The 72,089-nt window shown below is 44.8% G+C and overlaps 1 protein-coding gene and 1 pseudogene across 2 annotated transcripts; one reads left to right on the top strand and one right to left on the bottom strand.

Moving 5' to 3' along the window:
- The first annotated feature begins 31,087 nt into the window (after nt 1-31,087).
- Nucleotides 31,088-35,917, top strand: LOC125521568 (TOM1-like protein 6). Its single transcript, XM_048686635.2, has 9 exons — nt 31,088-31,432; nt 32,564-32,642; nt 32,880-32,978; nt 33,455-33,568; nt 33,774-33,922; nt 34,037-34,118; nt 34,202-34,287; nt 34,514-34,744; nt 34,827-35,917. Exons 1-9 carry the CDS (start codon nt 31,290-31,292, stop codon nt 35,752-35,754), a joined length of 1,911 nt encoding a protein of 636 aa, XP_048542592.2. The 5' UTR covers nt 31,088-31,289; the 3' UTR covers nt 35,755-35,917.
- A 151-nt stretch (nt 35,918-36,068) lies between these two features.
- LOC125521557 (putative pentatricopeptide repeat-containing protein At5g13230, mitochondrial pseudogene) lies at nt 36,069-39,383 on the bottom strand (annotated as a pseudogene). Its single transcript, XR_015606594.1, has 2 exons — nt 36,469-39,383; nt 36,069-36,391 (listed from the first exon to the last, which is right to left on the bottom strand). The product of XR_015606594.1 is annotated as a putative pentatricopeptide repeat-containing protein At5g13230, mitochondrial pseudogene (transcript).
- Nucleotides 39,384-72,089: the final 32,706 nt, after the last annotated feature.

Consider the following 72,089-nt stretch of genomic DNA (forward strand, 5'->3'; position numbering starts at 1 on the left):
GGGTCATGCCCGGCCTCGGAAGATCAACACGTCGCAGCCCCACCTGGGCACAACAGAGAGGTCAGCACGCCGGTCTAAACCTAAGCGCACAGGGGTCTGGGCCCATCGCCCTTAGCACACCTACACGTTGCGAACGCGGCCGGAAGCAGAACTAGCCCCCTTAATACAAGAGCAGGCTTACGTTCCAATCCGGCGCGCGCCACTCAGTCGCTGACGTCACGAAGGCTTCGGCTGATACCACGACGCCGGGATACCCATAACTACTCCCGCGTAGATGGTTAGTGCGTATAGACCAAATGGCCAGACTCAGATCAAATACCCAGATCTCGTTAAGCGTGTTAAGTATCCGCGAACGCCGACCAGGGCCAGGCCCACCTCTCTCCTAGGTGGTCTGAACCTGCCCTGTCGCTCCGCCTCAAAGATCCACTCGCGGGTGCTCCTACGAGCCGACCCGTCTTTAATCACCACATGTATCATGTATAAAGTATATAGTATATACCCGTGATCACCTCCCGAGTGATCATGGCCCGAAAGTATAGCATGGCAGACGGACAAGAATGTAGGGCCACTGATGATAAACTAGCATCCTATACTAAGCATTAGGATTGCAGGTAAAGGTAACAACAGTAGTAGCAAGGATAGGCTATGCATCAGGATAGGATTAACGGGAAGCAGTAACATGCTACACTACTCTAATGCAAGCAGTATAGAGAATAGTAGGCGATATCTGGTGATCAAAGGGGGGGCTTGCCTGGTTGCTCAGACAAGGAGGGGTCGTCAACACCGTAGTCGATCGGGGTACCAGCAGCAGCGTCAGTCTCGTAGTCTACCGGAAAGAAGTAACGGAGGGGGAACAAAATAAATAACAGAGCAATCAAATGTAACACAAAGCAAGACGCGGCAATACGTTGCTAGGGGTGACCTAACGCAGGGATAGGTGATATCGGCGAAGTGGGGAAACATCCGGGAAAGTATCCCCGGGGTTCCGCGTTTTCGGACAGATGAACCGGAGGTGAAATGTTGCAGGTTCACTATGCTAGGGACGCGTGGCGGACGAACGGGCTGCGTATCCGAATTCGTCTCGTCGTTCTGAGCAACTTTCATGTACAAAGTTTTTTCATCCGAGTTACGGATTAAAAGATATGAGTTTCTATAGATTTTACTAATTTCTGAAATTAATTTTAATTCAAAAATAATTGATAATTGCTAGGCGCACCCAGCACAGTGTACACAAAAGTGTACCCAGTGACTGACAGGTGGGCCAAAGGGACCCAGTTGACCAGTCAACGTTTGACTGGTCAACAGGGGTGGGACCCCCGTGTCATTGACTCTTTTAGTTAATTAGGGATTAGGCTAATCAAACTACTGTTTAATTAAACTAACAGATTAATTAGATTAATTAACTAGGATTAATTAACTTAATTAATTAATTAATTAATTAAGTTTATTTATTTTTAATTATTTTTTTAAAATCCTCTCTTTTTTATCCTTTTTTTTGGGCGGGGGCCCCGTTCGTCATAGCGCCAGGGGGGCCGTTGCGGGTTAGCGGGCGCCTGTGCGAGCGTGAGCCCGACTGGGCACTGGGCAAGGCCAGCCGCGGGGTGGGGCTCGGCGTTTGGCGCCGGCGAGGCACGGCCGGCCGGAGTGGCGTAGGGCGGCGGAGCCATGCAGCAGCGGGAGTAGCGGCGGGAGTAGGCACGGGCGGGCGCGGTGGTTGCGCACGGCGACGAGCGCGCGCGGGGCCTGCGGCCGAGGCCTTGGCCGATGCGGCGATGGCGAAAACGGCAAGGGCGGGCGCGCGCGGAGGACGGGGGGGAGGAGGCGTGCGGGGACGAGCTGCCGCCGGCGGGTGCGGCGTGCTTGCGGACGGCGGCAGGCAGCAGTGCAGCGGCGGGCAGAGGCGAGCAGCAGGGCCGAGGCGCGCGGCGAGCACGTGCGCGCGCGGCGACGCCGGAGCGACACGGTGAGCGAGTGAGGTCGCGAGAGAGAGGAGGAGGAGGAAGGGCGCGCGCTCACAGCGGGGGAGTAGGGACCGGGCAATGGGGCGCGGGGAGCGACTCGGGGAGGAGGACGAGGAGGCTCGGCGTGGGGAGGAGACGGGGAGGCGACGGTGAGTCGGCGTCGGGGCGGCGAGCACGACGCGGGTCGGGCGTCGCTGGCGAGGCGACGGGTGGACGACGACCTGAGGCAGGGGCACGGCGTCGAGGCGGCGGGGATCCGCGACGGGGTCCGGGGGCGGGGGCGTGGTCGCCGTCGAGGGAGAGGTGAGGGGCCACGAGGACGAGGGAGCGGGGCCGGCGAGGCGGCACCGGGCGACGACCGCGGGGTCGGCCCCGATCCGATCTGGATCGGCGGGTGGGAGAGACGAGGGACTGAGGGGGGAGTGGGTTGGTTCGGTTAGGGTTTCGGGGTGGAGTGAGGGTTATGGGGAGTGGGGGTGGGCCGGCTAGGTTAGTGCGCCGGCCGGTTAGCTGGGTCGTGGCCCAGGGGGTGGCCCTTGTTTTATTTTTGTCAGTTTGTTTTTCTGCCCTTTTTTTATATTTATTGTTTCATGTTTTACTTTAGTTACATTTATTTTTGTTTTAGAAAAATTCCAAAATGTCGCCTAATTTGATGTTACCAAATATGCCACTGCCACACTGACTTGCTACCCAATCTAAAAGAGTTTCATAATTATTTAATATTTAAAAGTATTTAAATAATAGTTTGGCTACTATTTTATTCATCTTACAGTGTTCAAATATTTTATAAAGGTGTGCTTTCTCCACCATAATTACTTATGTAATATTTGGTTCACTCCGAACGTTTTATTTTTAATATTTGAAAACTTTTATTGTTTGACTTTAATTCGAATTTGAATTTGTTTCGGTTTTGAATTATCTAGAGTTCATCAACAGTAACCGAGGTGACGTGGCATCCTTAGTGGGGGATCACTGTAGCTTAATTATCCGGGCGTCACATCAAGTTAGAGGAGACGTCTTCCCAACCGTACGTGTGTTGAACGCGGAGGTGCCGTCCGTTCGGCACTAGGTCATCGGTGATTTGGATCACGACGAGTACGACTCCATCAGCCCCGTTCTCTTGAACGCTTCCGCGCGCGATTTACAAGGGTATGTAGATGCACTCCCCTCTCCCTCGTTGCTAGATGACTCCATAGATTGATCTTGGTGATGCGTAGAAAATTTTAAAATTCTGCTACGTTCCCCTACAGAAACGCAATCCAGGAGACTTGGAATGGAGGTCAAGGAAGCAATGAGGCGGCCACGAGGTAGGGCGGCGTGCCCAGGGGGTAGGCGCCCCCCCCCCCACCCTCGTGGGCCCCTCGTACCTCCCCCGACCTACTTCTTTCGCCTATATATAATCTTATACCCTGAAAACATCCAAGAGAGCCACGAAACACCTTTTCCACCACCGCAACCTTTTGTACTTGTGAGATCCCATCTGGGGCCTTTTCCAGCGATCTGCCGGAGGGGGATTCGATCACGGAGGGCTTCTACATCAACACCATAGCCTCTCTGATGATGTGTGAGTAGTTTACCACAGACCTTCGGGTCCATAGTTATTAGCTAGATGGCTTCTTCTCTCTCTTTGGATCTCAAGAAAAAATTCTCCTCGATGTTCTTGGAGATCTATTCGATGTAATTCTTTTGCGGTGTTTATCGAGATCTGATGAATTGTGGGTTTATGATCAAGATTATCTATGAACAATATTTGATTCTTCTCTAAATTCTTTTATGCATGATTTGATATCTTTGCAAGTCTCTTCAAATTATCAGTTTGGTTTGGCCTACTAGATTGATCTTTCTTGCAATGGAGAAGTGCTTAGCTTTGGGTTCAATCTTGCAGTGTCCTTTCCCAGTGACAGCAGAGGGCAAAAAGGCACGTATTGTATTGTTTCCATCGAGGATAAAAAGATGGGGTTTATATCATATTGATTGAATTTATCCCTCTACATCATGTCATCTAGCCTAATGTGTTACTCTGTTCTTATGAACTTAATACTCTAGATGCATTCTGGATAGCGGTCGATGTGTGGAGTAATAGTAGTAGATGCAGAATCGTTTTGGTCTACTTGACACGGATGTGATGCCTATATTCATGATCATGCCTAGATATTCTCATAACTATGCACTTTTCTATCAATTGCTCGACAGTAATTTGTTCACCCACCGTAATATATGCTATCTTGAGAGAAGCCGCTAGTGAAACCTATGGCCCCCGGGTCTACTTCATATCATTTAAGTTTCCAATCTACAATTCTAGTTTACTATTTATTTTACAATCTTTATTTTCCAATCTATACAACAAAAATACCAAAAATATTTATCTTATTATCTCTATCTGATCTCACTTTTGCAAGTGGTTGTGAAGCGATTGACAACCCCTATATCGCTTTGGTTGCAAGGTTCTTATTTGTTTGTGCAGGTACTAGGCGATTTGCGTGTAGTCTCCTACTGGATTGATACCTTGGTTCTCAAAAACTGAGGGAAATACTTACGCTACTTTGCTGCATCACCCTTTCCTCTTCAAGGGAAAACCAACGCATGCTCAAGAGGTAGCAAGAAGGATTTCTGGCGCCGTTGCCGGGGAGATCTACGCTCAAGTCAAGACACACCAAGTACCCATCACAAACTCTTACCCCTCGCATTACATTATTTGCCATTTGCCTCTCGATTTCCTCTCCCCCACTTCACCCTTGCCATTTTATTCGCCCTCTTTTGTTCGCCTTCTTTCACTTGCCTCTTGTGTGATTGTGTGTTGGATTGATTGTTTGTCGCGATGGCTCAAGATAATACTAAATTATGTGACTTCTCCAATACCAACAACAATGATTTTATTAGCACTCTGATTGCTCCTCTTACTGATGCTGAAGCTTGTGAAATTAGTGCCGCTTTGTTGAATCTTGTCATGAAAGATCAATTCTCTGGCCTTCCTAGTGAAGATGCCGCTACCCATCTAAACAACTTTGTTGGTCTGTGTGATATGCAAAAGAATAAAGATGTGGATAATGACATTGTTAAATTGAAGCTATTTCCATTTTCGCTTAGAGATCGTACTAAAACTTGGTTCTCTTCTTTGCCTAAAAATAGTATTGATTCATGGAATAAGTGCAAAGATGCTTTTATCTCTAAGTATTTTCCTTCCGCTAAGATCATCTCTCTTAGAAATGATATTATGAATTTTAAGCAACTTGATCATGAGCATGTTGCACAAGCTTGGGAGAGGATGAAATTAATGATACGTAATTGCCCTACACATGGTTTGAATTTATGGATGATTATACAAAAAATATGTTGGATTGAATTTTGCTTCTAGAAATCTTTTACATTCGTCCACGAGAGGCACTTTTATGGAAATCGCCTTAGGAGAAGCTACTAAACTCCTAGATAATATTATGGTTAATTATTCTCAATGGCATACTGAAATATCTACTAGTAAAAAGGTTCATGTGATTGAAGAGATTAATGTTTTGAGTGGAAAGATGGATGAACTTATGAAATTGTTTGCTAATAAGAGTACTTCTACTGATCCTAATGATGTGCCTTTGTCCACTTTGATTGAGAATAATAATGAATCTATGGATGTGAACTTTATTGGAAGGAACAATTTTGGTATCAACGCGTATAGAGGAAACTTTAATTCTAGGCCGTTCCCTAGTAATTCCTCTAATAATTATGGTAATTCCTACAACAACTCTTATGGAAATTTTAATAAGATGCCCTCTGATTTTGAGACTAGTCTTAAATAATTTATGAATCCGCAAAAGAATTTCAATACTTTGCTTGAAGAAAAACTGCTTAAGATTAATGAGTTGGCTAGGAACATGGATAGAATTTCTCTTCATGTTGATTCTTTGAAACTTAGATCTATTCCTCCTAAGCATGATATCAATGAGTCTCTCAAAGCCATGAGAATTTCCATTGATGAGTGCAAAGAAAGAACCGCTAGGATGCGTGCTAAGGAAGATTGCTTTGTGAAAGCGTGTTTGTAACGCCCACGATGCGGCTATATCTCCCACATGTTGAAGCACGACTTAGAGGCATAATCGCATTCTAAGAAATGTCGCAAGTGAGGTAATCTTCACACAACCCATGTAATGAATAAGGAAAAGAGGTATATAGTTGGCTTACAATCACCACGTCACACAATACATGAATAAAGCATTACATCATCCAGATACAAACAAGGTCCGACTACAGAACCAAAATAAAAGAAGACTACCCCAAATGCTACACATATCCCCGATCGTCCCAACTGGGCTCCACTACTGATCAACTGGAACGAAACAACACAAAGAACGAGAACTTCATCGAGCTCCTCCTTAAGCTCGGTTGCGTCACCTGCACGGTTTCATCGGCACCTGCAAACTAGTTTTGGAAGTATCTGTGAGTCACGGGGACTCAGCAATCTCACACCCTCGCGATCAAGACTATTTAAGCTTATAGGAAGGGTAAAAGTATGAGGTGGAGCTGCAGCAAGCGGCTAGCATATTTGGTGACTAACATACGCAAATGAGAGCGAGAAGAGAAGGCAAAGGCATGGTCGAGCAACTATGATCAAGAAGTGATCCTAGAACAACCTACATTCAAGCATAACTCCAACACCATGTTCACTTCCCGGACTCCGCCGAGAAGAGACCATCACGGCTACACACGCGGTTGATGCATTTTAATTAAGTCAAGTTACAAGTTTTCTACAACCGGACATTAACAAATTCCCATCTGCCCATAACCGTGGGCACGGCTTTCAAAAGTTCAAAACCCTGCAGGGGTGTCCCAACTTAGCCCATCACAAGCTCTCACGGTCAACGAAGGATATTCCTTCTCCTAAGAAGACCCGATCAGTCTCGGAATCCCGGTTACAAGATATTTCGACAATGGTAAAACAAGACCAGCAAAGCCGCCCGATGCGTCGACATCCCGATAGGAGCTGCACATATCTCGTTCTCAGGGCAACACCAGATAGGTCAAGCTACGAGTAAAACCATCCCTCGAGTTTCCCCGAGGTGGCCCCGCAGGCTGCCCGGTTCGGACCAACACTTAGACAAGCACTGGCCCAGGGGGGCTAAAATAAAGATGACCCTCGAGAGAGCGACTCCCAAGGAAAAGTAGGTGGTGGTGAGGCAAATGGTAAAACCAAGGTTGGGCCTTGTTGGAGGAGTTTTATTCAAAGCGAACTGTCAAGGGGTCCCCATAACACCCAACCATGTAAGGAACGCAACATCAAGGAACATAACACCGGTATGACGGAAACTAGGGCGGTAAGAGTGGAAAAAACACCAGGCATAAGGTTGAGCCTTCCACCCTTTACCAAGTATATAGATGCATTAATATAATAAGAGATATTGTGATATCCCAACAACAATCCATGTTCCAACATGGAACAACTCCAATCTTCACCTGCAACTAACAACGCTATAAGAGGGGCTGAGCAAAGCGGTAACATAGCCAAACAACGGTTTGCTAGGACAAGGTGGGTTAGAGGCTTGGCATGGCAATATGGGAGGCATGATAAGGCATGTGGTAGGTATCGTAGCATAGGCATAGCAAAAGAGTGAGCATCTAGCAAGCAAAGATAGAAGTGATTTCGAGGGTATGGTCATCTTGCCTGAGATCCCGCAAGGAAGAAGAACGAGTCCATGGAGAAGACAAACGAACATAGCCAACGTATCCTCACAAACGCAACGTTACTGGATTACCGAGAAGAAGTACACCAAAAAGAAAGCAAACAACATAGTGAACAACCACCACATAAGCATGACATGATGCACAACCAAATATGATGCATGTCCGGATTAATGAGGCATGGCATGTCAAAATGCACAAACAATCCTACAAATTAAATGGAGCTCAATATGCAACTCCGTTGCATATTGATGAAACACCACGTGACTTATTTAGTTCGATCTTGTTTATGTACCCAACAATATTAAAAGTTGTTAGCATGGCAAGAGGTGAAGCATAATGAAACTAACTATCTAGGCAAGTTTAAATGAGGCCGGAACAACAAGCAACAAGTCTGGAAAAACCTCATGTGCAATATTTTAGGCTTGGCACTGTTCTGCCCTAAACACAATTTTAGAGTTATTAAACATGCAAAGTAAAGCCACCATGATAAACTAGGCATTTTTCTACCCCATTTACATATAAAGATTATTAAGTTCGGAGCTACGGTTAATTAGTTATGAATTAAATCATTTTACATGGCAATATGGCAAAATATAGGCAAACATCATTTTAACCATTTTAAACATAGATGAAAGTTGCAAATTATTAATCTACACAAAATTCTAAGCAAGTTTCATATATTAAGTTTTTACAAAAGATGCCTGGTTGGTGATTTATTAAATGCATGGACTCTAGGGGCTTTTCTGCAAAACTGACGTTCCCTGGAAAAATAGTAAAGCGTTTTATGGAAAAAGAACACAATACGGGCCGGATCTGGTTGGGCGGATTGGGCGCAGGATGTGAGTGCCTCAACATGGGCTCTTGGCCCGGTCGGTGTTGGGTTGGTCTACTAGCGCAGGACGCGGGCTGCTGGGCTGGAGGCGATCGAGGCCTGGTCCGCGCGGGTGCGGTCAACGCACGCGGGCCAGCGCTCGTTCGTATCTGAAGAGAGGAAGCAGGCGGCAGTGGGACTTGCAGAGTCGGTGGACCTCCGGGAAGAAGATGGCGGCGGCTGGGCGGAGCTGTGGGCGAGGAGCGGCAGCGCTGCGGCGGGATCCGGCCAGGAAGGGCCTGGAGGCGGCGGATTCGGCGGAACTGGAGGCGGCGCGACGAACTGAGGAGGCAACGGCCTCGGCTCCAGCGGGCGGTGAGGATGACGCAGAGGCGACCCGAGGTCGCAGGTGAACAGGACGGCGCGGCTCATCTCCATGGACGGATGGCCATGGGGAAATCAAGAGAGAGACGGGGTCCGGGTGGTGTTGCTCTGGCGAGGGACAACGGGTGGCGATGGAGCTCGGGCGTGAGCTCCTGCTCGAGGAATACTATGGGGAGGCAGCAGCCTTGGGCAGTGAAGAGGTCCGGCGGGAGTTGCGGCTCCACATCCGACGCTGGGATGAGACAAAGGAGGTCGGTGGCGGCTGGATTGATTGGATGGATCGGACAGGAGCGGGCTGCACTGCTGATTGGGTGGCGCTGAAAACAAGGGGAAGATGGCGGCGGTGCTAGGGGATTGGGTCGATGGGGAAAACGAGGAGGAGACCAGGGGAGGCGCTGGTTGGTTCGCTAGTGATCCCGAGGGGAACCAGAGAGAGTGGCGGCGGCGCTAGGTAGGATCCCTAGAAATTAGGGATTTGGTCTCGGTTTAGACTAGTATATATAGCGGGTAGGTTAGGCTAGGGGCTATCTCGTCCCTCCGATCGTAATCGGATGGACGGGAAAAAATATGTTAGGAAGTCCAATTAACAAAACGGAGACGTTTTGTAGATGTTTGGGGATGATCCGGACACAACGGTAACGACTATCCGAGTCGGGTCCGGGACAGCTTTCGGACGCGCGCGCGAGGAGGTCCGCGGGCTAACGAGAGAGCTTTGGCTAGGCCTAGTGGTAGGTATTGGACTGTGTAGACGGTCTCGAGCTGAGAGAAGAGAAGGGAGGGAGGCCCGGGCGACTGTTTTCGGAGACCGAAAATGTCCCACGTTAGACCGGCTATAGTGCCGATATAGTTTAACGGTTGGGCTATCAAACAAACTCCGAATGCGATGAAACTTGACAGGCAATCTATCTACACTATAATAAGAGCACACGCCAACTTTCAACCCAATCCGAGAACATTTTCTGGCCACTTATAAAATACTATTTTGGACATGCCGCGGGCGTGTGCAAGTGTGTCTGGGCTCAGAACGGACAACGGAAGGAACTGGGAGGCCCGGACTAATGCAAGTTTTGAAAACATGATGATGCAATGCACATGATGACATGACAAGATGCAACACGCAAGTAAATGACATGACAACGTCGGTGAATAACTGGAAGACACCTGGCGCATCGGTCTCAGGGCGTCACAGTGTTCTTCTAGTTTACATGATAATTATGGTGAAGATCTAAAAGTGATTGATGTGTCCCCTATTAAATATTTGTTTTCCAATTTGAATCTTGATAAATATGGGACTGAAGGTGAGTCAACTTTAGTTAAAAGGCGTCCCAATGACTCGGAGTTTTTAGATCTTGATGCTAAAATTACTAAAAATGGGATTGAAGAGGTCAAAACTTTACATAGCAATGAACCCACTATTTTGGATTTCAAGGAATTTAATTATGATAATTGCTCTTTGATAGATTTTATTTCCTTGTTGCAATCTGTGTTAAATTCTCCTCATGCTTATGAACAAAATAAAGCTTTTACTAAACATATCGTTGCTGCCTTAATGCAATCTTATGAAGAAAAGCTTAATCTAGAAGTTTCTATCCCTAGAAAACTTTATGATGAGTGGGAACCTCCTATTAAAATTAATATTAAAGATCATGAATGCTATGCCTTATGTGATTTGGGTGCTAGTGTTTCCACGATTCCAAAAACTTTGTGTGATGTGTTAGGTTTCCATGAATTTGATGAGTGTTCTTTAAATTTGCATCTTACGGATTCCACCATTAAGAAACCTATGGGAAGAATTAATGATGTTCTTATTGTTGCAAATAGGAATTATGTGCCCATAGATTTCATTGTTCTTGATATAGATTGCAATCCTCCATGTCATATTATTCTTGGTAGACCTTTCCTTAGAACGATTGGTGCAATTATTGATATGAAAGAAGGAAATATTAGATTCCAATTTTCATTAAGGAAAGGCATGGAACACTTTCCTAGGAAGAAAATTAAATTATCTTATGAATCTATTATGAGGTCTACTTATGGATTGCATACCAAAGATGACAATACCTAGATCTATTTTTGTTTCTATGCCTAGCTAGGGGCGTTAAACGATAGCGCTTGTTGGGAGGCAACCCAATTTTATTTTTGTTCCTTGCTTTTTGTTCCTATTTAGTAATAAATAAATCATCTATCCTATGTTATTATTGTGTTTATTATGTTTTGATTAGTGTTTGTGCCAAGTAAAGCCTTTAGGACTTTCTTGGGTGATTGTTGTTTGATCTTGCTGATAAAAACAGAAAGTATGCGCCCACGAAAATAATTCTCATCTTTTACCAAAGAGCGATAAAATACTGAGTCCAACTGCAGTAGATCATTATACGAATTTTCCTGGTTATCCTAATTTTTCAGAATTTTTGGAGTAGCCGAAGTATTCGAACTATCCAGATTGCTACAGACTGTTCTGTTTTCGACAGTTTCTGTTTTTCGTGTGTTGTTTGCTTATTTTGATGAATCTATGACTAGTATCGGGGGGTATGAACCATAGAGAAATTGGAATACAGTAGGTTTAACACCAACAGAAATAAAGAATGAGTTCATTATAGTACCTTAAAGTGGTGGTTTGTTTTCTTATACTAACGGAGCTCATGAGATTTTCTGTTGAGTTTTCTGTTGTGAAGTTTTCAAGTTTTTGGGTAAAGATTTGATGGATTTTGGAACAAGGAGTGGCAAGAGCCTAAGCTTGGGGATGCCCAAGGCACCCCAAGGTAAAATTCAAGGACAACTGAAAGCCTAAGCATGGGGATGCCCCGGAAGGCATCCCCTCTTTCGTCTTCGTCTATCGGTAACTTTACTTGAGGCTATATTTTTATTCACCGCATGATATGTGTTTTTCTTGGAGCGTCTTGTATGATTTAAGTATTTGATTTTAGTTTACCACAATCATCCCTTCTATACACACCTTTTGGGAGAGACACACATGATTCGGAATTTATTAGAATACTCTATGTACTTCACTTCTATCTTTTGAGCTAGATAATTTTGCTCTAGTGCTTTACTTATATCTTCTTAGAGCATGTTGGTGGTTTTATTTTATAGAAATCATTGATCTCTCATGCTTCACTTATATTATTTTGAGATTCCTTTAGAATGGCATGAAAATTTGCTTTGGTTATATAATTAGTCCTAATATGATGGGCATCCAAGATGGGTATAATAAAAACTTTCGTATAAAGTGCATTGAATACTATGAGAAGTTTGATTCATTATGATTGTTTTGAGATATGAAGATGGTGATATTAGAGTCATGCTAGTTGATTAGTTGTGGATTTGAGAGATACTTGTGTTAAAGTTTGTGATTCACGTAGCATGCACGTATGGTGAACCGTTATGTGATGAAGTCGGAGCATGATTTATTTATTGATTGTCTTCCTTATGAGTGGTAGTCGGGGACGAGCGATGGTCTTTTCCTACCAATCTATCCCCCTAGGAGAATGCGTGTAGTACTTTGTTTCGATAACTAATAGATTTTTGCAATAAGTATGTGAGTTCTTTATGACTAATGTTGAGTCCATGGATTATACGCACTCTCATCCTTCCACCATTGCTAGCCTCTCTAATACCGCGCACCTTTCGCCGGTATCATACACCCACCATATACCTTCCTCAAAATAGCCCCATACCTACCTATTATGGTATTTTCATAGCCATTCTGAGATATATTGCCATGCAACTTTCCACCGTTCCGTTTATTATTACACGCTCCATCATTGTCATATTACCTTGCATGATCATGTAGTTGACATTGTATTTGTGGCAAAGCCACCGTTCATAATTTTTTTCATACATGTCACTCTTGATTCATTACACATCCCGGTACACCGCCGGAGGCATTCACATAGAGTCGTATCTTGTTCTAAGTATCGAGTTGTAAGTAAATAAAAGTGTGATGATCATCATTATTAGAGCATTGTCTCATGTGAGGAAAGGATGATGGAGACTATGATTCCCCAACAAGTTGGGATGAGACTCCGGACAAAAAAGAAAAAGAAAAAAAGAGGCCAAATAAATAGAGAAAGTCCCAAATAAAAATAAAAAAAGAGAGAAGGGACAATGTTACTATCCTTTTACCACACTTGTGCTTCAAAGTAGCACCATGATCTTCATGATAGAGGGTCTCTTAATTTGTCACTTTCATATACTAGTGGGAATTCTTCATTATAGAACTTGGCTTGTATATTCCAATGATGGGCTTCCTCAAAATTGCCCTCGGTCTTCGTGAGCAAGCAAGTTGGATGCACACCCACTTAGTTTCTTTTGTTGAGCTTTCATACACATATATCTCTAGTGCATCCGTTGCATGGCAATCCCTACTCACTCACATTGATATCTATTGATGGGCATCTCCATAGCCCGTTGATACGCCTAGTTGATGTGAGACTATCTGCTCCTTTTTGTCTTCTCCACAACCACCATTCTATTCCACCATAGTGCTATGTCCATGGCTCACGCTCATGTATTGCGTGAAAGTTGAAAAAGTTTGAGAACATCAAAAGTATGAAACAATTGCTTGGCTTGTCATCGTGGTTGTGCAAGATTTAATATTTTGTGTGATGAAGTAGAGCATAGCCAGACTATATGATTTTGTAGGGATAACTTTCTTTGGCCATGTTATTTTGAGAAGACATGATTGCTTAGTTAGTATGCTTGAAGTATTATTGTTTTTATGTCAATATTAAACTTTTGTTTTGAATCTTTCAGATCTGAATATTCATGCCACAATAAAGGAAATTACATTGAAAATTATGTTAGGTAGCATTCCACATCAAAAATTCTATTTTTATCATTTACCTACTCGAGGACGAGCAGGAATTAAGCTTGGGGATGCTGACACGTCTCCAACATATCTATAACTTTCTATTGTTCCATGCTATTATATTATCTGTTTTGGATGTTTAATGGGCTTTAATATGAACTTTTATATTATTTTTGGGACTAACCTACTAACCGGAGGCCCAGTGCCAGTTGATGTTTTTGCCTATTTCAGTGTTTCATACAAAAGGAATATCAAACGGAATCCAAACGGAATGAAACCTTCACGAGGATCTTTTTTTTTCGAACAAACGCAATCCAGGAGACTTGGAATGGAGGTCAAGGAAGCAATGAGGCGGCCACGAGGTAGGGCGGCGCGCCCAGGGGGGTAGGCGCCCCCCACCCTCATGGGCCCCTCGTACCTCCACCGACCTACTTCTTTCGCCTATATATAATCTTATACCCTGAAAACATCCACGAGAGCCACGAAACACCTTTTCCACCACCGCAACCTTCTGTACTCGTGAGATCCCGTCTGGGGCCTTTTCCGGCGATCTGCCGGAGGGGGATTCGATCACGGAGGGCTTCTACATCAACACCATAGCCTCTCCGATGATGTGTGAGTAGTTTACCACAGACCTTCGGGTCCATAGTTATTAGCTAGATGGCTTCTTCTCTCTCTTTGGATCTCAATACAAAGTTCTCCTCGATGTTCTTGGAGATCTATTCGATGTAATTCTTTTGCGGTGTGTTTGTCGAGATCCGATGAATTGTGGGTTTATGATCAAGATTATCTATGAACAATATTTGATTCTTCTCTAAATTCTTTTATGCATGATTTGATATCTTTGCAAGTCTCTTCGAATTATCAGTTTGGTTTGGCCTACTAGATTGATCTTTCTTGCAATGGAGAAGTGCTTAGCTTTGGGTTCAATCTTGCGGTGTCCTTTCCCAGTGACAGCAGAGGGCAGCAAGGCACGTATTGTATTGTTTCCATCGAGGATAAAAAGATGGGGTTTATATCATATTGATTGAATTTATCCCTCTACATCATGTCATCTAGCCTAATGTGTTACTCTGTTCTTATGAACTTAATACTCTAGATGCATGCTGGATAGCAGTCGATGTGTGGAGTAATAGTAGTAGATGCAGAATCATTTTGGTCTACTTGACACGGACGTGATGCCTATATTCATGATCATGCCTAGATATTCTCATAACTATGCACTTTTCTATCAATTGCTCAGTAGTAATTTGTTCACCCACGGTAATATATGCTATCTTGAGAGAAGCCACTAGTGAAACCTATGGCCCCCGGGTCTACTTCATATCATATAAGTTTCCAATCTGCAATTCTAGTTTACTATTTATGTTGCAATCTTTATTTTCCAATCTATACAACAAAAATACCAAAAATATTTATCTTATTATCTCTATCAGATCTCACTTTTGCAAGTAGCCGTGAAGGGATTGACAACCCCTTTATCGCGTTGGTTGAAAGGTTCTTATTTGTTTGTGCAGGTACTAGGCTATTTGTGTGTAGTCTCCTACTAGATTGATACCTAGGTTCTCAAAAATTGAGGAAAATACTTACGCTACTTTGCTGCATCAATCTTTCCTCTTCAAGGGAAACGAACGCATGCTCAAGAGGTATCAGATACCTCTCCGATACACGGAGTGACAAATCATAATCTCGATCTATGCCAACCCAACAAACACCTTCGGAGACATCTGTAGGGCATCTTTATAATCACCCAGTTACGTTGTGGCATTTGATAGCACACAAGGTGTTCCTCCGGCATTCGGGAGTTGCATAATCTCATAGTCAGAGGAACATGTATAAGTCATGATGAAAGCAATAGCAATAAAACTAAACAATCATTATGCTAAGCTAATGGATGGGTCTTGTCCATCACATCATTCTCTAATGATGTGATCCCGTTCATCAAATGATAACACATGTCTATGGTCAGGAAACATAACCATCTTTGATTAACGAGCTAGTCAAGTAGAGGCATACTAGGGACACTCTGTTTTATCTATTTATTCACACATGTACTAAGTTTCCGGTTAATACAATTCTAGCATGAATAATAAACATTTATCATGATATAAGGAAATATAAAAAAACTTTATTATTGCCTCTAGGGCATATTTCCTTCAGTATTTGGCACACCATGCAAGCGAATAATTTCACGAAAGAACAAATCAGCAACATTAACAACATCATCGCTTTTATGACATGGTATAAAGTGTGCCATTTTCGAGAATCTATCCATGACAACAAATATGATATCCCTCTCCTTCTTTGTTCGAGGTAAACCTAAAACAAATTCAATAGGTATATCCTCCCAAGGAACACTAGGTACGGGCAAAGGCATATATAAATCATGAGGATTGAGTTGTGACTTAGTTTTTTTGACATGTAGTGCAGCGAGCGACAAAACGCTCAACATCCCGTCTCATCTTTGACCAAAAGAAATGTGTAGCAAGTATGTCCTACGTCTTCTTCACGCCAAAGTGTCCCAATAATCCTCCTCCATGCGCCTCCTGCAGCAACAAAAGATGAACGAAAGTAGCTAGAATGCATAGCTTGTTAACACGGAACACAAATTCATCATTAACGACGAACTTGTTCCACGTTCTTCCTTCTTTACAATTCTGCATTACATCTTTAAAATCAGCATCATGCACATATTGATCTTTGATGGTCTCCAAACCAAATATTTTGAAGTCAAGTTGTGAAAGCATAGTATTGCGATGAGACAATGCATCAGCAATAACATTTTGTTTACCCTTCTTGTGTTTAATGACATAAGGGAAAGTCTCAATGAATTCAACCCATTTAGCATGTCTACAATTCAGTTTAGCATGACTTTTAATATGTTTCAAAGATTCATGATCAGAATGTATAACAAATTCTTTGGGCCATAAATAATGTTGTCATGTTTCTAAAGTCCGAACAAGAGCATATAATTATTTATCATAAGTAGAATAATTCAAATAGGCCCACTCAATTTTTCAGAAAAGTATGCAACAGGTTTGCCATCTTGTAATAACACACCTCCTAATCCAATTCCACTAGCATCACATTCAAGCTCAAAAGTCTTATTAAAATCAAGAAGTTGGATTAAAGAAGCATCTGTCAACTTATTTTTCAATACTGTGAAGGCTTCTTCCTGTGCGGTACCCCAAACAAAAGGCGCGTCCTTATTTGTAAGCTCATTGAGAGGTGCATCAATGGTGCTGAAATCTCTCATAAAACACCTATAGAATCCAGCGAGGCCAAGAAAACTCCTCACTTGTGTGACCATTTTGGGCTTCGGCCAACTCTCAATAGCTTCAATCTTGACTTTATCAACTTCAATTTCCTGTGGAGTAACAACATAGTCAATAAAATATACTCGATCGGTGCAAAAGGTGCACTTCCCAAGGTTGCCACACAAACGTGCATCACGTAGAGCAATAAAAACAGCCCACGTAAATGTTCCAAATGTTCCTCCAAAGATCTGCTATAAATCAGTATATCATCAAAATAGACTACTGTTGGGGAACGTAGCAGAAATTCAAAATTTTCTACGCATCACCAAGATCAATCTATGGAGTAATCTAGCAACGAGGGAAGGAGAGTGCATCTACATACCCTTGTAGATCGCTAAGCGGAAGCGTTCAAGTGAACGGGGTTGATGGAGTCATACTCGTCGTGATCCAAATCACTGATGATCCTAGTGCCGAACGGACGGCACCTCCGTGTTCAACACACGTACAGCCGGTGACGGGAAAGGTTGGGGAAGACTCCATCCAGCAGCAGCACGACGGCGTGGTGGTGGTGGAGGAGCGTGGGACTCCAGCAGGGCTTCGCCAAGCACTACGAGAGACGAGGAGGGAGAGGGGTAGGGCTGCGCCAAGAGGGAGATTGAATCGCGTGTTGGGATGCCCCTTTGCCTCCACTATATATAGGGGGAGAGGGAGGGCTGCGCCCCCACCTAGGGTTCCCACCCCAAGGGGTGCGGCAGCCCTAGATCCCATCTAGGGTGGCAGCCACAAGGGGAGGGGGAGAGGGAGGCGCACCAGGCATGGGCCTTAAGGCCCATCTGCCCTTAGGGTTTGCCCCCTCTTCCCCTTAGGCGCATGGGCCTTGGTGGGGAGGCGCCCCAGTCCACTTAGGGGCTGGTCCCTTCCCACTATTGTCCCATGTAGGCCTCCGGGGCTGGTGGCCCCACCTGGTGGACCCCCGAACCCCTCCGGTGGTCCCGGTACACTACCGGTGATGCCCGGAACACTTCCGGTGGCCAAAACCATACTTCCTATATATTAATCTTTACCTCCGGACCATTCCGGAACTCCTCGTGACATCCGGGATCTCATTCGGGACTCCGAACAACATTCGGTAGCCACGTATATCTATTCCCTATAACCCTAGCATCATCGAACCTTAAGTGTGTAGACCCTACGGGTTCGGGAGTCATGCAGACATGGCCGAGATAACTCTCCGGCCAATAACCAACAGCGGGATCTGGATACCCATGTTGGCTCCCACATGTTCCATGATGATCTCATCGGATGAACCACGATGTCGAGGATTCAATCAATCCCGTATACAATTCCCTTTGTCTAGTGGTACGATACTTGCCCGAGATTCGATCGTCGGTATCCCGATACCTTGTTCAATCTCGTTACCGGCAAGTCTCTTTACTCGTTCTGTAACACATCATCCCGTGATCAACTCCTTGGTCACATTGTGCACATTATGATGATGTCCTACCGAGTGGGCCCAGAGATACCTCTCCGTTTACACGGAGTGACAAATCCCAGTCTCGATTCGTGCCAACCCAACAGACACTTTCGGAGATACCTGTAGTGTACCTTTATAGCCACCCAGTTACGTTGTGACGTTTGGCACACCCAAAGTATTCCTACGGTATTCGGGAGTTGCACAATCTCATGGTCTAAGGAAATGATACTTGACATTAGAAAAACTTTAGCATACGAACTACACGTTCTTTGTGCTAGGCTTAGGATTGGGTCTTGTCCATCACATCATTCTCCTAATGATGTGATCCCGTTATCAACGACATCCAATGTCCATGGTCTGGAAACCGTAACCATCTATTGATCAACGAGCTAGTCAACTAGAGGCTTACTAGGGACATGGTGTTGTCTATGTATCCACACATGTATCTGAGTTTCCTATCAATACAATTCTAGCATGGATAATAAACGATTATCATGAACAAGGAAATATAATAATAACCAATTTATTATTGCCTCTAGGGCATATTTCCAACAGTCTCCGACTTGCACTAGAGTCAATAATCCAATTCACATCGATATGTGATTAACACTCAAGGTCACATCCCCATGTGACTAACACCCAAAGAGTTCTGGGTTTGATCATGTTATGCTTGTGAGAGAGGTTTCAGTCAACGGGTCTGCAACATTCAGATCCGTATGTACTTCGCAAATTTTTATGTCATCTTGTAGATGCAACTACTACGCTACATTTGGAGCCATTTCAAATAACTGTTCTACTTGGAGCTATTCTAAATTGTTGCTCCATTATATGTATCCGGTATCTCTACTCAGAGCTATCCGGATAGGTGTTAAGCTTGCATCGACGTAACTCTTTACGTCGAACTCTTTATCACCTCCATAACTGAGAAACATATCCTTATTCCTCTAAGGATAATTTTGACCGCTATCTGGTGATCTACTCCTAGATCACCTTTGTACCCTCTTGCCAGACATGTGGCAAGGCACACATCAGGTGCGGTACTCAGCATGGCATACCGTATAGAGCCTATGACAAAAGCATAGGGGGCGACCTTCGTCCTTCCTCTTTCTTCTGCCGTGGTCGAGCTTTAAGTCTTAACTTCATACCTTACAACTCAGGCAAGAACTCCTTCTTTGGCTGATCCATCTTGAACACCTTCAAGATCATGTCAAGGTATGTGCTCATTTGAAAGTACCATTAAGCGTTTTGATCTATCCTTATAGATCTTGATGCTCAATGTTCAAGTAGCTTAATCCAGGCTTTCCATTGAAAAACACTTTCCAAATAACCCTATATGCTTTCCAGAAATTCTACATCATTTTTGATCAACAATATGTCAACAACATATACTCATCAGAAATTCTATAGTGCTCCCACTCACTTCTTTGGAAATACAAGTTTCTCATAAACTTTGTATACACCCAAAATCTTTGATCATCTCATCAAAGCATACATTCCAACTCCGAGATGCTTACTCCAGTCCTTAGAAGGATTGCTGGAGCTTTGCATATTTGTTAGCATCTTTCAGGATTGACAAAACCTTCTGGTTGTATCACATACAACCTTTCCTCAAGAAAATCGTCGAGGAAACAATGTTTTGACATCCTATCTGCAAGATTTCATAAATAATGCAATAATCGCTAATATAATTCCAACAGACTCTTAGCATCGCTACGAGTGAGAAAGTCTCATCGTAGTCAACTCCTTGAACTTGTCGGAAAACATCTTAACGACAAGTCGAGCTTCCTTAATGGTGATACTTACCATCATTGTCCGTCTTCCTTCTAAAATCCATATGTACCTAACAGCCTTACGACCATCAAGTAGTTCTTCCAAAGTCTACACTTTGTTTTCATATATGGATCCTTTCTCGGATTATATGGCCTCGAGCCATTTTGGAATCCAGGCCCACCATCGCTTCTCCATAGCTCGTAGGTTCATTGTTGTCTAGCAACATGACTTCCAAGACAGGGTTACCACCTAGAAGTTGTACACACCCTTGTCAACCCATGAGGTTCGATAGTAACTTGATCTGAAGCTCCATGATCATCATCATTAGCTTTCTCTTCAACTGAGGCAGGTGCCACAGAAACATTTTTCCTGTGCTGCGCTACTCTCTGGTTGAAGTAAAGGTTCAACAACCTTATCAAGTTCTATCTTCCTCCCACTCAATTCTTTCGAGAGAAACTTTTCCTCGAGAAAGGACCCGATTCGAGAAACAATCCCTATTGCTTTTGGATCTGAGACAGGAGGTATACCCAACTGTTTTGGGTGTCCTATGAAGATGCATTTATCCGCTTTGGGTTCGAGCTTATCAGCCTGGAACTTTTTCACATAAGCGTCACAGCCCCAAACTTTTAAGAAATGACAACTTAGGTTTCTCTAAACCATAGTTCATACGGTGTCATCTCATCGGAATTACGTGGTGCCCTATTTAAAGTGAATGTGGTTGTCTCTAATGCCTAACCCATAAACTATCATGGTAATTCGATAAGAGACATCATGGTATGCATCATATCCAATAGGGTGCAGTTATGATGTTCGGACACACCATCACACTATGGTGTTCCAGGCTGTATTAGTTGTGAAACTATTTCCACGATGTCTTAATTCTGTGCCAAACTCGTAATTCAGATATTCATCTCTATGATCATATCATAGATATTTCATCCTCTTGTCACAACGATCTTTCAACTTCACCCTGAAATTACTTGAACCTTTCAATATTTCAGACTCTTGATTCATCAAGTAAATGTACTCAGCATCTACTCAAATCATCTGTGAAGTAAGAACATAACGATATCCACTACATGCCTCAGCACTCATTGGACTGTACACATCAAGATGTATTACTTCCAACAAGTTGCTTTCTTGTTCCATCTTATTGAAAATGAGGCCTTTCAGTCATCTTGCCCATGTGGTATGATTTGCATGTCTCAAGTGATTCAAAATCAAGTGAGTCCAAAGATCCATCAACATGGAGCTTTTTCATGCGTTTTATACCAATATGACTCAAATTGCAGTGCCACAAGTATGTGGTAATATCATTACTATCTTATATGTTTTGGCATGAACATGTGTATCACTACGACCGGGATTCAATAAACCATTCATTTTAGGTGTAAGACCATTGAAGGTATTATTCAAATAAACAGAGTAACCATTATTCTCCTTAAATGAATAACCGCATTGCGATGAACATAATCTAATCATGTCCATGCTCAACGCAAACACCAAATAACAATTATTTAGGTTTAACACCAACCCCGATGGTAGACGGAGCGTGCGATGTTTGATCACATCAACCTTGGAAACTCTTCCAACACCTATCGTTGTCTCACCTTTGGCTAGTCTCCGTTTATTCTGTAGCCTTTTATTTTGAGTTACTAACACTTAGCAACCGAACCGGTATCTAATACCCTGCTGCTACTAGGAGTACTAGTAAGTACACATTTAATATATGTCCAATACATACTTCTGTCAACCTTGTCAGCCTTCTCATCTACCAAGTATCTAGGGTGGTTCTGCTTCACTGACCATTCCCCTTATTACAGAAGCACTTAGTCTTGGGCTTGGGTTCAACTTTGGGTTTCTTCACTAGAGCAGCAACTGATTTGTTGTTTCATGAAGTATCCCTTTCTTGCCCTTGCCCTTCTTGAAACTAGTGGTTTTACTAACCATCAACAATTGATGCTCCCTTTTGATTTCTACTTTCGCGGTGTCGCGAGTAGCTCAAGGATCATATCTATCCCTGATATGTTATAGTTCATCACGAAGCTCTAGTAGCTTGGTGATAGTGACTTTGGAGAACCATCACTATCTCATCTGGAAGATTAACTCCAACTCGATTCAAGCAATTGTTGTACTCATACAATCTGAGCACATGCTCAATGGTTTGAGCTTTTCTCCTTAGTTTGCAGGCTTAAGAAACTTGTCAAAGGTCTCATACCTCTTGACGTGGGCACTAGCCTGAAATCCCAATTTCAGTCCTTGGAACATCTCATATGTTCTGCGATGTTTCAAAAACATCTTTGGTGCCTCAATTCTAAACCATTTAGCATTACGCACTGAACTATCATGTAGTCATCAAAACGTGTATGTCAGATGTTCTCAACATCCACAGACAACGTTCGAGGTTCGGCACACTGAGCGGTGCATTAAGGACATAAGCCTTCTACTATCTGCATAAATGCTACTATCAACTTTCAACTAATTTTTCTCTAGGAACATATCTAAATAGTAGAACTGAAGCGCGAGCTACGACATAATTTGCGAAGACCTTTTGACTATGTTCAGGATAATTAAGTTCATCTTATGAACTCCCACCCAGATAGACATCCCTCCAGTCATCTAAGTGATTACATGATCCGAGTCAACTAGGCCGTGTCCGACCATCACGTGAGACGGACTAGTCAACATCGGTGAACATCTTCATGTTGATCGTATCTACCATACGACTCATGCTCGACCTTTCGGTCTCTTGTGTTCCGAGGCCATGTCTGTACATGCTAGGCTCGTCAAGTTAACCTAAGTGTTTCGCATGTGTTCCGAGGCCATGTCTGTACATGCTAGGCTCGTCAACACCCGTTGTATTCGAACGTAAGAATCTATCACACCCGATCATCACGTGGTGCTTCGAAACGACGAACTTTCGCAACGGTGCACAGTTAGGGAGAAATTGAAATTTTAGTGAGGGATCATCTTATTTACTACCGTCGTTCTAAGCAAATAAGATGTAAAAACATGATAAACATCACATGCAATCAAATAGTGACATGATATGGCCAATATCATATTGCTCCTTTTGATCTCCATCTTCGGGGCTCCATGATCATCATCGTCACCGGCATGACACCATGATCTCCATCATCATGATCTCCATCATCGTGTCTTCATGAAGTTGTCTCGCCAACTATTACTTCTACTACTACAACTAACGGTTAGCAATAAAGTAAAGTAATTACATGATGTTTATGTTGACACGCAGGTCATAAATAAATTAAGACAACTCCTATGGCTCCTGCCGGTTGTCATACTCATCTACATGCAAGTCATGATTCCTATTACAAGAACATGATCAATCTCATACATCACATATCATTCATCACATTCTTTTGGCCATATCACATCACAAAACACTTGCTGCAAAAACAAGTTAGACGTCCTCTAATTCTTGTTGCAAGTTTTTACGTGGTTGCTATAGGTTGCTAGCAAGAACGTTTCTTACCTACGCCAAAACCACAACGTGAATTGCCAATTTCTATTTACCCTTCATAAGGACCCTGTTCATCGAATCCGATCCGACTAAAGTGGGAGAGACAGACACCCGCCAGCCACCTTATGCAACTAGTGCATGTCAGTCGGTGGAACCGGTCTCACGTAAGCGTACGTGTAAGGTTGGTCCGGGCCGCTTCATCCCACAATGCCGTCGAATCAAGATAAGACTAGTAACGGCAAGTAAATTGACAAAATTGACGCCCACAACTACTTTGTGTTCTACTCGTGCATAGAAACTACGCATAGACCTAGCTCATGATGCCACTTTTGGGGAATGTAGCAGAAATTCAAAATTTTCTACGCATCACCAAGATCAATCTATGGAGTAATCTAGCAACGAGGGAAGGAGAGTGCATCTACATACCCTTGTAGATCGCTAAGCGGAAGCGTTCAAGTGAACGGGGTTGATGAAGTCGTACTCGTCGTGATCCAAATCACTGATGATCCTAGTGCCGAACGGACGGCACCTCCGCGTTCAACACACGTACAGCCCGGTGACGTCTCCTACGCCTTGATCCAGCAAGGGGAGAAGGAGAGGTTGGGGAAGACTCCATCCAGCAGCAGCACGGCGGCGTGGTGGTGGTGGAGGAGCGCGGGACTCCAGCAGGGCTTCGCCAAGCACTACGAGAGACGAGGAGGGAGAGGGGTAGGGCTGCGCCAACAGGGAGATTGAATCGCATGTTGGGCTGCCCCTTTGCCTCCACTATATATAGGGGGAGAGGGAGGGCTGCGCCCCCACCTAGGGTTCCCACCCCAAGGGGTGCGGCAGCCCTAGATCCCATCTAGGGTGGCGGCCACAAGGGGAGGGGGAGAAGGAGGCGCACCAGGTATGGGCCTTAAGGCCCATCTGCCCTTAGGGTTTGCCCCCTCTTCCCCTTAGGCGCATGGGCCTTGGTGGGGAGGCGCCCCAGTCCACTTAGGGGCTGGTCCCTTCCCACTATTGGCCCATCTAGGCCTCCGGGGCTGGTGGCCCCACCTGGTGGACCCCCGGACCCCTCCGGTGGTCCCGGTACACTACCGGTGATGCCCGGAACACTTCCGGTGGCCAAAACCATACTTACTATATATTAATCTTTACCTCCGGACCATTCCGGAACTCCTCGTGATGTCCGGGATCTCATCCGGGACTCCGAACAACATTCGGTAACCACGTATATCTATTCCTTATAACCCTAGCGTCATCGAACCTTAAGTGTGTAGACCCTACGGGTTCGGGAGTCATGCAGACATGGCCGAGATAACTCTCCGGCCAATAACCAACAACGGGATCTGGATACCCATGTTGGCTCCCACATGTTCCACGATGATCTCATCGGATGAACCACGATGTCGAGGATTCAATCAATCCCGTATACAATTCCCTTTGTCTAGTGGTACGATACTTGCCCGAGATTCGATCGTCGGTATCCTGATACCTTGTTCAATCTCGTTACCGGCAAGTCTCTTTACTCGTTCCGTAACACATCATCCCGTGATCAACTCCTTGGTCACATTGTGCACATTACGATGATGTCCTACTGAGTGGGCCCAGAGATACCTCTCCGTTTACACGGAGTGACAAATCTCAGTCTCGATTCGTGCCAACCCAACAGACACTTTCGGAGATACCTGTAGTGTACCTTTATAGCCACCCAGTTACGTTGTGACGTTTGGCACACCCAAAGTATTCCTACGGTATCCGGGAGTTGCACAATCTCATGATCTAAGGAAATGATACTTGACATTAGAAAAGCTTTAGCATACGAACTACACGATCTTTGTGCTAGGCTTAGGATTGGGTCTTGTCCATCACATCATTCTCCTAATGATGTGATCCCGTTATCAACGACATCCAATGTCCATGGTCTGGAAACCGTAACCATCTATTGATCCACGAGCTAGTCAACTAGAGGCTTACTAGGGACATGGTGTTGTCTATGTATCCACACATGTATCTGAGTTTCCTATCAATACAATTCTAGCATGGATAATAAACGATTATCATGAACAAGGAAATATAATAATAACCAATTTATTATTGCCTCTAGGGCATATTTCCAACAACTACCACAAATCGTCCAATGAAAGCACGCAAAACTTCATTTATTAATCTCATGAAAGTACTAGGTGCATTAGTTAACCCAAAATGCATGACTAACCACTCCTATAATCCAAACTTAGTTTAAATGCTGTTTTCCATTCATCTCGCAATTTTATACGAATCTGATGGTATCCACTACGCAAATCAACTTTGGAGAATATTGTAGAGCCACTCAATTCATCAAGCATGTCATCTAGCCTAGAAATAGGATGACGATAACGAATAGTAATATTATTAATGCCTCTACAATCAACACACATACGCGACGTACCATCCTTTTTGGCACTAGTATAATAGGAACATCACAAGGACTAAGCGATTCGCGTATATAACCTTTGTCGAGCAACTCCTGTACTTGACTCATCTCCTCTGGATTGGTACGGTATGATGCACGGTTTGGAAGCGAGGCACCGGGAATTAAGTCGGTCAAAGGGCGAGGAGAAACCCTCCCTCCTTCTCGCATCACCTCCCCCTAGGCGCCGCCAGGGGCCCCCGAACTCTAGCGCCGCAGGCCTCCTCTCGCGCCTCCCTCTGCCGCCGCTGCTGCCGGCGAGGCCCGTGGTGGCGGCGGGCCCGGCGCCGAAGGCACCTGGGCGGGTGGAAGCGGTGAGATCTAATCTAAGGCGGCAGGGGTGGCCCTTCTCGTGGGATCCGAAGGAGGCGGCTGGGGCGGCGATCCCTTGCCGTGCGGCGGTGGCCGAAGCGTCATAATCCGGCAGAGCGGCGGCCCTACGATGGACGGCGGTGATGGCAGCGCCCCATTCGACGGGGTGCCTGATTTGCGCAGAGATGGTGGCGGCAGCGACTGCGGATCCAAGGCCCCAATCAGATCCACCGCGGGGTGGCCTTCCATCGACCGGTGGCGCGTGGAGGGACCGGTGAGGGGATGTCGGATCTTCGCTGGTTTACCGACGGCGGCTTTCATCTTCGTGGCGAGACTCCGCTCGGTTCCAGCAAACCGCAAGATCAGGACGACGTGGCTTTCGGTGAAAATCGCGCGTGACTGCGGTCATGGCGGACGATGGCGGCATCTCGAACGTCGTTCCTTTCTCGAGGCATCGTCGTTGCAGGTCACGCCAACCTGATCGGAAGGTTCCGGAGGAAACTCTAGATCTGAATCTACCGGATCGGATGATGGCGACGTTTTGATGTCGTTCTCCCTCCTGCGGGCGTCGTTTTGGATCAAGTGTTGGCTGGAGGGGACAAGAGGAGGAGCGGCGTGGTATCTGACACGTCGACAACAACGGGTGTCAGCGGCATGGAGAAGCGGGGTCTCACCGGTGAGCGTGTGATGATGGACGAGCGCAGGATGGTGGCGTTGTTTGGCGTCGTGGTGGCATCGACGGCAGCTAGACCGGGCAAGGTACATGCAGTAGTACAGCGCTAAAGATGGATTGGTGACAGGTGGCTGCGGCGGCCTTATACAAGGCAGGCGTCCTGGTTGAGGAGTGTGCCGGACTGGTGGGTGCCCCATACCCGGCAGGCGTTCTGGTTGGGACCTCAGGTCTTAGATGTTAGGTTTGGCTGCGAGGTATGTGTATTAGGCCCAGACTATCAGCATCCCTTCATCAACTGGATAGAAGTAGCGATAGATGTTGCCTAGACGGTGGCTTTAGTCTTATTTTTGTATGACTTTGTAAGGTCTTGTGTGAATAATTAATAAAGTGGTTGCATGCATCGTCCAGGTGCAGAGGCCGGGGGTCCTCCTCCATTTCTAAAAAAAGTCACTAAAGCCGGTAATCGGGTGATGTCATGGCATGGTAGATACAACACGAACGTGGAGAAGGTTTGCCTTATCAATGCTTGTCTCTCCTCTATTTCCATGTTCACCATAGGTTTTTTATCGTCTTTCTTAAGGGGCCCATGATGGTTTCGACAAGTACATAGATGATTTTTATTGAAATGTAACGTACAACAGGCACAAATACAGGCTAGTTAAATGGAATATCATGTGCAAGCCCAAAAACCTTGGGGGGGGGGGGGGGATGGACATTCTAAACATCACAACGATGAACAAGTGCTTGATTATTAAATGATGGTGAAGGATTATGGCGACTGGCCCTGACACCTTATGGTTTTGGCTTCTCAAAGCTAAATATTTCCCTTCGGGCAGTCCCCTATTTGCATCGGCTTCTCACGGGTCTCAGTTCTAGAAAGATTTGGTCAAAGTTCATGATGTGTTTCAGGAACATGTTAAGTTTCTTATTGGAAATGGTGATTTCACTCGTTTTTGGTTGGATTGGTAGACTGGTGACTCTACTTTAACTGTTACCTTTTATATTCTATTTTCGTATTGTTCTAACCTTGAGATCTCAATCTTTGAGCTCTCTCGCATCAATTGGGATCTGGGCTTCAGGAGATCCCTCTCTCCGATAGAGTTGGACGACTGCCATCGTCTTGCCGTTTCGTCCCCTTTACTCTCGGAGGAGTACACTGTTGTCTGGCCTCACGTATTGTCTAGGAGATTTTCGGTCAAATCTCTACATTCTAGACCCATCTCGGGCACTCCTATTTTCAAGTTCAAGCCGGTTTGGGCGGCCAGTATGCCTTCCAAGATTAAGATTTTTTTATGACAGGCTATCAGGGGCAGGCTACCTCGCAAAAGGAATGGTCCAAGGTCCGATTGTTGTGCTCTTTGTGCCGACTTAGAAGATTCCAACCATGTTTTTTTATGCGTTCTGGCTAAGATTCTAACCATGTTTTCTTTGGGCGCGTTCTGGTTAAGTTATGCAATGCATGTTCCAGTTAAAAAAATCACGTCAAGATAAAGCGGACGACTTAACGGAGGCGGATCGCATGGACCGACGAACTCGTTCTGGTTTGGCGGCCGGAGAAGTCGTCATATGCACGTGGCGAAAGCAACAATCCCATCACCTTGAATTTCCTCGCATGCATCTGGGTGGTCAGTCCTGCTGGATGTAAAACGTTGCGATGGCCAGCGATTTTGCTTCGCCGGTGTGATTATGAAATCGGGGTGTTCATTTCAATCAATAATGAAAAAAAATATCCCGCTGCCTGTCGTTCTCCCGTCGATGCTGTTCACAGGGTCAACGGCGCTCTTTCTTCTTCCCCGAAAAAAAGAGAGAGCCGTCTCCTTCTGTCCCACTGCGAGCGAATTAATTTCTCGAGTTTGATTAGTCAATCATTCTCTGGTCGTAGCTCATTAATCAGCTGATTAGTTGGGAATGAAACGCGTGATGATGACGGCCGGATGCTCCACCCAACCGGCAACGTACAGAATACTTTAGCTAGTATTCGATTCGATGATCGGATTAAGCAAAAGGAGGCAGCGCCGCAGCAGGAATCCTCCCGGCTGGACGGAGGCTTTGGAAAGGACGGTTACGTGTCGGCCCTGCGAACAAGATGTGCTGTATCTCGAGAACTTTGAGGGCCCTTTGACTGGTTGGCTGAGACGTGGACGTCTGCATTCTTTATCGATTCCATCCATGCTACTACTAGGGTTTAGGGGGCGGTGTTCAGCAAAGAGAAAGGAGTGCATTTGCTGTGCATGGGCGACCCAACATTCACGGATTCTCCTACGTGTGTTTCGCGCGTACGGACGAGCTGCCAGCCTTTCGCAAAAAGCCTTCGTGTCGAAGAATTAGACGTACGTTCAAGAAAAATAGATGCTGTATGTACGGCGTAGCCAGGTTTACTTGCCATGGACGCACACGACCGCGAGACTTTGGCCACGCCCAACTTCTAAACGAGCTGCGAACCAACCTATGGTTAAAATCCTGAGGCTTGCATTTAAAGCATTCATAGTCGAATTTTGCAAATTTGGCCTTTCAAACATTCGCGAACGCGTTCATGTACACTGACCGATTACGCCTCAAATTAGCCAGTTTATATCCACATCTCTCATATTTCGTTCCATAGATTCATACAAAGCATGTAAAAGGAATCCTACGTATTACTCTAGCTACTCTTCGTCGTTGGAGATGTCCACGACGACGGTGCTGGGCGCCGGCTGGACGGGCGGGTAGGAGGGCTCCGGCTCATCCTCCTCCTGCCCGACCTCATCCATGTAGGCGGATATACCCGCCTCCTTTACGGCCTCTTGCGTCTCCATCTCCTGATGACGACTGCCTCCGCTGCCGACTCCGACCAGAGGGAATCAAGGATGACCTGCTGCTTCGCCTGCAGATCCCCATCGCCAGCGTCCCCCACATCCTCCTCCTCCTCCGGATCCACTGCATCCGGAGGTAGCCCCGCGGCTACCCGGTCTACACGCCTAGCCCGGATCCGCTCAAGAAGCTCGAGCCGGCGCTTCGACGTCAGAAATGGCTCGCTCCTCACCCGACGACGTAGGGGCATGGCTACTAGGCGGACGGGTAAAGTGGCGATGGCGGCAGACAGGAGGAGGAAAATGTGGATGGATGGTAGGGTTTAGGTGCCGCCGAGCGACTTAAATAGTCGGGCAATGCACTGCGCGGCCCGCCGGAGCTACACCACGCGGCGCCGCCGGTCTAACGGAGGAGACGAGCTTCGGACCGTCGGTTTGAGAGCGTTTCCGGCTGGGCCTCCTTCGTCAGTCCGACATGGTGGGCGTGCCCTGGCGTCCCCATATCCGTCCTATATTTGGGCTAAATATGGGAGGTGCCGGTCAGCCCGAGCGTTTGAGGGCCGTTTAATAGACCCGTCTGGGTCAAAAAATCATGACCGGGCAGCCCGCCGGGGTGTATGAGGCGGGTTTGAGAGGTTCGGCTATAGAGGCTCTTATTCCAAATTATTTTAGGATTTTCATCGATATGCCTTCAGTAGGAGGAGATGTTTCCCTCGACTATGAGATGCCTACGGTGTGACCTAGTAAAATCTTGGGATGACATGCCGGCTCAGTGTCTCGAAGGTGCTCATAAATGTAGTGTATGCGTGTGTGCATTTATAGTCATACGGATAAGTATATGCGCGTATATATGAGCATTTTGCGTCTATATTATGTAAAAAAAACTTCTATACGAGCTTTTTTAAGCCTTTAACCATCTGCTGATCAATGAAAAGCTCTCAGTGCAGAAGCCCCTTTTGCGTACTTTTCATCGGTCTAACCAAAGACGGCAACGCAACGCAAGGACCGTCAGCGCGTGCGCGGATAAACCCCGTTCCCGCACAAGACGACCGACCGAGCCAAAGCAAAAACCCGCTTAAACCCAAACCGGTAAGTAACCCCAGTCTGTCTCGCCTCGCCTCGCCTCCGGCACCTTCCGAGCCCCGACCACCCCACGCAACCGCCGCCACGTGGCCTCCGGACCCACCCGTCATGGACGTACACCCGCGCGGCCTCAGGTGGATAAACGCGCCCAATCCGCTTTTCGTCGCCTCCTCCAATTTGGCTAGTCCACCTGCCATCCTCGCCTCCCCTCCTCCTCTCCTCGTAAAAGGAGGCGCCGAGAAGAAAAATCAACGGAATCTTTCGAGCTCCGCCCCGCCCCGCGGACGCTTCCCCAAGCCCCAAGCGACCGCCGCCGCCGGAAGGACCAGGCTGCCCGCGGGAGGCGGTTTCGCGAAGCTAGGCAAGCTAAGGGGCCTCCGGCGATGTACCCGGTGGGGACGGCCCCGCGGCCGGGGTCGCGGCTGCCGGCGGCGTCGCGGGTGGACAAGGCCACCAGCCATCTGCTGCAGGGGCCCGACTGGGCCGTCAACCTCGAAATATGCGACACCCTCAACGCCGACCGATGGTGACTACTGCTACTGATCGTCGCCTCCCCTTCCCTTCTCCCCCCGCCCGCCTCCTGCTATGGTTGTTTCGCTTTTGGTGCTTGCCGCTGAGTGGGGAGAATTACGGTGGTGGGGGATTTGGGATTTGTCCCGCGCGCGAGGCTTGTTGCTTTGTCCTTGCTGTTGTTGCGTCTCTCGTGGCTGGCGGCGGGGTTTTTGGCTTCGGGGGGCCGTTGACCCGATCGATTGGGGCGGCTTTTGGGTCAAAATTGCAATCTATTTGGGAATTCTTGCTAGCTAATTGATTCGAGGTGGCTTGAGTTGATTGGTAGGAAGTGGCCTCTAGCCTGTTGTTACCTCGGACAATTTTCTAGTGGTTATTAGTTATTACTCTGTTATGCAACTATAATATGGGCTGCAAGTACTAAGCAGACGCGTGTAGGTTACTTTTAGCTTGCGGTGGCACGTTTCATAGTTTCTTCAACTTAGGCTGAGCTGAGAAACTGAAGCTCGAGCTCAGGTATGGTCCTTTTGAAGCGTCAGGTGAGATGTCGCCAAGGATTGTGACGGAATATGCATACAGGACCGTTCATTATATGGCTCCAGCAATGGTGTGCACAGTAGCTTGCTTGCCATTCATGCCAATCAAGATATCGATTCTAATGGTAGTACTCCCTCCGTTCCATATTAGTTGTCTCTGAAATGGATGTATCTAGATGTATTTCAGTGCTAGATACATCCGTTTGAGCGACAACTAATATGGAACGGAGGGAATAGTTCTGTGGTCGAGAAAATATGATTGATAAGCTATCCATAGCACTAAGAAACTTCCTGTCTAATTTTGATGCCTAGCCTAGCCTGTTGGGCAATGATCTGTCAGAACCAAACTGCACCACAGCTGTTCATGATGGAAATGTGTTTGAACTTCTATTGTGCTGGGGTATTCATATGTGGGAAGGCATCCAGATTACTATATAATTGCTTATGATTTATTGCCATTATGTTTCAATAGAGGATTCCAAATAAATAAACCTTTGGATTATGGTGTGTTTGTGTAAATGTACTGATTGGAGGACATCCAGATTAACTTATGTATTCGCAGAGAAGCTTTACCTTACCGGATGCTAATATATTTGCAAATCCTTTATCAGGCAAACAAAAGATGCGGTAAAAGCAGTAAAGAAGCGGCTGCAGAATAAGGACCCGAAAGTTCAGTTTTTCACTTTGACGGTGCGTATTTCTAATAATATGTGTTATTGGTAGTTTTCTGTAATGCTTTGCTGTGAAAACTCTAGATTTGTTTTTCTGGTCAGTTTTAGTTTGTTAGAAGTAATTCAGATACTATTATACTTATCTGCCACTGTAAGATTGTTAACTTAAGAAAGCAATAAGTCAAGTTATTTATCCCACCAAGACAACTTCATGGGCTACTTTTATTGTTGACACTGGTTATAAAATTCTTTGCAGCTCTTGGAGACAATGATGAAGAACTGTGGTGAATATGTTCATTCTGAAGTTGCTGAGCTGCATGTTTTACAAGAAATGGTTAAAATTGTTCAGAAGAAGGTATACCCTCCTTTGATCCTTCATCCTTCTAAGTCATTTCCAGATATTTCTCAGTGTTCAACACAATTTGGCTACATCCATTTTTGTATGCTTGTTTACTTGGTTATCCAAAAAATATTTAGTGACAGATAATTTTGTCATGTCATTTAGAACTTTATGAATGAATGTTATGAACTCTCATGTTAGACATACTTGGTAAAATCACAAATACAATAAGAACCCTTTTGGCCAATCCCTGTTATTTTGTGTGTTTGAGTCTCAACCATCACTCTTCTTCAGGTGAACTTGCTAACTGTTATTGGGTAACATGGTAACAGTCATATCTGCGATTCATCCATAATGGATCATATATTTTGCGTTGCCATTTTGTGGTTATATTTCTTACTTTGATTTCTGTCTTCTGTTTCTTTGTACTAATGGAAAACAATCAAACGTAGTCCTAAGTCTTTTGGAATGTTTATTTTCTGAATATCCAGCACGATATGCAAGTGAAGGATAAGATATTGATACTGCTGGACTCATGGCAAGAAGCATTTGGTGGACCTGGGGGCAAATATCCACAGTATTATTGGTCATACATTGAACTAAAGGTATGGCTGCAAATTTTCCCCCAGTGTAAACCTCACACTTTTCAACAGAACCAGTCCAGTATACATTTCTGTGGAGCCAAGAACATGCCCTGAGAGAAAAGTTTAAAGTACAAGTAGTTCAGCCTCAGATAATGCTCACGTCTTACTATTTTGGGGACAAGCTACTGGGCTTTAATTATATCAGCTAAGGTGACATCTTTTACAGAGGTCAGGAGTAATGTTCCCACGCCGTCCTATGGATGCCCCTCCAATATTTACTCCTCCTGTGACGCATCAGTCTCAGCCATATGGTTCACCTGCATATCCCACTGGAAGTCTAAATGACAGAATGGCATCTGATGTTGAAACGCTGAGGTTGCATTTCTTCTCTAGTACTCCATATTCAACTCCTTGAGCTTTTCTTGCCCGAGCTATCTGTTCTATTGCTCCATTTAATGGTTATAACTTGTTATCTCTTTTTTGCTCCAGTTCAGGGGATCTGGATAATATTAGAGATGCAACAGAATTACTGAGTGATATGGTGAATGCTTTGAATCCTGCTGATCGCATGGTAAACCGAATATTTAAAAGAAAATTGCATGGCTAGTTTGGTGAATTGCATGAAATAACCTATTCAATTATTGGTGATGCCAGGCTGTTAAAGATGAAATTGTTACTGAGCTTGTCAGCCAAAGTCGTTCAAATCAACAAAAGCTCATGGGATTTGTCAGTTCAACAGGGTAAGCTCATGTCTCCCACAGACGTACAAAGAATATTTCCCCTATCTTAGTGTACCGTGGTGTTCGCCTCAAGTGAATTTGAAGTTTCGCATAAGAACTAGCATGCACATGCATTAGCGTGGCACACATTTTCTTTTCCAGTTCTGTGCCGTCTAAATGACAGTGCAGTTCAGGCCACACTGCCACAGAATGTAATGTGTGACTTTTTATGGTTCCTGTTGTTTAGGAATGAGGAGCTACTGAAACAAGGCCTAGAAATAAATGACCGCTTACAAAGTGTACTTGCAAAACACGATGCCATCGCTTCTGGTTCTCCTTTACCTGTTGAAATGCCAAGGAGAGATGAGATACCCAGAGAGGATCCAACACCACAGCCATCTGCACCTCCGGTTGTTGCACAAAATGAGACCCCCGTTGAAGAGGATGAAGAGGATGAGTTTGCTCAGCTAGCAAAAAGGTAACTGAAAATAGCTTTTGATGTGCAATCTGCTTATTCCTGAACCACAACTAATTATTTGTGATATGTTCTGTATCTGTAGAAAGAACAAATCTGTGGTAAGTAGCGATGAGGCATCATCAAGTGTTGGTGATCATGCCCTTATACCTATTGACAATGCAACTTCTGAAGCATCATCTTCTGTTGCGAGCAATGCCCTAGTTCCTGTTGAGTCAGCTTCTGTCAGTGGTACTCGGACAAAAGAGCAGGATATGATCGACCTTCTAAGCCTTACCTTGTACAGTCCTCCTGAAGCATCTACAGATTCTTCAACTCAGAGCCAAAATGACAGTCAGCAGACCGCCGTGTCAAATGGGTCACAATTACCGCCGAACTATGAGCCTGCAACATCGAATGGACAACATTACCCTTCCAACCACCAGGCATATCCAATAAATCAGGGGTACACTCCATACAACAATTATGTTGCGCCCTGGGCCCAAAGTGAACAGAGTGCACAGACTGGAGCATATCCAGTTCAGCCTCCACAATATACATCAACCTATCCGGCACAGCCACAATATACATCAACCTATCCGGCACCGCCATGGGCCATGCCTACAAGTGCCAACTCTGTAAATCCTTTTCAGCCTGCCACATACCAAACGCCGAATCCTCCTGTTGCTTCTGTTGCCTCAACACCTTACCCGGCTCCTTCAACACCTTATGCTTCTCCACTGATGCAACATGTGCCATCTCCAACCCCAAATCCCAGTCCTATGCAACAGCAAAGCTCTTTTGTTTCTCATGCGCACAACGCCCTTGCCATTGTTCCAGATGCTCGAACGAATGGAAACCAAAGACCAAAAGAAGCACCAGTGACCGCACCCAAACCCTACTACATGCCAGACAATCTGTTTGGTGATTTGATCGATGTGAAGAGTTTCGGCGCAGCAGGCAAGACAAGCAGATCGACAAATGTGCCTAGTCCAAAGGGTGGTGGTCAACCTATGATCGGTGGAAAGAAATAGGTCTCGCGAGTTCAAGTTAGCTACTCTGTGTCGTTTGGTTTGTACATTTGCTGTATATGTGTTCGGGTCATATTGGTGATATTGTTTAATTTTAGTTGTTGGTCGGCATATGTGTATTCTTAAGAGATGGTAGAGCATAATTGCTGTAAATGATTTGCTTCAACCATTTGTCTCTGGTAGACCTTCCGCGCAAAGGAGGAAAAGGTAAGGGGAGAGGGGGGCCCTTGCCTTTCATCGCTGATTTGTTTCATCATTCAGACGTGTGAAATTAGGATGTTTGCTATCTACTCCCTCTTGTGAAGAAATACAAGAGTGTTTAGATCACTACTCTTTACGGAGGGAGGCATGCCATTCGGCTCGTGCAGGTGCTCCTAAACCCAGTTGATTGGGATGTGCACTAATATTTCTCTCTGTCTCCTTTCCTAATGTGCGGTTGTATCTTGCCCTCCTGGGCTGTACTAACCTTTCTACCTTTTCAATACATCGCAAGCCTTTTGTGTTTTCCCTAAAGAAAAAGATTATGTACATATACATCACACAGATATGTATAGGGAAAAAACTGGCATGCTTACCTTTGCTCAGTCCAGATCAAGCAAGCCTTTTTTTCTTTCAAATTACCCTGCTGATTGATGCCAACCTAGCACATTAAGGTAGAACTGATGAGCACAGATGTTATTGAGAGATCAATACAGGATATGAGTTCACAAAGTGTACCTGGCACGTGGCACATGATTCAGCTGAGCAAAGACTGCTCTTTTATGTCCATCAAATCGTCAACATAATCATTTCAACCAGCAATCCAGTATATTCAAGGTGATGCGAATCAATGAGCAGCTCCCTTCAATACATGAATGGACAATGGAACATCACCAATAGTCACCACATGAGCATGTTCCCTTGTCAAAATGATGAAACCGATTGATGTCTCTCACAATAATTTCTTGTTCGACTATTTTGGAGATCACCTTAAACATGGCATGGCAATCCAAGCAGGAGCGCAAATTCTTCATTATCCGAATTGGATGCCCAGGAGGTGTCATCACAAGCCCATATGCTAAAGCCAATCTCTCGCTATGCACCCACAGCATGCGAGCCTTTTGTTCCTCATCTACGTCATGCAACACTACGTTAGTATCAGGAACATAACCTGCCCTAGTGGCTTTCAGGTTTAGCCATTCTAGCATAGCATGTATCACTCGCATATCTGGATGGTCTTCCAACCCTACTGAAAAGGCATGAATTTCACCCTTCATCTCAACCCAGCTAAGACCAGTCTCCTTCCTTACACCTATATTCCTCATTGATTTCCTCAAAAGAGCAACTTCATCTAAATTTCCAGCTGCAGAATACATGTTTGATAGCAGGACATAAGTTGTTTCATCTTGTGGTTCAATCTCAAGCACCTTCTCTGCAGAAAATCTCCCCAGATCCACATTTTTATGCACTATACAGGAGCTAAGCAATGCATGCCAAACCATAGCAGATGGTGCTGAAGGGATATCTCCAATAAATTTTAGAGCATCATGCAGACGGCCAGCACGTCCTAGAAGCCTAACAATGCAAGTGTAATGCTCCATGGATGGTTTGATGCCATGATCAAGCTTCATGGAATCAAACAGAGAGAGTCCTTGGCTCACTAAACCCGAGCTACCATAGACAGACAGGAGAGCAACAAAAGTGATATCGTTAGCTTCAATACCGCTCTTGTTCATCCTGTCAAAAAGTTCTCGGGCATGTGCAGCATGTCCATGAACAGCATATCCTGAGATTATGGAATTCCATGAAATTATGTCGTGTTCTTTCTGAGTTTCAAATATCTTGCGAGCATCCCTGATGCATCCACACTTTGCATATGAGTCAATAAGTGAATTACTTACAATGGTGTCAGTGTTGAATGTGGATTTCTCAACCAAACAGTGAACCTGGCCAACATGATTGATGGATGCTGTGCTCGCGCAAGCCCGGAGCACGCTCGAGTATGTAACTTGAGTTGAAGGCGCCCTAGCAGCACGCATCTCACGGAATACACTCAAAGCATCTTCTCCAAAACCAGACTGGCTGTAACCAACAATAATTGTGTTCCAGCTCACCTCGTTGGCATCCCGCAATGATGAGAAGATCTTGAGTGAGCTTTCCATGTTGCTGCACTTGGCATAGAGATCCATCAGTGCATTTCCAACAAATAACTCAGACTCGTGACCAATCTTCATAGCATTGCTATGAATTTGCTTGCCTAGGTCCAAGAGGGGTATATTAGCACAAGCTTGCAGAACACTTGATAGACTGAATTCATTAGGCACCACAGAAGACCGCATCATTTTGATGAACAGCTCGAAGGCCTGCTCGTTCTGATTGCTCTGTGCGTACAGGGATATCATAAAACTCCAAAGTATCACATCATCATGGGGAACCATGTCGAAAGCCAAGCGGGCATCCTCAATATTCCCACATTTGGCATACATATCAAGCAGCGCACCACGAACGCGAGGCTCGGCATCATAAAGTGTTTTTACTGAAGAGGCATGGATACCCTTGCCTAGCGCAACTGACGACAAGCACACGGCAGCCCTGAGCACGCTGGTCAGAGCAAAGGGGTTGATCTTAGAAGCCGCCACCCTCATCTCCCGGAAAACCTGAAGCGCGTTCTCCGGGCAGTTATTCTCAGAATAGCAAGAAACCATAGCAGTCCAAGCCACAGCATCCTTACCCACGATCCCTTCAAACAGGCGCCTTGCATCGGGGACAGCCGCGCACATGGAGTAGGCATCGATGAGCGCAGACCCGACAAAGGCGTTCCGGTCATGGCTCAGCTTGCACGCGCAAGCGTGCACGGCCCAGGCGAGCCCCAGAGCGTCCATGGCGACGACGAGCTTGAGCACCGAGGTGAGCACGAACTGGTTCACCTCGTGCCCCTCCAGCCGCAGCCTCCGGAACAGCGCCGCCGCGGCCTCGAGCTCCCCGCGCAGCGCGTGGGCCTGGAGGAGCGTGACGAAAGACACGGTGTTCCGGTCCGGCAGCCCGTCGAACACCCTGCGCGCGCCGGCGAAGGGCCCGGCCTTGGCGTAGAGGTTGATCAGGACGTTGGCGCAGAAGAGGTCCGGGCCGCCGCCCCGCAGGACGTGGCCGTGCGCGGCGCGGCCGCCGCGGGAGTCGCCGCGCGCCACGCAGCCCTGCAGGAGCCTGGCGCACGCGTGCGAGTCGACCCCGGGCCCGGGTTTGGGGAGGGCGAGCGAGGTGAGCTCGTCGTCCAGCCACTGCAGCGCCGCGCTGGCCGCGAGGCCGCGGCGGGGCGGGAGCGTGCGGTGTGGGATGGCCGGGAGGAGGCGGCGGCTCGCTCGCCGGATCATCGGCCGTGGCGGGAATGCGAATTCGATGACAAGAAGAACTTTGCCGTGGCTTCGGGTGATTTCACGCGCAATATGGTCAGTTAACTTAGCCCTTTCTCTCATCAATCCACTTATTTTGATGAGCATGCTCTCTCCTATTTGCTCCGTCCCAAAATAAATGTCTCAACCTTACTACAAAATTGAGACACTTATTTTAGGACGGAGGAGGTACAAATTTTTATGAGGGTTTTGCGGTGGCAACACACCCAAGCACGCTATCTTACGGAGATAATTAGCACACGGCTGGTCTATCATTAGTGCTATTTTTAATTTGATACTCTCCCCTTTTTAAAATAAATGTCTTAATTTTATACTAACTTAGTATAAAATTGTACTAATGTGTTTGAGAAAATCATGTGGGCGGAAGCAGGCACCTAGTCACTGTGCAAAAATACAAAAGGTGGTTTAGACATCCTCCCCATCTGCTAAATTAGGTTATAGCGCTATATTTACCCGTGCGTTTCTCCTTTTATCAACTTCCAAATTGCTTCTAGTTATGCTATTCTTATCTTATGAGAATTGTGCAAGCTTTCAGGATATGAAACTCACAGGCTGAATGAGCATCTATGGAGTTTGGGGTTAATTTGGAACCTCATAGCTCCAGCAATCTCAAAGCCCAGCATTCCTACATTTTAGCTGAAGCAGGGATAACTCTAGGTGCTGCGGAGAAGAAGAAAGTTGAGGAGAAAGTCCAAGCAATTCAAACTGAACTTTCTATCTTTGTGGCAGTAATGACCACAACCTGGGTTAATAACACTAGTTTGGTGAGTTCAAATACATAATCTTTGACCTATTGTTTTTAGATTGCGTTGATTTGTTAACGAAATTTTGGGACCCACTTCTGCAACTACATTACAAATCCTGCGCATAACTAATTTCTCATCTAAAAATGCATCAAAATTTGTTAATACATAAACAAGATATACTAGGCTCACTAAGTGCACCAACAACTTAGCATAAACAAGATGAGAACAACGAGGATATAAGTAAGCACAAGCAAGTTACACAAACTTACTCAATGTATATCACGAGATATGGAAATGAATAATACACACACCCACAAGTAGGCAATACAAGCTTACACAAATTGTATCACAATATATGAAATTGAATGATACAAGCAAACTCAAGTAAGCACTACAAGCTTACACAAGTTATGTTACAAGATATGGAAATGAATGTTAGAAGCTAGCAATTCACACTAAACACAAGATAGAACAATAATAGGAAGTATGAATTGCGGACTATAAAGTGTTGGCCTAAATAATCTCTATGATATGGTAACCAACACAATATAATGAGGTCAACAAGAATAGTGAATGCACGGTCAAGTGACTGAAGGAAATATGCCCTAGATGCAATAATAAAGTTATTATTTATTTCCTTAATTTATGATAAATATTTATTATTTATGCTAGAATTGTATTAACCAGAAACATAATACATGTGTGAATACATAGACAAACAGAGTGTCACTAGTATGCCTCTACTTGACTAGCTCGTTGAATCAAAGATGGTTAAGTTTCCTAGCCATAGACATGAGTTGTCATTTGATTAGCGGGGTCACATCATTAGAGAATGATGTGATTGACTTGACCCATTCCGTTAGCATAGCACTTGATCGCTTAGTTTGTTGCTATTGCTTTCTTCATGTTTATACATGTTCGTATGACTATGAGATTATGCAACTCCCGTTTACCGGAGGAACACTTTGTGTGCTACCAAACGTCACAATGTAACTGGGTGATTATAAAGGTGCTCTACAGGTGTCTCCGAAGGTACTTGTTGGGTTGGCGTATTTCGAGATTAAGATTTGTCACTCCGATTGTCGGAGAGGTATCTCTGGGCCCTCTCGGTAATGCACATCACTTAAGCCTTGCTAGAATTGCAACTAATGAGTTAGTTGCGGGATGATGTGTTACGGAACGAGTAAAGAGACTTGCCGGTAACGAGATTGAACTAGGTATTGAGATACCGACGATCAAATCTCGGGCAAGTAACATACCGATGACAAAGGGAACAACGTATGTTGTCATACTTTGGTTCGGCGGTATTGTTGGATGAAGCGGCCTGGACCAACATTACGCGTACGCTTACGCGAGACTGGTTCTACCGACGTGCTTTGCACATAGGTGGCTGGCGGGTGTCAGTTTCTCCAACTTTAGTTGAACCGAATGTGGCTACGCCCGGTCCTTGCGAAGGTTAAAACAACACCAACTTGACAAACTATCATTGTGGTTTTGATGCGTAGGTAAGAATGGTTCTTGCTAAGCCCAGTAGCAGCCACGTAAAACTTGCAACAACAAAGTAGAGAACGTCTAACTTGTTTTTGCAGGGCATGTTGTGATGTGATATGGTCAAGACGTGATGAGATATAAGTTGTTGTATAAGATGATCATGTTTTGTTGAAGTTATCGGTAATTGGCAGAAGCCTTATGGTTGTCTCTTTATTGCATAAGATGCAAGCGCCAAATAATTGCTTTACTTTATCGCTATGCGATAGCAATAGTTGCAAGAGCAATAGTTGGCGAGATGACCATGTGACGACACATTGATATAGATCAAGATGATGGAGATCATGGTGTCATGCCGGTGACGATGGAAATCATGACGATGCTTTGGAGATGGAGATCAAAGACACAAGATGATGATGGCCATATCATGTCACATATTTTGATTGCATGTGATGTTTATCTTTTATACATCTTATTTTGCTTAGTTCGACGGTAGCGTTATAAGATGATCTCTCACTAATTATCAAGGTACAAGTGTTCTCCCTGAGTATGCACGAAAGTTCTTCGTGCTGAGACACCATGTGATGATCGGGTGTGATAGGCTCTACGTTCAAATACAACGGGTGCAAAACAGTTGCACACGCGGAATACTCAGGTTAAACTTGACGAGCCTAGCATATAACAGATATGGCCTCGGAACACGAAGACCGAAAGGTCGAGCGTGAATCATATAGTAGATATGATCAACATAGTGATGTTCACCATTGAAACTACTCCATCTCACGTGATGATTGGACATGGTTTAGTTGATATGGATCACGTGATCACTTAGAGGATTAGAGGGATGTCTATCTAAGTGGGAGTTCTTAAAGTAATATGATTAATTGAACTTAAATTTATCATGAACTTAGTCTATGTTGTAGATCAATAGCTCGCGTTTAGCTCCCCTGTTTTATTTTTGATATGTTCCCAGAGAAAACTAAGTTGAAAAATATTAGTAGCAATGATGCGGATTGGATCCGTGATCTGAGGTTTATCCTCATTGCTGCACAGAAGAATTATGTCTTTGATGCACCGCTAGGTGACAAACCTATTGCAGGAGCAGATGCAAATGTTATGAACGTTTGGCTAGCTCAATATGATGACTACTCGATAGTTTAGTGCACCATGCTTAAACGGCTTAGAATCGGGACTTCAAAGACGTTTTGAACGTCATGGACCATATGAGATGTTCCAGGAGTTGAAGTTAATATTTCAAGCAAATACCCGAGCTGGGAGATATGAAGTCTCCAACAAGTTCTATAGCTAAAAGATGGAGGAGAATAGCTCAAGCAGTGAGCATGTGCTCAGATTGTCTGGGTACTACAATCGCTTGAATCAAGTGGGAGTTAATCTTCCAGATAAAATAGTGATTGACATAATTCTCTAGTCACCATCACCAAGTTAGTAGAACTTCGTGATGAACTATAATATGCAAGGGATAACGGAAACGATTCCCAAGCTCTTTGTGATGCCGACGAAGGTAGAAATCAAGAAAAGCATCAAGTGTTGATGGTAAACAAAACCACTAGTTTCAAGTAAAGGGACAAAGGGAAGAAAGGGGAACTTCAAGAAGAATGGCAAACAAGTTGCTGCTCAAGTGAAATAACCCAAGTCTGGACCTAAGCCTGAAACTGAGTGCTTCTACTGCAAAGAGACTGGTCATTGGAGGCGGAACTACCCCAAGTAATTGGCGGATAAGAAGGATGGCAAAGTGAACGTAGGTATATTTGATATACATGTTATTGATGTGTACTTTACTAATGTTTATAGCAACCCCTCAGTATTTGATACTAGTTCAGTTGCTAAGAATAGTAACTCGAAACGGGAGTTGCAGAATGAACAGAGACTAGTTAAGGGTGAAGTGACGATGTGTATTGGAAATGGTTCCAAGATTGGTATTATCATCATCACACACTCCCTATACTTTCAGGATTAGTGTTAAACCTAAAATAAATGTTATTTAGTGTTTGCGTTGAGCATAAATATGATTGGATCATGTTTATTGCAATACGGTTATTCATGTAAGTTAGAGAATAATTGTTGTTCTGTTTACATGAATAAAACCTTCTATGGTCATACACCCAATGAAAATGGTTTGTTGGATCTCGATCGTGGTGATACACATTTTCATAATATTGAAGCCAAAAGATGCAAAGTTAATAATGATAGTGCAACTTATTTGTGGCACTGCCGTTTAGGTCATATTGGTGTAAAGCGCATGAAGAAAATCCATGCTGATGGGCTTTTGGAATCACTTGATTACGAATCAGTTGATGCTTGCGAACCATGCCTCATGGGCAAGATGACTAAGACTCCGTTCTCCGGAACAATGGAGCGAGAAACAGATTTGTTGGAAATCATACATACTGATGTATGTGGTCCGATGAATATTGAGGCTCGCAGCAGGTATCATTATTTTCTGATCTTCACAGATGATTTGAGCAGATATGAGTATATCTACTTGATGAAACACAAGTCTGAAACATTTGAAAAGTTCAAAGAATTTCAGAGTGAAGTGGAGAATCATCGTAACAAAAATAAAAGTTTCTACGATATGATCGCAGAAGTAAAATATTTGAGTTACGAGTTTGGCCTTCAGTTAAAACAATGTGAAATAGTTTCACTACTCACGCCACCTGGAACACCACAGTGTAATGGTGTGTCCGAACATCGTAACCGTACTTTATTAGATATGGTGCGATCTATGATGTCTCTTACAGATTTACCACTATCGTTTTGGGGTTATGCATTAGAGACAGCTACATCCACATTAAATAGGGCACCATCTAAATCCGTTGAGACGACACCGTATGAACTATGGTTTGGCAAGAGACCTAAGCTGTCGTTTCTTAAAGTTTGAGGTTGCAATGCTTACGTGAAAAAGTTTCAACCTGATAAGCTCAAACCCAAATCGGAGAAGTGCGTCTTCATAGGATACCCAAAAGAAAATGTTGGGTACACCTTCTATCACAGATCCGAAGGCAAGTTATTTATTGCTGAGAATGGATCCTTTCTAGAGAAGGAGTTTCTCTTTAAAGAAGTGAGTGGGAGGAAAGTAGAACTTGATGAGGTAACTGTACCTTCTCCCTTATTGGAAAGTAGTTCATCACAGAAATCTGTTCCTGTGACTACTACACCAATTAGTGAGGAAGCTAATGATGATGATCATGTAACTTCAGATCAAGTTACTACCGAAACCTCATAGGTAAACCAGAGTGAGATCCACACCAGAGTGGTACGGTAATCCTGTTCTGGAGGTCATGTTACTTGACCATAACGAGCCTAAGAACTATGAGGAAGCGATGATGAGCCCAGATTCCGCGAAATGGCTTGAGGCCATGAAATCTGAGATGAGATCCATGTATGAGAACAAAGTATGGATTTTGATTGACTTGCCCAATGATCGGCGAGCCATTGAGATTAAATGGATCTTCAAGAGGAAGACGGACACTGATATTAGTGTTACTATCTACAAAGCTAGAATTGTCGCAAAAAGGTTTTCGAAAAGTTCAAGGTGTTGACTACGATGAGAGTTTCTCACTCGTATCTATGCTTAAGTCTATCCGAATCATGTTAGCAATTGCCGCATTTTATGAAATCTGGCAAGTGGATAAACCAAACTGCATTCCTTAATGGATTTATTAAAGAAGAGTTGTATGTGATGCAACCAGAAGGTTTTGTCAATCCTAAAGGTACTAACAAAATATGCAAGATCCAGTGATCCATCTATGGACTGGTGCAAGCATCTCAGTGTTGGAATGTACGCTTTGATAAGTTGATCAAAGCATATAGTTTTATACAGACTTGCGGTGAAGACTGTATTTACAAGAAAGTGAGTGGGAGCACTACAGAATTTTTGATAAGTATATGTGAATGGCATATTGTTGATCGGAGATAATATAGAATTATTCTGCAAATCATAAAGGAATGTTTGAAAGGAGTTTTTTAAAGAAAGACCTCGGTGAAGCTGCTTACATATTGAGCATCAAGATCTATAGAGATAGATCAAGGCGCTTGATAAGTTTTTCAATGAGTACATACCTTGACAAGATTTTGAAGTAGTTCAAAATGGAACAGTCAAAGAAGGAGTTCTTGCCTGTGTTACAAGGTGTGAAGTTGAGTAAGACTCAAAATCCGACCACGGCAGAAGATAGAGAGAGAATGAAAGTCATTCCCTATACCTCAGCCATAGGTTCTGTAAAGTATGCCATGCTGTGTACCAGACCTATTGTATACCCTGCCCTGAGTTTGGCAAGGGAGTACAATAGTGATCTAGGAGTAGATCACTAGACATTGGTCAAAACTATCCTTAGTGCAATAAGGATATGTTTCTCGATTATGGAAGTGACAAAAGGTTCGTCGTAAAGGGTTACGTCGATGCAAGTTTTGACACTGATCCAGATGACTCAAAGTCCCAATCTGGATACATATCGAAAGTGGGAGCAATTAGCTAGAGTAGCTCAATGCAGAGCATTGTTGACATAGAAATTTGCAAAATACATACGGATCTGAAGGTGGCAGACCCGTTGACTAAACTTCCCTCACAAGCAAAACATGATCACACCTTAGTACTCATTAGGTATTAATCACATAACAATGTGAACTAGATTATTGACTCTAGTAAACCCTTTGGGTGTTGGTCACATGACGATGTGAACTATGGGTGTAAATCACACGGTGATGTGAACTATTTATGTTAAATCACATGGCGATGTGAACTAGATTATTGACTCTAGTGCAAGTGGGAGACTGAAGGAAATATGCCCTAGAGGCAATAATAAAGTTATTATTTATTTCCTTATTTCATGATAAATGTTTATTATTTATGCTAGAATTGTATTAACCGGAAACATAATACATGTGTGAATACACAGACAAACAGAGTGTCACTAGTATGCCTCTACTTGACTAGCTCGTTGAATCAAAGATGGTTAAGTTTCCTAGCCATAGACATGAGTTGTCATTTGATTAACGGGGTCACATCATTAGAGAATGATGTGATTGACTTGACCCATTACGTTACCATAGCACTTGATCGTTTAGTTTGTTGCTATTGCTTTCTTCATGACTTATACATGTTCCTATGACTATGAGATTATGCATCTCCCGTTTACCGTAGGAACACTTTGCGTGCTACCAAACGCCACAACATAACTGGGTGATTATAAAGGTGCTCTACAGGTGTCTCCGAAGGTACTTGTTGGGTTGGCGTATTTCGAGATTAGGATTTGTCACTCCAATTGTCGGAGAGGTATCTCTGGGCCCTCTTGGTAATGCACATCACTTAAGCCTTGCAAGCATTGCAACTAATGAGTTAGTTGCGGGATGATGTGTTACGGAACGAGTAAAGAGACTTGCCGGTAACGAGATTGAACTAGGTATTGAGATACCGACGATCGAATCTCGGGCAAGTAACATACTGATGACAAAGGGAACAGCGTATGTTGTTATGCAGTTTGACCGATAAAGATCTTCGTAGAATATGTAGGAACCAATATGAGCATCTAGGTTCCGCTATTGGTTATTGACGGGAGACATGTCTCGATCATGTCTACATAGTTTTCGAACCCGTAGGGTCCGCACGCTTAAAGTTTCGGTGACGATTTGTATTATGAGTTATGTGATTTGATGTATCGATGGTAGTTCGGAGTCCCGGATGAGATCGGGGACATGACGAGGAGTCTCGAAATGGTCGAGACGTGAAGATCGATATATTGGACGACTATATTCGGACATCGGAAAGGTTCCAAGTGATTCGGGTATTTTTTGGAGTACCGGGGAGTTAGGGGAATACGGGGAAATAGTATTGGGCCTTAATGGGCCTTAGTGGGAAGGAGAGGTAGCAGCCAGGAGGTGGCTTGCGCCCCTCCCAAGCCCAGTCCGAGTTGGACAAGGGGTTTGGGGCGCGGCCCCCCTCTCCCTTCCTTCTCCACTCCCCTCCTTTCCCCCTTCTCCTAGTTGGACTACGAAAGGAGGAAACCTACTCCTACTAGGAGTAGGAATCCTACTCCCTTGGCGCGCCCCTCCTAGGGACGGCCTCCTCCTCCCTTGCTCCTTTATATACTGGGGCAAGGGGGCACCCCAAGACACACAAGTTGATCTGTTGATCTCTCCCAGCCATGTGCGGTGCCCCCCTCCACCATATTCCACCTCGGTCATATCGTAGCGGTGCTTAGGCGAAGCCCTGCGTCGGTAGCAACATCATCACCGTCATCACGCCGTCGTGCTGACGGAACTCTCCCGTGAAACTCTGCTGGATCGGAGTTCACGGGACGTCATCGAGCTGAATGTGTACTGAACTTGGAGGTGCCGTGCGTTCGGTACTTGGATCGGTCGGATCGTGAAGACGTACGACTACATCAACCGCGTTGTGCTAACGCTTCCGCTTTCGGTCTACGAGGATACGTGGACAACACTCTCCCCTCTCGTTGCTGTGCATCACCATGATCTTGCGTGTGCGTAGGATTTTTTTTGAAATTACTACGTTCCCCAACACTGACCAAGGTAAACCACAAGTAAGGAGTTAGGGTTAGGGATAACTGAAGTCACGGAGACAATGATGTATCCCGATTTTCACTTCCTTGGAGGGAAGCTAGTCACCGTTAGAGAGGTGGATGTTACCACGAAGGCACACCAACGCCATGAAGGCTCACCCTATTCTCCTTGAGATATCACCACGAAGGCGATTCCCAACCACTAGTGGTAGACCTTGAGGCGGCCTACAAACCTTCACAAACTTTCTGGGGGACAAATCACAAGTTGATTCCTCATCGGAGCACTCCTACCGCCTAGGAGTCTCCAACCTCCAAGAGTAACAAGATCAAGGGGGAAATGCTCAAGACTTGCTCAAATCACGAATTGCTTTGGTCACAAGAGGGAGAGGGGGATAATCTATCTTTTGATTGGAACAACTCTCAAGAACACTCACTAATATCTCTGGGATCTAAGATTTGGTGTAGGAGAAGTGAGAGGGATCCACTTGTGTTCTCGAGGCGATTTTGGATGGAGTGGTCAACCCTCTCCCAGAGTGGGAGAGGGATATTTATACCCCCAAGAAAATAGAGCCGTTTCCTGCAGTTGTTGACCTGCCCGGATGATCTGGACGCACACCCGAATGATCCAGGAAATGTCCGAATGTCTAGGAAGGTCAATATACAATATGGTGAAGCGGAAACCTGTATGTCCGGGGACGTAGTTGGATGATCCGAACAATGCCCGGATGATCCGGATAGGTAGCCGGATGATCCGGCTAGCTAGGATAAGGTTCTGTGATGATTGTTTTTGGCAACCCGGATGATCCGGGATGGAACCCTGATGATCCGGCTAGCTAGAATAGGCTTCTTTGACGAGGAGCCCGGATGATCCGGGAGGGAACCCGGATGATCCGGCCAGTAAGAAAACAACACGCGACCTAAAACTGAAACAAGCATAACTTCTACATACGGACTCCGATTTTGATGATCTTGGGCTCGTTTTGAAGCTATGGAAAAACTCCAGGTCCTCACATAGAGAACCACCCAAGATAAACCAAAATGGAGGGTGCAAAGTATGCAAATGTTAGATCATATATTTTGGGAAACTATTTGGCTTTGGCTTTTCTTTGGTATATAGGATATGAGTGGAATTGTGTATAAAAGATGTTGACTTGAGCAAATACATCACAAACCCCTTTGATCCCCCTCTTAATAGTGCGGGATCCCTATAACTCAAGAATCATAAAAGATCTACACTACATAGCTATCGAGAATCCATTCTTGAGTATATATGTTTCTTTGGTGGTCATCACTCCACAACACTAACGTCGAAGGAACTAATACCTTTGATACGAGCCGTTCACTTGAGCTTGATGTTGATGTTCTTCTTGGATCAAGATGAAGGAAAGACATTGGTGAAGTCTTCAAGTCTCCCCCCATACACAATGTGGGAAGCTTTGCTTTGCATTAATCTTCACTTGTCCATCATGTGATCATCCACAAGCTTCAAGCATGTAATCCTTTGGGATGGTTATCTTGAACTTGACCTTGTCAACCATGATCATCAACACTTGATGTCATCCTCTCATAGACACTTGAAATATCTCTCTCTCTCTCACGATGCGAGCCCATGAGAATCACCTAACCCTCAAAAACATAGACAACACATAGTATGGGTTAGTACACAGAGTGCAATTGATAATTTCTTATCATACCACAAGATCCTATGTGGTGCATCATTTGCGCTCGTGTGTTGACCATTTAGAGTTTGATCTTTGAGCTTCATCTTGGTCAACCTATATCTCTACTTCATGTTTAATCTTGACGTCTTGAAGGGTATATTGAATTCTTCACTTGAATAGCTTGCTTGAATACTTGATCAATCATGACTCAACACATGAGTCCATTATGATCATATCTTTGAGCCACTCCTAGAATTCATCATTCAAATCATCCTTTTAAGATCTTGATCCATTATGGCTCAAACCATAGCTCTAAGCATGGCAACCCTTAAGATACTCCAATGAACTTCATTTTGATCATCTCAATGTAATTGTTGCTTCAAAGGAGTTGTCTTCCATTATTATTCAATCATTTTCCAATGGGACTAACCTTCAAATGTATATCTCAGTGCAAACATTAGTCCATAATGATTGTCATTAATTACCAAAACCACACATGGGGACTACATGTACTTTCAATCTCCCCCATTTTGGTAATCGATGACAATCTCAACAAGAGGGTTTATATAATGAATCACAATTTTTTCGAGGATAAATTGTATACTTGCGGTGATTTTGATAGCATCAATTATCACAAAACTTGATGTTTATCAAAACCGGTCATACTGACATCAAAATACTACACAAACATTTGATGTTAGTAAGACTGCAATATATAGAGCAAGCTCCCCCACAATATATGCATGCGTGAATGAACTTTGAATTTCATTGCATATATTGGTTGATATAAACTAGTTGGAGATTTCTCTATATATTCATTCATGCAACAAGCATATATGACTAGGGTGGATATGCATGAATGACAACAGGAACTTCAAAAGATATTTATCTTAAACCCTCTAAACTTCTCCCCCATTGGCAACAAATGCCAAAATGGAAGACAAAACATCTAGAAGACCAATATAGTATGAGTTCCTCCTTGATGTGTGCATATCACAAAATGTGAGTGAACGTAAATGCACATATTCAATAATGAGCAATTTGAGGAGCTCAGAATCTATAGAATGCAACCAGATATGAAGATATGAAAACAAGCATTAGACATGTGAGGAAAATAGTCAAAACACATGAGTGCACAAGATTATATGCCACACATACAAGCACTCATGACACAACCTCTTACCGAAGCCACCATAATAATAAGAGGAAACAAACGAAGTGGCCGGCAAGGAATAAATGATATCAAGGAAAGATATGAACTTTCTCATGTATAAGAAATTTCTGAGTGGCTAATCATAATCATGATATGTATCCACAAAGAAACTTTGCATACACAAAATAGACACAATTGATAAGAACATGATATACACAAGTGAATCCATTATTATACAACTGAATGAAGGAAATATGCCCTAGAGGCAATAATAAAGTTGTTATTTACATTTCCTTATATCATGATTAATGTTTATTATTCATGCTAGAATTGTATTAATCAGAAACTTAGTACATGTGTGAATACATAGACAAACAAAGCATCACTAGTATGCCTCTACTTGACTAGCTCGTTGAATCAAAGATGGTTAAGTTTCCTAGCCATAGACATGAGTTGTCATTTGATTAATGGGATCACATCATTAGAGAATGATGTGATTGACTTGACCCATTCTGTTAGCTCAGCATTTGATCGTTTAGTATATTGCTATTGCTTTCTTCATGACTTATACATGTTCCTATGACTATGAGATTATGCAACTCCTGAATACCGGAGGGACACTTTGTGTGCTACCAAACGTCACAACATAACTGTGTGATTATAAAGGTGCTCTACACGTGTCTCCGATGGTACTTGTTGAGTTGGCATAGATCGAGATTAGGATTTGTCACTCCGATTGTCGGAGAGGTATCTCTGGGCCCTCTCGGTAATGCACATCACTATAAGCCTTGAAGCAATGCAACTTATGAGTTAGTTGCGGGATGATGTATTACAGAATGAGTAAAGAGACTTGCCAGTAACGAGATTGAGCTAGGTATTGAGATACCGACGATCGAATCTCGGGCAAGTAAGATATCGATGACAAAGGGAACAACGTATGTTGTTATGCGGTTTGACCGATAAAGATCTTCGTAGAATATGTAGGAACCAATATGAGCATCCAGGTTCAGCTATTGGTTATTGACCGGAGATGTGTCTCGGTCATGTCTACATAGTTCTCAAACCCGTAGGGTCCACACGCTTAACTTTCGTTGACGATCGGTATTATGAGTTTATGTGTTTTGATATACCGAAGGTAGTTCGGAGTCCCGGATATGATCACGGACATGACGAGGAGTCCCGAAATGGTCGAGACATAAAGATCGATATATTGGATGACTATGTTTGGACTTCGGAAGGGTTCCGGGCAAGTTCGGATGAATATCGGAGTACCGGGGGGTTATCAGAACCCCCCGGGGAGTGTAATGGGCCTCATGGGCCTTGGTGTAGAAGAGGAGGGGCGGCCAGGGCAGGCCACGCGCCCCCTCCCCCTCTAGTCCGAATTGGACAAGGTAGGGGGGCGCCCCCCTTTTTCCTTCCCCCTCTCCCCTCCTTCCTTCCCTCCTACTCCTACTCTTGGAAGGGTTGGAGTCCTACTCCTGGTGGGAGTAGGACTCCCCTTAGGGCGCGCCTAGGAGGCCAGCCCCCTCCCCCTCCTCCACTTCTTTATATACCGAGGAGGGGGGCACTCCATAGACACACAAGTTGATCATTGATCTTTTAGCCGTGTGCGGTGCCCCCCTCCACCATAATCCACCTCGGTCATATCGTAGCGGTGCTTAGACGAAGCCCTATGTTGGTAGCTTCATCAACACCGTCATCACGCCGTCATGCTGACGGAACTCTCCCTCGAAGCTCTACTGGATCGTGAGTTCGTGGGACGTCACCGAGCTAAACGTGTGCAGATCACGGAGGTGCCGTACGTTCGGTACTAGGATCGGTCAATCGTGAAGACGTATGACTACATCAACCACGTTGTCATAACGCTTCCACTTACGGTCTACGAGGGTATGTGGACGAAACTCTCCCCTCTCGTTGCTATGCATCACCATGATCTTGCGTGTGCGTAGGATTTTTTTTGAAATTACTACGTCCCCAATAGTGGCATTCGAGCATGGTTTATGCGTAGATGTTATATGCACGAGTAGAACACAAGTGAGTTGTGGGCGATACAAGTCATACTGCTTACCAGCATGTCATACTTTGGTTCGGTGGTATTGTTGGATGAAGTGGCCCGGGCCGACATTACACGTACACTTACGCGAGACTGGTTCTACCGATGTGCTTCACACACAGGTGGCTGGCGGGTGTCAGTTTCTCCACTTTAGTTGAATTGAGTGTGGCTATGCCCAGTCCTTGTGAAGGTTAAAACATCACATACTTGACGAAATATTGTTGTGGTTTTGATGCGTAGGTAAGAACAGTTCTTGCTCAGCCCGTAGCAGCCACGTAAAACTTGCAACAACAAAGTAGAGGATGTCTAACTTGTTTTTGCAGGGCATGCTGTGATGTGATATGGTCAAGACATGATGCTAAATTCTATTGTATGAGATGATCATGTTTTGTAACAGCGTTATCGGCAACTGGCAGGAGCCATATGGTTGTCGCTTTATTGTAAGAAATGCAACCGCCATGTAATTGCTTTACTTTATCACTAAACGGCAGCGATAGCCGTAGAAGCAATAGTTGGCGAGACGACAACGATGCTACGATGGAGATCAACGTGTCGCACCGGTGACGATGGTGATCATGACGGTGCTTTGGAGATGGAGATCAAAGGCACAAGATGATGATGGCCATATCATATCACTTATATTGATTGCATGTGATGTTTATCTTTTATGCATCTTATTTTTCTTACATCGACGGTAGCATTATAAGATGATCTCTCACTAAATTTCAATGTATAAGTGTTCTCCCTGAGTATGCACCGTTGTGAAAGTTCGTCGTGCCGAGACACCATGTGATGATCGGGTGTGATAAGCTCTACGTTCACATACAATGGGTGCAAGCCAGTTTTGCACACGCAGAATACTCGGGTTAAACTTGACGAGCCTAGCACATGCAGATATGGCCTTGGAACACTGAGACCGAAAGGTCGAGCGTGAATCATATAGTAGATATGATCAACATAGTGATGTTCACCATTGAAAACTACTCCATCTCACGTGATGACGGACATGGTTTAGCTGATATGGATCATGTGATCACTTAGATGATTAGAGGGATGTCTGTCTAAGTGGGAGTTCTTAAGTAATTTGATTAATTGAACTTTAATTTATCATGAACTTAGTACCTGATAGTATTTTGCATGTCTATGTTGTTGTAGATAGATGGCCCGTGCTTTTGTTCCGTTGAATTTTAATGTGTTCCTTGAGAAAGCAAAGTTGAAAGAATTGGTAGCAATTACAGGGACTGGGTCCGTAACTTGGGGATTATCCTCATTGATGCACAGAAGAATTACGTCATGGAAGCACTGCTAGGTGCCAAACCCGCTGCAGGAGCAACGCCCGATGTTATGAACGTCTGGCAGAGCAAAGCTGATGACTACTCGATAGTTCAGTGTGCCATGCTTTACGGCTTAGAACCGGGACTTCAACGATGTTTTGAACGTCATGGAGCATATGAGATGTTCCAGGAGTTGAAGTTAATATTTCAAGAAAATGCCTGGATTGAGAGATATGAAATCCCCAATAAGTTCTACAGCTGCAAGATGGAGGAGAATAGTTCTGTCAGTGAGCATATACTCAAAATGTCCGGGTATAACAATCACTTGATTCAACTGGGAGTTAATCTTCCGGATGATAGTGTCATTGACATAATTCTTCAATCACTGCCACCAAGCTACAAGAGCTTCATGATGAACTATAATATGCAAGGGATGGATAAGATAATTCCTGAGCTCTTCGCGATGCTAAAGGCCGCGGAGGTAGAAATCAAGAATGAGCATCAAGTGTTGATGGTCAACAAGACCACCAGTTTCAAAAAAACGGGTAAAGGGAAGAAGGGGAACTTCAAGAAGAACGGCAAGCAAGTTGCTGCTCAAGTGAAGAAACCCAAGTCTGGACCTAAGCCTGAGACTGAGTGCTTCTACTGCAAAGGGACTAGTCACTGGAAGCGGAACTGCCCCAAGTATTTGGCGGATAAGAAGGATGGCAAGGTGAACAAAGGTATATGTGATATACATGTTATTGATGTGTACCTTACTAATGCTCGCAGTAGCACCTGGGTATTTTATATTGGTTCTGTTGCTAATATCTGCAACTCGAAATGGGGACTACGGATTAAGCGAAGATTGGCTAAGGACGAGGTGACAATGCGCGTGGGAAATGGTTCCAAAGTCTATGTGATAGAGGTCGGCACGCTACCTCTACATCTACCTTCGTGATTAGTTTTAGACATGAATAATTATTATTTGGTGCCAGCATTGAGCATGAACATTATATCTGGATCTTGTTTGATGCGAGACGGTTAGTCATTTAAATCCGAGAATAATGGTTGTTCTATTTATATGAGTAATATCTTTTATGGTCATGTACCCTTGAAGATGTAGGGGAACGTAGTAATTTCAAAAAAATTCCTATGCACACGCAAGATCATGGTGATGCATAGCAACGAGAGGGGAGAGTGTTGTCTACGTACCCTCGTAGACCGAAAGCGGAAGCGTTAGCACAACGCGGTTGATGTAGTCGTACGTCTTCACGATCCGACCAATCAAGTACCGAACGCACGACACCTCCGAGTTCAGCACACGTTCAGCCCGATGACGTCCCTCGAACCCTGATCCAGCCGAGTGTTGAGGGAGAGTTTCGTCAGCACAACGGCGTGGTGACGATGATGATGTTATACCGACGCAGGGCTTCGCCTAAGCACCGCTACAGTATTATCGAGGTGGACTATGGTGGAGGGGGCACCGCACACGGCTAAAAGATCAACAAATCAATTGTTGTGTCTATGGGGTGCCCCTGGCCACGTATATAAAGGAGTGGAGGAGGGGAGGGGCCGGCCCTCTCTATGGCGCGCCCTAGGGGAGTCCTACTCCCACTGGGAGTAGGATTCCCCCTTTCCTAGTAGAACTAGGAGCCCTTCCAAGTAGTAGGAGTAGGAGAAAAGGAAAGGGAAAAGAGAAGAGAAGGAAGGAGGGGGCGTAGCCCTTCCCCCTAGTCCAATTCAGATTAGGCCTTGGGAGGGTGCGTGGCCTGCCTCTCTCTCTTTCCCCTAAAGCCCAATAAGGCCCATACACTCCCCGGCGAATTCCCGTAACTCCCCGGTACTCCGATAAATACCTGAATCACTCGGAACCTTTCCGATGTCTGAATATAGTCGTCCAATATATCGATCTTTACGTCTCGACCATTTCGAGACTCCTCTTCATGTCCCCGATCTCATCCGGGACTCCGAACTACCTTCGGTACATCAAAACACATAAACTCACAATATAACCGTCATCAAACTTTAAGCGTGCGGACCCTACGGGTTCGAGAACTATGTAGACATGACCGAGACACGTCTCCGGTCAATAACCAATAGCGGAACCTGGATGCTCATATTGGCTCCTACATATTCTACGAAGATCTTTATCGGTCAAACCGCATAACAACATACGTTGTTCCCTTTGTCATCGGTATGTTACTTGCCCGAGATTCGATCGCCGGTATCTCTATACCTAGTTCAATCTCGTTACCGGCAAGTCTCTTTACTCGTTCCGTAATACATCATCCCGCAACTAACTCATTAGTTGCAATGCTTGCAAGGCTTACAGTGATGTGCATTACCGAGTGGGCCTAGAGATACCTCTCCGACAATCGGAGTGACAAATCCTAATCTCGAAATACGCCAACCCAACAAGTACCTTCGGAGACACCTGTAGAGCACCTTTATAATCACCCAGTTACGTTTGGTGGCACACAAAGTGTTCCTCCGGTAAACGGGAGTTGCATAATCTCATAGTCATAGGAACATGTATAAGTCATGAAGAAAGCAATAGCAACAAACTAAATGATCAAGTGCTAAGCTAACGGAATGGGCCAAGTCAATCACATCATTCTCCTAATGATGTGATCCCGTTAATCAAATGACAACTCATGTCTATGGTTAGGAGACATAACCATCTTTGATCAACGTGCTAGTCAAGTAGAGGCATACTAGTGACACTCTATTTGTCTATGTATTCACACATGTATTATGTTTCCGGTTAATACAATTCTAGCATGAATAATAAACATTTATCATGATACAAGGAAATAAATAATAACTTTATTCTTGTCTCTAGGGCATATTTCCTTCAGTCTCCCACTTGCACTAGAGTCAATAATCTAGTTCACATCGCCATGTGATTTAATACCAATAGTTCACATCACCATGTGATTAACACCCATAGTTCACATCGACATGTGACCAACACCCAAATGGTTTACTAGAGTCAACAATCTAGTTCACATCGCTATGTGATTAACACCCAAAGAGTACTAAGGTGTGATCATGTTTTGCTTGTGAGAGAAGTTTAGTCAATGGGTCTGCCACATTCAGATCCGTAAGTATTTTGCAAATTTCTATGTCAACAATGCTTTGCATAGAGCTACTCTAGCTAATTGCTCCCACTTTTAATATGTATCCAGATTGAGATTTAGAGTCATCTGGATCAGTGTCAAAATTTGCATCGACGTAACCCTTTACGACGAACCTTTTGTCACCTCCATAATCGAGAAACATATCCTTATTTCACTAAGGATAACTTTGACCGCTGTCCAGTGATCTACTCCTAGATCACTATTGTACTCCCTTGCCAAAAAAACAGTGTAGGGTATACAATAGATCTGGTACACAGCATGGCATACTTTATAGAACCTATGGCTGAGGCATAGGGAATGACTTTCATTCTCTTTCTATCTTCTGCCGTGGTCGAGCTTTGAGTCTTACTCAAGTTCACACCTTGTAACACTGGCAAGAGCTCTTTCTTTGACTGTTCCATTTTGAACTACTTCAAAATCCTGTCAATGTATGTATTCATTGAAAAAACTTATCAAGCGTCTTGATCTATCTCTATAGATCTTGATGCTCAATATGTAAGCAGCTTCACCGAGGTTTTTCTTTTAAAAACTCCTTTCAAACACTCCTTTATGCTTTGCAGAATAATCTACATTATTTCCGATCAACAATATGTCATTTACATATACTTATCAGAAATGTTGTAGTGCTCCCACTCACTTTCTTGTAAATACAGGCTTCACCGCAAGTCTGTATAAAACTATATGCTTTGATCAACTTATCAAAACGTATATACCAACTCCGAGATGCTTGCACCAGTCCATAGATGGATCGCTGGAGCTTGCATATTTTGTTAGCACCTTTAGGATTGACAAAACCTTCTTGTTGCATCATAAACAACTCTTCTTTAATAAATCCATTAAGGAATGTAGTTTTGTTTATCCATTTGCCAGATTTCATAAAATGTGGCAATTGCTAACATGATTCAGACAGACTTAAGCATAGATACGAGTGAGAAACTCTCATCATAGTCAATACCTTGAACTTGTCGAAAACCTTTTGCGACAATTCTAGCTTTGTAGATAGTAACACTACTATCAGCGTCCGTCTTTCTCTTGAAGATCCATTTAATCTCAATGGCTCGCCGATCATTGGGAAAGTCAATCAAAGTCCATACTTTGTTCTCATACATGGATCTCATCTTAGATTTCATGGCCTCAAGCCATTTTGCGGAATCTGGGCTCATCATCGCTTCCTCATAGTTCGTAGGTTCGTCATGGTCAACTAACATGACCTCCGGAACAGGATTACCGTACCACTCTGGTGCGGATCTCACTCTGGTTGTCATTATCTTCGTAATATCAAATCTTGCATGATGAATTGTCATCATAAGTTGAAGAGGATCTCCACAAGTACAACCTACCATGTGCATTTGCATTCCAAAAGCAAATTACTTATATGCACATCTTCAGTGGGAGCCTTTGCCACTTATGAAAACAATACCCTATCCTTTACAATTTCACATATTTTGTTCCCCGTTGAAAACTTCAACTAGTTTTACATCAATCACCAAAAAGGGGGAGATTGTAAGTGCATCTAGTGCCACCCCTAGTTGGTTTTGGAGTATTGACGACAAACCTGGTTGAGGGACTAATGTTTTTGTGAGAATTGCAGGATAACACATGTAGTGGTCCCTCACTGATTCGGTTTACCTACCGGAGATGACCCCTAAAAATGTATGAAGACATTGAAGACAAAGGTGGTATGTGAAGGTGTTCACATTGAAGACTATGACAAGAGAAGACATTTTGTGAAGACTATGGAGCGCGAAAACTTAGTTGTTTCGTTGTTTCGTTTTCTTCTTTGTTGAGTCATAGGAACCACCGTACTGTTAAGTGGGGTCCATGTGAACCAGTTAGAATGACTGATGTGATGCTTAACCAAAATCCTATGTCTTCGAGCGAAGACGATGAGAGAAAATCTTATCCAGAGCTGGATAAGTCAGCCTTGCTTGTAGCCCAAGTAAAGTTTCCGTGTGTGTTTCAAATCTGATTGTTGGAACACGTGTCAGTTCCTTAGTGACCCAGGGTCATTTCGGACAAATCAGGTCGGGTTGCCTAGTGGCTATAAATAGCCCACCCCCTACACCATAAATTGGTTGGCTGCTCAGAGTTAGTATACGGCTTCTGTCATTTGAGAGCAACCCACCTCGAAGCCTTTGAGAGAGAATTCCTTGCGAGGACAAAGCCCTAAACACCCAGAGCCAAAGAGTGTTAGGCATCACAGAAGTCTTCCTGTCTGTGTGATCTGAAGACTTATTACACTTGAGGACTGTGAATCCTCCAGCCGGTTAGGCATCGCGTTCTGAGCATCCAAGATTCATTGTGGATCGCCAGTGAACGAAGTCTGTGAAGGTTTGGAAGTCTACCTTGAAGACTTACCAGAGTGATTGGGCGAGGACTGGGTGTCCTTAGCTCAAGGGGAATAAGGTGAAGACATGGTCTTCTGAGTTGAATCTCAGCCTCCCTAACCAGACGTACAGTTGTCACAGCAACTAGAACTGGTCCAACAAATCATTGTCTTCAACGAGCCACTAGTTCTATCCTTCCCATCTCTTTATTTGCAGATTGGCCCTTGTGAAGTCATTGCCTGTTTGCATTATCTATTTGTCTTCACTGTGTGACTGCTTGTTCTGATTGGCTTCATACTATCTTCCATCCTGATCTATACTGCCTAGCTGCTATTAGTCTTTGTGCTTTCATTTCATTGAATACTTGACTATGGCTTGCTTAGTGTAGTCTACCTTCCGCCGCATGGTAATAGGTTTATTTCTATCGTTTGTCTTCGAAACTTCCATGTTTTGAAGACTTCCATAAAATCGCCTATTCACCCCCCTCTAGTCGATCACTATCACTTTCAATTGGTATCAGAGCAAAGTACTCCCTTGTTCTGTGTGATTCGGTTTAACCACCTAGAGTTTTTGCTATGTCGACTGCAGGGATAATCAAAGTCTCCGCTACGTGCCCAGTCTTCGATGGAACTGAATATCCCTACTGGAAGAATAAGATGTGCATGCATCTGGAAGCCATTGATGTCGACCTCTGGTATGTCGTCAAGAATGGCGTTCCCAAGGCTGGTGAAGGTGTCACCGTTGCTGATGTCAAGAATTTCGTTCAACTAGATTCCACTGCCAAGAACATCATCTGTGGTCATCGGACCAAAGGACAGTATGGCCATGTGAGTGCTCTGGAAACATCCAAGCTAGTTTGGGACTGGCTCTCCAAGGTCAACGAAGGCGTCTCAACCCAGAGAGATCAAAGAATCAGTGTCCTTCACAACCTCTTCAACCGCTTCAAGAGAAACGACAATGAGAATGTTCAGCTCATGTTTGATCAACTCACTAACATCACAAATGAGCTTCAAGCCCTCGGCGCTACTGAGATCACCAAGCATGAAGTCGTCAAGACACTCCTGAGATCACTTGACAGCTCGTTTGACACCCTAGCCCTGATGATACAAGAACGCCCTGACTTCAAGACACTCGATCCGTCTGACATGCTTGAAAGGCTCAACACACATGAGTTTCAGCTTTCTGAGAAAAGAGACATCTACGGTCCCAACTATGGACGAACTCGTGCTTTGAAGGCAAAAGCTGTTTCCTCATCTGAAGAAGAATCTGATTGCAGTTCTGATGATCCTGAAGACATTGGAAAGGAGCTTGCTATGCTTGTGAAGAAGTTCCAGAAATTCACCAAGAAGAAAGGCTGCAGAAAGTCCTCACGATCCAGCTCAAGGAATGATGAAGCTTCTGCTCATGACTACAAGAAGAGAACATGCCACAAGTGCAAGAAACCTGGTCACTACATCTCTGAGTGTCCGCAGTGGGACAATGAGAACAACAAGAAGAAGAAGAGCAAGGAATATGATTCTGACGACAAGAAGAGGAAGAGCAAGGAATATGATTCTGACGACAAGAAGAAGAAGAAATACTCAAAGTCTTCTTCCAAGTCTTCCTCAAAGTCTCCATCACACAAGAAGAGCTCATCTGGCAAGGCTCGTGCGTTTGTTGGCAAGGAAATGAATTCAGAGGAGGAATCTGCTTCTGAGGAGGCGGAGGTGGAGTCTGAGGAGGAGTCCGATTCTGGCGTTGCAAGTCTGGCTACAGCCTACGTTGCCGAGTCCATCTTCAACACTGAAGACAATGACTTCGTCACCGACGCCGATGCTGATGATAAGGACAACTCCGCTCCCACCTACTGCTTCATGGCACGCGGTGCCAAGGTAAACTCACTATCAAACATCCAGTGAAGATGACTCTGATTGTGGTTCCAAACCCAGCTACAAGACACTTGCTAAAATTGCAACTGAACAACAGAAAGCTATGGAACATATTCAAAAATTGTTAGACAAAAGCGATGACCTGTTAGACGCTAAAATGACTCGATCTTAGTCCTTAATTGAAGACATTAAAAATCTTCATGTTAAGTATGAGGAACTTGAAAGTCGTCATGAAACGCTCTCAACAACTCATGAAAAGCTTTCCTATGATTATCTTCAAAGGAAGCAAGATCTTGAGAAATTGAGAGCGGCTCATGAAGATCTTCAAAAGAAAAATGAGTCACTTCGCGCCAAACAGATCAGTTCCTCTCAGGAAGGATTTGAACCAACATGTCTTAAATGCATTGAGCGTGACAACGCTACTTCTGTTGCTGGATGTTCCACTGCTGCTACTGTTGCAACATCTTCAAATGTTGATGTGGTAACTAACCCCTCTGCTGAGGATACCACTGCTATTGATGATGAAAATGCTAGGTTGAAGACATTGCTTGAAACAGGGATGTACAAAAGTCTCAAAGGGCATCAGACACTATGTGATGTCCTCAAAAGGCAGATCGTGAACCGAAACCCTAGGAAAGAGGGTGTTGGGTTCGAAAGGAAAATGAATGCTGATGGCTCTTACTGGAAACCTGAGCAGTACCCCAAAACCACATGGGTTGCTGCAAAGGAACCTTCAGTGGATCCATCCACCCTATCTGGCTTCACTTGTACTAATCCCATTGTCATTGATGAATCCTTTGATGCAAACTATAAACTGTTTAAGAATCATAATGGTGAAGTGTTTGCCAGGTATATTGGTACTAACTGCAGGAATGGGCCACCTACGAAGAAAGTCTGGGTGCCGAAAAAGTGTGTGGAGAATCTTCCTGTGAATGTCATCATGACACCACAAGTGAAGAAGACAAACCCCAGACCACAGGCTTCATAAGGTCCAAAGGCTTCATACAGACAGAGGACTCACCTGAGTTCCACTAACGCAAATGTTTTGCAGGGAAACCATACTCAGGCTTATGAATATGAGCGCGTTTCATCAAACCGCCATGTTCATAAGACTAAGAACTACTCTGCTTATTCTTATGAGTACTATTGTCCACCTGCAAGACTATTTGCTAGGGCTCCAAACCCGAAGTTCTCAGATGCTGCACTTAGACTCATTGCTTCGAAACCACCCTTGAAGATGTGAGTGGCTAAGAAAGCTTAACTTTTTTCTGCAAGGAAGGGTCTCTAGCCAAAAATCAAATGCATCTGAAGCTATTGCTGGGGACCTTAAACATCTTGTAGGGCGCAAGATCAAATGCCCAAATGGTCTTATTATGTATTTTGTTCCTGAGTAGCTTGCTACTTGCCCTATCAGTCCTAACCTCGATCTAAGCTTTCATAATCCACTTGCTCGTCAAATTTTTATGCTTCACAATTCTCTTAGTGAAGCCTATCCCCCTAACTGCACTGTAGGGTATGACACCAGCTGCTTCAGAATGGATTATTGATAGTGGATGTACTAATCACATGACTGGCAAGCGAAGTCTTGTCATGGACTCAACCTTACGTCCATCTGACAAGAGTCACATCACATTTGCTGATACTGGTAAAAGCAAGGTATTGGGTCTAGGTAGAGTTGCAATCTCAAGGGATCAGCACATGGATAAAGTGATGCTTGTTGAATCCCTTGGTTTCAACTTAATGTCTGTCTCAATGCTTTGTGATTTAAACATGATTGTGATGTTTGGAAAATATCGTTGCCTTGTTCGAATGGAATCTGACAAGTCTCTAGTCTTTGAAGGGTATCGGAAAGATGATTTGTACATGGTAGATTTCTCAGCAGGACCACAGCTTGCTGTATGTCTTCTTGCAAAAGCTTCAGAATGCTGGCCCTGGCATCGGAGGCTAGGGCATGCTGGCATGAGGAACTTGCACACTCTTGCAAAGAAGAAGCATATCATAGGCATCGAGAGCGTCAAGTTCAAGAAGGATCACTTATGCGGTGCCTGCGAAGCTGGAAAGATGACGAGGGCCAAGCATCCCTCGAAGACAATCATGACAATGACTCAACCCTTCGAATTGCTACACATGGACCTCTTCGGTCCCACTCACTACTCAACTCTTACCACTACTGCTTGTCTCTATGGCTTCATCATTGTTGATGATTATTCAAGATATACATGGGTGCATATAATCCTCTACAAGACTGAAGTGCAGGATGTCTTCAGACGCTTCGCCAACCGAGCCATGAACAACTATGGCGTCAAGATCAAGCACATCAGAAGTGAAAATGGCACTGAATTCAAGAACACCGGCCTCGACACTTATCTTGATACTTTGGGCATCACTCATGAGTTCTCAGCTCCGTACACGCCGCACCAGAATGGCATCGTGGAACGCAAAAACAGAACACTCATTGAGATGACCCGGACGATGCTCGATGATTACAAGACTCCAAGAAAGTTCTGGCCTGAAGCCATTGATACTACATGCCATGTCATCAACCGTGTTTATCTTCACAAGCTTCTGAACAAAACATCCTATAAGATTCTCACTCGTAAGAAGCCAAATGTCAGTTACTTCAGAGTATTTGGTGCCAGGTGCTGGATCAAGGATCCACATCACACTTCAAAATTTGCACCAAAAGCACATGAAGGTTTTATGCTTGGATACAGAAAGGATTCGCACTCCTACAGAGTCTTCAACCTCTTTCACTATAAAGTGGTTGAAACTGTGGATGTGCGGTTCGATGAGACTAATGACTCGCAAAGAGAGCACCTGCCAAATGTGCTAGATGAAGTTCCATCCAGTGAATCCATCAAGCTTATGGGAACTGGAGAAATCATACCGTCTGAAGCACAGCCCGAGGAGGAACTCATCATCTCTGCACCTGATCAACCAGAAGACAATGCTCAGCCTGAAGACAATCCTTCTAACGATGACAATGATTAGCAAGAGCAAAATCTTCGTCCTGTTCATCCTTGTGTTGCAAATGAAGTACAAATTGAGAAAATAATTGATAGCATCAATGCACCTGGTCCACTCACTCGTTCAAGGGCAACACAACTAGCAAATTTCTATGGGCACTTCGCATTTGTCTCAATATCTGAACCCAAGAAAGTTGATGAAGCCTTCATGGAACCTGAATGGATTCAAGCTATGCAAGAGGAGCTTCAACAATTTGAGCTGAATAATGTATGGGAACTGGTCAAGCGTCCTGATCCTCGTAAGCACAATATCATAGGCACTAAATGGATATATCTCAACAAGAAAGATGATCATGGTCAAGTTGTCAGAAACAAAGCTCGTCTCTTTGCTCAAGGATACACTCAAGTTGAAGGAATTGACTTCGATGAAACATTTGCTCCTGTGGCTAGGCTTGAAGCTATACGCAGACTGCTGGCCTATGAAAATCATCATAACATTCTTCTGTATCAAATGGATGTGAAGAGCGCTGTTCTCAATGGCAAGATTGAAGAAGAAGTGTATGTTGCACAACCGCCTGGCTTTGAAGATCCAAAACATCCTGGCATGGTGTATAAGCTCAACAAGGCACTGTATGGCCTCAAACAAGCCCCTCGTGCTTGGTATGACACTCTCAAAGACTTCCTGAAGAGCAAAGACTTCAAACCTGGTTCCCTAGATCCCACACTCTTCATGAAGACATATGATGGTGAATTGTTAGTGTGCCAAATATATGTGGATGACATTATCTTTGGCTGCACTAATCAGAAATACAGTGATGAGTTTGGATACTTGATGCAAGAGCAATATCAGATGTCCATGATTGGAGAGTTGAAGTTCTTCCTTGGTCTTCAAATACGACAGCAACGCAACGGCATCTTCATATCTCAAGAGAAATACCTCAAAGATTGCCTGAAGAAGTTTGGAATGCAAGACTGCAAAGGTTGCACGATGCCAATGCCAGCTAAACACCATCTGGGTCCCGACGACAATGGTAAAGAGTTCGATCAAAAGGTATACCGCTCCATGATTGGTTCTTTGCTTTATTTATGTGCATCTAGGCTAGATATCATGCTTAGTGTTTGCACGTGTGCCCGATTCCAAGCGGCACCAAAGGAATCGCATCACTTAGCTGTGAAGCAAATTCTTCGATATTTGGCTCACACCCCAACACTAGGATTATGGTTCCAAAGGGCTCAGAGTTTGATCTAGTTGGATTCTCGGATGCTGATTATGCTGTTGACAAGGTGGATCGCAAGTCTACATCAGGCACATGTCACTTTCTGGGACGATCACTTGTATGTTGGTCTTGAAAGAAGCAGAACTGTGTATCTCTCTCCACTGCTGAATCTGAATACATTGCTGCTGGATCTTGCTGCGCTCAGCTTCTATGGATGAAGCAAACACTCAAAGACTATGTCATTCATCTGAAGCAAGTGCCACTCTACTGAGACAACGAAAGCGCCATCAAGATTGCTAACAACCCAGTTCAGCACTCGAAGACAAAGCACATTGAAATTCGTCATCACTTTCTCAGAGATCATGTCATGAAGGAAGATATTGATATCATACATGTCAACACTGAAGAGCAACTGGCAGATATCTTCACAAAGCACTTGGATGAGAAAAGGTTTTGCAAGTTACGGTGTGAGCTAAATATGTTGGAATCCTCAAATGTCCTGTGATCCGGCACACATCCTAACACTTATGCATGTTGAAGACGTAGATGTGCAACACACAAAGTAAAGTATATCTTCAATCAATGAAGACTTACATTCTGAGTGTGAATACATTAATGTGGATTTTGACTTCGGAGCGCCACGATAATTGTGCGCCGTGTCTGGGTCTAATACTTCCTATACGGTGGTTAACGCTACCACCAAATTCTTCTTTTAGAAGTGGTTTTCTCATGGCGTTACATTTGCAAGTCTTCACATTTTGTTTGTCTTGAATGTTAACATGGCCTCATGTTTATCTTCAAATGTACTGATTTGGTTTCTATCCTCTACAGCATTCACTTATAGCTATGTCTTCACGTTGAATCTTTTGAACTAAGTGAATGTGATCGGACCCTAGCCTTTCTATGCTCCCGTCTCAAGTCTATCTATCCAAATCATATGCATTCTATTCAAACTATCGAATGTCTTCGCTGAGTCCTTGTCAGCAGGAGACACAGAGACAAACATTAATCTGTTTTCAATGTTCAATCCTTTTTACCTGAAACCTGGAGAAGTGGGAACGACCACCCGACAATCCAGGCGTGCGTGGGAACATGGAACAACCTCCAATGTGTTGCATGATCGCCACATGTCCTTCAGGTGTGAACTGCCAGGGGCACCTGCGTAATAACACTGTGCCGTCCCTGTCTCTATAAATACATGCCTCACCCTAGTCATTATCTCTTTTTCCACTCTCGCACAAACCCTAGCGCCACCGCTAGCCCTCGACGACACCAGCGACGAAGCGCTTAGCTGCCGCGACCTCACCGACGCCGTCCTCACGCCGGCCACAGACATCGTCTTCTCCGCCGTCGCCGTAGGTGTCCTCCGTCGCCAAGTTAGGGCACGGAAGATCGAACTGCTCGGCCTCCTCTCCCACTTCGTCTAGTAGTTCCTCGTGTGGTAAATAAGACCTCTTTTACAGTCTTTTTGATCCGATAGATTCATCCTTTTCAACCACAAGTGGTTTCTGTTCCCACAAGTTGGATCTATCTCATTATGCATCTCATAGCATGCCTAGTATGTTCACTTATGCTTCACAAAGTAGTTAGATTCCTCACTTGTACTTATTCGTGGATTCGTACAAATCTGGAACCAACTCCCTACATATGAGTGAATGTCTTTGCACTATGAGGTCAATGTCTTCTAAACCGATTTATCTTCAAAGTCTTCTGAGAATGCATATGACCTCTTCCCCTTCCCTCGCACCTTTAATGCTGTCACAGGTACATGTCTGTGGGAGAATCCCTTGGTTCTCATAGTCTGCATTCATTTGCAGAGTTCTTACAGCATCATATAAATTCTCCTGAAGCCAGTTCTTGTCTGACCAGTAGACGGAAGACTTTGACAGTGTTGAAGCCTTTTAGTCTAAACTTCATGCCGACAGAAAAATCAGTCAGGAAGGGCGGCAGACAGCGCCGTGGAAACACTGCTAAGGACCTGCCACCGGATCTCTATGAGCTATACAAGTCAGATCTAGAAGAGACCTATGGAGAACGCAAGAACCGAATCCAATGGATTCGAAGACATTGGGCAGAGGAATGGTTCAAGTACAAATTCGTCACCGACGAATATGCTGAGAAGAGTGCCGTCAAGGGCCCCTGGGGAGATATAGTATACAAAGGTCTTCAGCCCAAGTCGAAGTCCGAAGCCATTGCTCAAGGCTTATACCCCTGCATGATTCGTGGACCTCAGCCTGCTAATGCCGACCCATCCTCTCTGTTATGGTGTCGAGAAGATAATCTCTTCAAGCGCAACTATCAGTTTGCGAAGAACTCGGCCAAGGAAAACAAGAAGTCTTTGGGATTAGACTTCAACCCAGGCCCCTCTGCACCACGTGCCAACGGCACACGAGAAGCTGAACCCAATCTTGTTGGGCCCTTCTACAACTTAGAAGGTCTCATCACTCACATAATGGTTCAAGGGGCAGACGTGGATCAACCTGCAGACGACGCTGATTCTGACGAAACGCCTGCACCACCGAAGCCTGTGAAGCAAATGAAACCCAAGGCTTCAAAGCCCTCTTCAGTACCAAAGGCTTCAAAACCCTCATCTGCACCAAAGGTCTCACGGGTGAAGCCTTTGGCCACTGCACCTCCTGAAGTCAGTGTGCAGTCTGAAGATCTCTCACGCATCTCCAAGTCTGCCAAGTCGAAAAAGCCCATGCAACCCACTGGTCACGCACTGACCCCTGCTACTATCTTGAGAAACGAGAATGACGCCATTGATCTGTCTAGCGACGACGATCTTGGTGATGACGCTCTTGAGCAGTTGATCAAGAGCAAGCAAGAGGCGGAAATCTTCAATGATCTTCCTCTCTTTGATGTGGAAATCTTAAACAAGTTTATTGATGAGTGGTTTGACAGCCCAGATGTCAACTTTGATGATCTTCAGCTTCCCATTAGCCTCAGCGTCGCCTTCCACGGAGCCATTGCACCTGAGCTGGCTCTAGCTCAGAAAATTGTTGAGCTGAAGCATAAGATAGATTATGAAAAGGCTCAGTTCAAGAAGCACATGTCCAAGCTCAATGTTGAAGACATTCAAAACTTCAAGGTCATGATGCATGAGCTCAAGGAGGCATTCCACAAGAAACGAGAAGAGGCAAAAGGTTCTCATGAGAGCATGAAGAATCTTGCTGCCAAATGTGTTCAAGGCTACAACGAAGCTGAAAAGCGCAAGGCCTTGGGGCGACCTGGCATCAACCCCCGAATGGCTGCCCAGAAGAAGAAGAAGCCAGCTGTGGCAGAACCAGAAGCATCCAGGCAGGAAGAACCTCGCATTGTCTTCCCAGCCAGTATGACAGGCTCGAAGCCTTAGGTCCCCACAGTGGCTTCAGAATTCAAGAAAACTAGAGCAGCTGAAGCCGAAGCCAGAAAGCGCAAGACCAAAGCCACAACTGATGATGCTCCCCCAACCAAGAAAAGGAAAACAGAGAAGAGAGACTGGGCTGCTCCCACAGAGCCCCTTTGTCGGTGTCAAAACCGGCGGATCTCGGGTAGGGGGTCCCGAACTGTGCGTCTAGGCCAGATGGTAACAGGAGGCAAGGAACACGATGTTTTACCCAGGTTCGGGCCCTCTTGATGGAGGTAAAACCCTACGTCCTGCTTGATTAATATTGATGATATGGGTAGTACAAGAGTAGATCTACCACGAGATCAAGGAGGCTAAACCCTAGAAGCTAGCCTATGGTATGATTGTTGTATGATGAAGTTGTCCTACGGACTAAAACCCCCCGGTTTATATAGACACCGGAGAGGGTTAGGGTTACACAAAGTCGGTTACAATGGTAGGAGATCTTGAATATCCGCATCGCCAAGCTTGCCTTCCATGCCAAGGAAAGTCCCATCCGGACACGGGACGAAGTCTTCAATCTAGTATCTTCATAGTCCTGGAGTCCGGCTGAAGGTATAGTCCGGCTACCCGAACACCCCCTAATCCAGGACTCCCTCAGTAGCCCCTGAACCAGGCTTCAATGACGACGAGTCCGGCGCGTAGATTGTCTTCGACATTGCAAGGCGGGTTCCTCCTCCAAATTCTTCATAAAAGTTTGTAAACACCAAGAGTAGTGTCCGGCTCTGCAAAATAAGTTTCCACGTATTGCCACAGAGAGAATAATATTAACACAAATCTAATCCGCTGACGTATTCCGCAGCGTGACATCACACTACGGCCAAGCCTTTATTCGAATCGTTTTCACTTTTCCACCTCAGCATGTTTTGCAAGGCGGCTTCCTTGGCACGTCTTGTCAAAGCAGAGATTGTGTCCCCTTTATTTACGGGATTCTCATCAATACAGGTGTGGGTAACCCAATCGTGCCCGTTAGCATGTCTTCTCGATTAAAGGCGAGTCCCAAACGGTTACGGGGAGGGCTCCTGGTATTCAACCTCTTATAAAGAGACCAAGGCCTTACTCCTTTTCTCCAATCTCAAAACAAGTTCACCCGTCGCCTCGAGTTCCAACACCCTAGGCTCCAGATTCCAGGCGCTTCGGACCTTCGACAATGTCCGGTTCCGACCTTCAAGGCCGATGGATGCCCTCCTCCGTCACGGAGGAGGACGTGCTAAAGTTGAGAGAGGCTAAGTTCTTGACCGCCGAAATTTTGCACAGGTTGCCTTCTCAAAGGCAGGCTATTCCCAGTCCCCAGCCCGGTGATAGCATAGTGTTCATATCTCACTTCCTTCGGGGGTTAGGCTTCCCGATGGATCCCTTCGTGAGGGGGCTGATGTTCTATTATGGGCTGGAATTTCATGACTTAGCTCCGGAGTCCATCCTCCACATTTCCTCATTCATCATTGTGTGTGAAGCGTTCCTCCGTGTTACTCCTCACTTCGGATTATGGCTCAAGACTTTTGGAGTGGAGCCGAAGATGATCGAGGGACGGCACGCAGAGTGCGGAGGCGCTGTCATAAGTAAGAATGCTGATGCTCCATGGCCCGAGGGCTCCTTTCAAGAGGAGCTCGGCTTGTGGCAACGAGAGTGGTTCTATATCACCGCTCCGAGGAGCACCAGGTGGGTGGCGCCTCCTGCCTTTTGCTCGGGTCCCCCACCACGGCTAGCATCATGGGTCAACAAAGGATTAGATTGGGGGTTATCCAAAGACGTGCCCTTGTTGCAGGTTCGCATTAGGGATCTCTTAGAAAGAGACCTCAACCTGCTCAAGGTGACGCAGGTCATGCTGATTCGCCGAACACTGCCCGGCAAACGTCGCTCCCTTCATCTGTGGGAGTTCAATCCGGAGGGACCACGAGCTCTCCAGCATTTTATGGGCGCAACGCCCGTGGAGATGAATAAAATGTTCTTCGGATCACAAGCAATGTGTCCGGATTTGACCGAGGTCGTAGGTTTAAGCTGCAATCGCCCGGATACTCAAGTAAGTAACCTTGTGCCCGGACTCGCTATCCGTAAAATTGTCATAAATTCGCCCCTAAAAGAGCTGTCCTTTTAAATAGGAGTGGATAGCGAAGGCAAAGCTGATCAGGTGTCCGGCTCCCCTTCCTGAGACCAGGCCGGATCCCGTGCTAGTCAGGATGTTGAAGATCGTGCCTTTGGAGGGAAGTGAGGGGGAGGACAAGGAAACTATGGCCTCCTCGAAGGAGGCTACTCCGAAGGGAAGAACCGACAATTCCTCATCTAAGGGGAAGAAGAGGGCCGCCTTTGACGACCCGGAGACCATGGCCTCAAAGCGGGGGAAAAAGTCCTCGTCAGAGGGTCCGATGCCGAGGAGATCCTCGGCCGAACTACGCCCTCAAAGGGATTAGCCCTCCAGCAAGCCGTAAGTAGAGAAAGATTTTCCTTTAGAGGGATGAGAGAAATCCTTGCTTTTTATCTGATAAGATTAACCGAAATTTTACTTTGTAGCTCGGACCTCAGCCCTTCTCAGCAGAGCTCGTCTTCGGGGGATCTTCTTCCGGAGATGATGGAGAGTGGAACGCCTCCCCCTGCCGTACCGCCTGGCGAGGCGGGCGACCCTGAGGTGTCGTCGCGGAGGGTTTCTCCGAATCCGGTAGGGGTGGAAGGTAGCCATATGTCCCCCCAAGGTTCTCCGCGTCCGGCCTTCGATGGAGGTCATAGGACGAGTCCGACACCGTCCGATGCGCGGTTAGAGGAGCTGATGATTCTGCTGGGGCGAGCTTCTATCTTAGAGGAGCACCGTGCATTGATGGGTACGGTGATTGGAAGGATTTCGTCCGCGGAAAGCAGATTGCATGAGGCCATCAGAAGTTTGCTGACGGGTTTTGAGGTACGTTTGATAATGTACTTCTTTGTCAGTTGCACATAAACAAGATGCGCCCTGTGTAGATAGTAGCCCCTGAGACTCTGTGCGTTGTCAAAATTGACGGCGCGTAGAGGATCATAATCCCAGGTCTAAAATGTCGCCTTTGTATACAGGTGGCGAAGTGTCCGGAATCGAGCCGAACTAATGATTTTGCCGAACTAAAGCGGCAACTTGACGTGGCAGATGCCGACATCGCACTCGTCAACGAGCGGCTTGATGAGGCT

This window comes from Triticum urartu, chromosome 1A (genome assembly GCF_056163025.1).
Source record: "Triticum urartu cultivar PI428250 chromosome 1A, HENAU_Tu73, whole genome shotgun sequence".
Lineage (NCBI taxonomy): Eukaryota > Viridiplantae > Streptophyta > Magnoliopsida > Poales > Poaceae > Triticum > Triticum urartu.

Excerpts from the sequence above, each read along its gene's own strand:
- LOC125521568 (XM_048686635.2), top strand. The coding sequence starts at position 31,290 with ATGTACCCGGTGGGGACGGCCCCGCGGCCGGGGTCGCGGCTGCCGGCG. Across the intron at positions 32,643-32,879 it reads TTCAGTTTTTCACTTTGACG|CTCTTGGAGACAATGATGAA; the intron begins GTGCGTATTTCT and ends AATTCTTTGCAG. Across the intron at positions 34,745-34,826 it reads TTTGCTCAGCTAGCAAAAAG|AAAGAACAAATCTGTGGTAA; the intron begins GTAACTGAAAAT and ends CTGTATCTGTAG.